The sequence below is a fragment of the Humulus lupulus genome, chromosome 9 (genome assembly GCF_963169125.1).
Source record: "Humulus lupulus chromosome 9, drHumLupu1.1, whole genome shotgun sequence".
Classification (NCBI taxonomy): domain Eukaryota; kingdom Viridiplantae; phylum Streptophyta; class Magnoliopsida; order Rosales; family Cannabaceae; genus Humulus; species Humulus lupulus.
This window is the reverse complement of record NC_084801.1, coordinates 141689897-141761985: the sequence shown is the minus strand read 5'-3', so window position 1 is coordinate 141761985 and position 72089 is coordinate 141689897. Positions and strand designations below refer to the sequence as shown.

Here is a 72089-nt window from a genome sequence, read left to right as displayed (position 1 = left end):
GCATAATTTTGTGACCAAGTTCACCTCATTACCATCAACAACAAGAAAATCATGTTGACCAAGGACTTGGACATCAAGGAAATTTTCTTTCTCACCAATTCCCTTCAAATTCGCCTCCATCAGGGGTGATAGCACACTTGTTTCTTTCGCTACTTTTTCACGTCTATCAGCAAACCATGTCTAAAGAGTGAAGTGAATTAATTCAATGAAAGTAGTGACTGGAAAGGTCCTTGCCTCCCTGGTTTTATTATTAAAGCTTTATGTGTAGCTGCTAGTCATGATATTGTATCGATTTTTAAGAAAGTAAGCACGACTCCACCTATCAAAACCAACACCCTGAAGATATTCAGCTATGGGATGATCCATTTCCTTAATATTTTCAAAGTACTTGTGAAAATTTGTCTTTCAAAACGCATACATTGCACACCAAATCATCTCGTGACAGTGGTCGGTTTTGAATTTGGCACATAACAAGCATTGTGGTAGGCATCTGGGAACACAACCTCCAAAGCATGAGTAATGCTAGCATGCATGTCTGATATAAAAGCCAGGTTGCCCATGCTCTCAATGGTTGCCTTCAATTTTCTCATGAAATAAGTCTAAAATTTATGGTTCTCACTATCCACCAGTCTGAATGCAATTGGAAACAAATGGTTGTTTGCATCCAACGCAACAACACATAACATGTGGTCACCATACTTGGTCTTCAAGAATGTGTCATCCACACAAATCACATGACAACAACACTAGAATCCCCTTCTAGAAACACCAAGGGAAAAGAAGAAATACAAGAAGTGACTTCTAGAAACACCAAGGGAAAAGAAGCAATACAAGAAGCGACCATCTTCTATAACAAAATCAGTAATTGTACCTGGATTCTTTAGCTCCAACATACACAAGTATCCAGGTAACTTGGAGTATGAATCCTCAGGTGTGCCCCTAACATACATAAGAGCATTTTCTCTGCACTTCCATGCCTTCTCATAGCTCATTTCGACCCCAAAATAGTGCTTCATGTCTTCCCTTATGTTTTTTTCCATGTACCTAGTACCATCAGTAACAAATTTTCGCTTGATCAAGTGGCCAACGACCCATGGTGTTGCTTGACGGTGGTCATTCTCTCGAATTTCTTGTGAGCATGTGTGTATATTGTTGTAGACAGTAATCTTAAACATTTTAGACCGCAATTTTTTGTACCCCTCAATCTCCAACCACAACCAGGATCCTTGTAGGTAATGTACCACACATCAGTAACAATTTTCTTCACCATAAAGTCAAAATTATTCTTCATTACAAAGATGGTCACCTTGGTTTTCAATTCAAGTTTGTTTTGAAAGAACTTCCCAAGGTGTAATTCTCCTGAAGATGTGCATGTTGAGGAAGGATGAGTTTGAGAAGAGGCCAATATATCTTCTTTTGTAAACATTAGAGCACTTCATGTTTTATGATCTTTGCCTAAGATAATGTAGAATTCCCTCTAGTGTTATCTTCAGTTCTACCATGACGACTACTATTGGTGCTAGGTGTTTGGCGACCTTGTCTTCGACCAAACTCCTCCTTTACTACTTATACATGTATAGCATGTGAACTCTAGGTTGGAAACTTTACCCTATTATCTGGCTCATCAATATCTGTTGTATCAACAACAAAATCACCATTGACATAAGGATCATAGTCATAAGGATCATACTCCGTTGTGTCAAGAACATATGGTGGATCTCTAACAGGGATAACATCATGAATAATAACCTCAGGATTTATCTTTGGAACAAATGTCTCAACCTCACTTCGAGTTCCCTAGATACCAGGACATGGGGGAGAAATGTTTTCCTCAAATCAAACTTCTTTATTAATGCTGGGAGAGGTCACTGCATTTACTAAACAGTTCTTCTGAAGCAAGGTTACACACAAAGGAATCATTTTCTCGACACAAAGGAAAGGTCAGTGAATGCACAAACATGCTTATCATTTTTTATAACGGTAGGTTTGAAGGTTTGTGAGAGGCATGTGTACGGGACCTCATGTTTCAAGTCGTACACAAATTTATCCACTTGAAGCTCTTCGTACAAAATGTCAAGCAGTTGCACGTACATCACACCCTTCTAAAAGGTAGCACTTGATTTTCAGCATCCCTGAAAATCCAATCCCTATCTTCCAACTCCAAAATACCATTGTATGCAACAAATATGGAAACAATCAATTCTATTATGAAAAAAAAACATCAGTTAAAAAATAATATTATCAAAATAACAGCAAAAAATTGACTTCCATCAAGCTTAATCAAGGTACATCGGGGGCCAATATAAAATATCGATGGTATAGGACCATCAAGGCATATTGAATTCCATCGAGGTGGCCTATCGAGTCATATCCGATCACATCAAGGTGAAAGCAGATGAATCTATCGAGGTCCATCGAGGTATATCGAACCATATCGATGTGAAAGCAGACGGACCTATCGAGGTCCATCGAGGCATATCGAAGAAAAAAAAGTGAAGTTTCTATTCCCTAAACCTATCAAGGCATGTCAAGTTGTATCAAAAATCATCGAGGCAAACTACAAACCCAGAAACAATGCAAATAAACGTATATCCAATCCAACCATGAAACAACAGAATAAAACAAGCATGCATACATAAATCTGTTTGAAATAGTTCAAGCAATGTAAACAAACAACCTCATCACTATATGTAACAAAAATATACTTACCCATAAAATTTTCGCTCCAATATCTGATCCTCAAAATGGAAGTTGCTTGCCTTGTTAGGGTTCAACACTTGCCCAAAGAACAACTTCAAAACAAAGATTAGATTTGCTCCAAAGTTATCATAGATTGAGAGAATAAATGGTGGCTACCTTGTTTTTTTTAATGAGGGAGCTTCAGAGAAAATCGTAAGAAAGAGAGATAGAGCAAAAGGAGACAATATCATAAAAAGAGAGAAAGAGAATGACAACTTATGTTAGGGGCATTTTTGGAATCAAGGGGAATACTAGCATAAAATGGTGATGTGTACATAGCATGGCATATGTTTTATTTAGGACCCCTTACAATGCATAAATACTCAAATTTCCCTATCGAAATTACTAGGAGTATTGTTGTGGGACAAGTATGGTGCTGCCAACACCACACTATTGGCCACTCATTTCAAACAAAAGTTATAATTTTTTCTAGGGACTTAATTGTTTTGAAAAGTTGATAAACGAGTTTTAGACTCATTTATCTATGTCTTTTTAGGTAGAGTATTATGTGTTTATTTTTGTTTTGTTCTATTTTACGCTTGTTTTTGTATGCTTTCAGTTGTAGAAGGGCTTAGGTGAGTTAGGTGTGGAAACATGGTGAAAAAACTGACAAAATGATAAAAATTGGTGGAAAACAATGTTTTGGAGCACTTTCTGCGACCGCAGGAATGGGATTATGCGACCGCAATTCCAGAAAAGTTGGGCATTTCTAAGGAATTCCTGCGACTGCAGGAATGCTATCCTACGACCATAGGATATGTCTAGAAATGTGAAAAACACATATTTTTAGTGAAGGGTGTTTTGGTCATTTCATGTTTAGGAGAAACGCTAATCAGGTTTAAATCATGATTTTGGAGAGGAAAAGAGGCACTTTTTGCAGACCTAGATTGAAGAAGAGGATTGGGATCACTTTGGAAAAAAATAAGAAAGAAAGAAATTGTGGTTTGTGGAGCAAACCTACAACCGCAAGAACCACTTCCTACGGCAGCAACTCCAGTGGTCTAGGCATATTGTTCAGCTTTGTATGACCGCATCAAGTACTCTACGACCACACGCAACACCGTTGAAAAATTGCCTAGGGGTTCAATCTTGCGACCGCAGGAAGGGTGTCCTGCGGCCACAGGATCACGTTTTAAAAAAAAATCGAAAAAAAAGCACAGAACCAATATGCCTACAACCAAGCCTTCGCCACTCATTTTGGCATTGAAACTAGTGGATTTCCACCATATCCACAACAACCTAACATTGGGTATCCTCCACCTGAGATGATGAGGTAGGACCTTCATCATGAGTCGAGTCAAGTAAGTTTCATTTCCTTAGCTTTTATTTAAACATTGGGGACAATGTTTTTGTTGAGTTTGGGGAAGGTAGTTTTATTTTAGTTATTTGTGTCAGTTTAGTTGAGTCAAGTTTCTGTTTAGTTTGGTGTTTTGTTCAATTGTGTTTGGTTTTGTTTGTTAATTATGTTGCGTGTTAGGTTATCTAGAGAGTCTGTCGAATCAAGATAACAATGATTAGCCAATGAGAATACGTGAATGACTTGTAATATAATTCGAGAAAAATATATTTGATTGTAAAAAAAAATTGTTTGCTTGGTTTGACCACTTCTTTGGGTTACTTTAATTCATTGTAAAACTGAATACTTGATCATGATTTGTAAATTCTTGCATTTAAATGTATTTACATTTGCTGAATTTTGAATGTGGAAAGAATGTATGAAAAATTCTAGAACTTGCATGCTTGTTATTTGAGGCGAAATCATAGACAATGCATGTGTTAGGAAAATGATTTAGGCAATTTTTTTGGAATGTTTGAGCCTTTCAAGCCAACCTTGATTAATTTATCCCTAGTTACCCTTTTTAGCCTAAAAGTATAACTTTTTTATTGTTAACCACTTATTTTGAGCCTAATTGAACACTTTATATTATTTTTCATTCCCTTGATTTATACCATGGGCATATAAATATATAAATGGGGATTGATTTGTAATGGGTGTTATTTTGTGATTTGGTTGTGACAATAGAAAAATAAAAGAAAAGATTGAGAGAAAAATGCGAAAAAAAATTGAGATTGAAAATAAACTACACTTCTTATGTTTGTTCACATTGAAAAACATAAGTTTGGGGAAATGTAGTTAAATAAATAAAAAAGAAAGAAATATCTAGTGTGAATTTTTCTCAATCGTGGAAAATAAAGGGAAATTTAGGGTTGTTTGGATTGTAACGTGGATATCAGGTTTGGTTTGTTTGGATTATATGTTTATGGTATATTTGAGCCAAAACGACTATCTTATCTACCATTACCCAAGCCTCTCAATACAAGCTTTAAAAGACCTTTTGATTCTTGAACATGCATTGATTTATATTAGTGGAGAATAATAAGTTAGCAAGCATATGGAAATATGGGATTTGATGGATTGATGGTGAGAATTCGGCGTGTGAAAATTATTTTAAATGTGTGTTATGTATTGTTCATGGTTGAGTAGACAAAAATGATCAATGGGTTAGGGTAAGTTGAAGAAGTGGTTGGATTGAAAATCTAGATTACTTGTCGGTTATTTTTCTAGAATTATATATGTCATTAATTAATTTTGAGGCTTAAAAATTGTGGTTATCTTGATTCGTTTGTTTAGTGTCTACATTTATTTGTTTAGTTTGTCTTGAGTCTTGTTTTCTTTGCTTGAGGGCGAGCAAATGTGAAGTTTGGGGAAGTTTGATAAACGAGTTTTAGACTCGTTTATCTATGTCTTTTTAGGTAAAGTATTAGGTGTTTAGTTTTGTTTTGATCTATTTTACGCTTGTATTTGTATGTTTCCAGGTGTAGAAGGGCTTAGGTGAGTTAGTTATGGAAACATGGTGAAAAAACTGACAAAAGGATAAAAATTGGTGGAAAACAGTGTTTCAGAGCACTTTCTGCGACTGCAGGAATGGGATTCTGCGGCCACAATTCCAGAAAAGTTGGGCATTTCTAGGGCATTCCTGCGACCGCAGGAATGCTATCCTGCAACCGTAGGATATGTCTAGAAATGTGAAAAACGCATATTTTAATGAAGGGTGTTTTGGTCATTTCATGTTCAGGAGAAACACTAATCAAGTTTAAATCACGATTTTGGAGAGGAAAAGAGGCACTTTTTGCAGACCTAGACTAGAGAAGAGGATTGAGATCACTTTGGAGAAGAGTTTGGATCAGCATAGAGTTCTTTTCTTTTCTTTTTATCTTCACTTTATGTTAATTTCTTGTTTATGGATTTCTTAATGATGAACATGAACTAATATTATTTTCTAGGGTTTTTAATGTAATCACTTGGATCTTGGTTATTTTCTATGAGGATTTCATTATTCTTTCTTCATTTCTATTCTAAATTATTTGATCTGCTCTTAATGCTTGTGAATGCTTGATCACCATTTGCATGATTTATGATTTTGATTCAAAAATTGAAAAGTGAGAATTGATTATGCTATGATTGAATAATCACAATTTTCATATTGGATGAAAATACCTATATGAATTGTGTAGTTTTAGGATTATTGTGTTCAATGCCTTTTATGTGTTGGAATTTATCATAGGAATGTAGAAAATTCACATGTAAATTGAGTTCTTTGTTTCTTGAAAAAGAGTAAGAATTGTTTTTGTTAATCCGCTATTAGTTTAGGAAGAAGAATTGTGAATTCTGATTAGCAAAATAATAAAGTGAAAATTTGATGAAATTAAAATCCTTAGTTCTTTATTTTTGTAGTGTTATTTTATGTTTATTGCTTTTGTTATTTTAATATTTTTGGAACCAATTTATTGTTGACCAAATAGAAATAGAAAATTAATTTGTTGGTAATTAGTAAATCAATTTCTGTGGGAACGATCTTTATTTATCATTGTATTACTTATGTCGATTACGTATACTTGCGTATCAATTTTACACAACAAAAGTATACATTAATTGTTATCCCCAAAAATTGAAAACGATGACGTGGCAATAGAAGTGACAAATGGCAAGGAATGGCTGGGTGATCTAGCTTAGGAGTGATCTGGTAGACCGGTGGAGATTTTTGATTGACCAATCAAGTGTCATGACCGACCAGTCATGCTCTTGACCGACCAGTCATGCTCTTGACCGACCAGTCATGTGCTTGTCCGGCCAGTCAGGTGCTTGTCCGACCAGTCAGGTGCTTGTCTGATAGGTTAGGTGCTTGTCCGACCAGTCAAGTGTTTGGCCGACCGGACATGTGTTTGGCCGACCAGTCACTTGTCTTGGCCGATCAGTGAGGATATGGCCGACCAATGAAGTGTTTTGGCCCTTCAATTTTCCTTCTAGGTGTGACGTGGACCGACTAAACAGAACATGCTATGCAAAAGATCCCAGTAACAGCTTCACCAAGAATTGGTCATGCCTACGCGGGAATCTCTCAGATTATCCCACAAAAGTAGTGTATTGTTGTATTTTGAATATTATTATTAATTAAGTATAGTGAGAGTAACAAAAGATCCCGATTATGGGGGACTTCATTTGTACGATCCTAAGCCTATAAATACAAGGCTCGTGGCATCATAAAAAAGATTCGATTCTAATTTTCTGGGAGAATATTTGTATCTGAAGAGAAATATTGTATTCATTTCATCTGCACTAAAGAAACTCAGTTGACTCAGGTTCATCTGATCTTGAGTGTAGGTCTATAATCTTAACTCTAAGTGGACTAGGCTATTACCAACACATTGGGGCTGAACCACTATAAAAATTGTCTGTGTCGTATTTTTCTCTTGAAGGTTTTTTGTCATTTTGACGTCTACACTTCGTTGGCCAAAAATCTGGTCAACATTTTGGTGCTTTCATTGAGAGCCTGAAGAGAAAGACAGACAATCCCTATAGCATTATGGCGCCTAAGAACACCAATGCGGCCTCCAAGAAGTCAGGTTCCTCTAGAGAGCCTGCTAGATCAGAAGGTCCTGGTCCTTAAGACCATGAGACTGAGCCTAGAGTCCTGCTCGAGGATGTGACTCCAAAGGATGAACAACTCCAGGAATCCATGGGGACTTTCCAGGAGGAAATGGCACAATTCAACACCAGACGGGAGTCGTTCGCTGAAGAAATGGCTAGGCAGAAGGCTGCATTTGAGCAGCAAAGACGGGAGATGGACGCTAGGAGCGAAGAGGACAGCAGGAGGAGGCCGATAGGTGACATCGCAAGGCTGCACTCGCTCTGGAGGCAGCTACACAGCTGACCCAGGCCAATGCCCAAGCTGCAGCACAAGGAGCAGCTGCCCAAGGAGCAAGGACCACGGAAGCTGGTTGAAAAAACACTGACAGACCCAATTCTCGAGGACCAAATAGAAGCAGTAGTAACCCACCTAGTCGGGAAGAAGATAGGATCCGATTAGGCACTACCTCAACCCAAAGGGGGAACTCTAGAACCCCCTCAAGGAGCCACCGATCAGAGACTTCCAGGTCCAGAAGTCACAAGTCAGGCAGTAAGAAAACTCCACCTGAGCAGGAGCAAAATAGAGCTCCTCGAGGGAAAGAAACTTCACACTTCAAAGACGAGCATGGTCGTGATGAAGCTGATAGTCATCACACTAATCAGTCGAAGGAGAAGAATGACAACAACCAGCGAGGAGGAAAAGACCACCCAACGCAGACAGGAAGGCCACCACTGTATCCCAACCAGCAGCGTAGTGGCAAGGAGCATGTCCCGCACGGCAGGCCTTCCGAAAAAACTCGGAGTACGGTGTTCGATCGGTTAGGGAGGCATACCTCTCAGAAGGATCTAAGAGATGCCATTGCTGACAGGAGAAGGACCGTCCCGATCGAAGGGCGAAATCTGAACTGACCTACCAGTCAAGTAGAAATACTTGATGATGGTGTCCCGAATAGGAGCGCCCGACCAGGCGGTCTCGAGAATGAGTCCCAAGCAGTGGCCCCAGGCATCCAAGCCCAGCTTGATGCTCTAACAGCAGCAGTTCAAGGTCTGTCGAAACGACCTTCTGCAATCAATCCAGTAGACCACAGGAGTGGCAGCCCGTTCTATGCTCGAATTAGAGCAGCCCAGCCACCAGCGAAGTACAAAGCACCGGTACTGCCAGTTTATACAGAAAAGGTAGATCCGATAAGGCATGTGGGGAAATTCAAAGACCAAATGGAGCTGCTCGGAGTGGTTGATGACTATCAGTGCAGAGTTTTCCCCACTACATTGTCCGACACTACCCAGGAGTGGTATTGGAAATTTAAGCCAAACTCCATCACTTCTTGGGAAAGTTTCAAGAAAGAGTTTTGCAGGGAGTTCAGTGCTGCTCGGACCCCTCCAGTTTATGCCAATCACTTGGCAGATATTAAACAAGGGAAAGACGAATCTCTCAAGAACTACATACAAAGGTTCATGAGAGAAGCCAACCGAGCAACTGTAGTTGGAGATGAGGGGAAGATGGTAGCCATTTCTTCTGGCATAATCTATCGGAGTCCTTTATGGGACAGTATTCATCGCAACCCAATTTCAACGTTACAACAATTTCTTGACCGGGCGGATAAATATATGAAATTGGATGACGCGATTGAGAAGGGAGAGAAAGGCCTGAACAATCCGAGCGGATCGACTGATCCTCCCAAGAATGGTGGAAATGATCAAAGTGGTGGTAAGAAACGTGGGAATAACGGGTCTGACCGCCACAATGAAAAGAAGGCTAAGTCGGGACCAAAAGACAAGCCAACTAAGTATGAACCTCGGTTCACCAATTACACCACTTTTTCGGCCAGCCGAGCGGAGATATGTCTCACAAGTCATTAGGAGGTCCCCTACCAGAAACCCCCACCCATCAAGAAGGAGATGAGTAAGAGAGATTTGAATAAGTTCTGTCGTTTCCATGGAGACTATGGTCACGATATGAATGAATGCAATCATCTCAAGGACGAGATAGAGCTTCTCCTCCGGTCGGGCAAATTAAAAAAATATCGAGCAGAAAAGACCCAAGGAGAGGGAAGTAACAATAATCCTGGGTTTAAGCGGCAGCGATCCCCACCTTTGCAACCCGAGCCTGTGGACTTCACTCTAGACACCATATGTGGAGGTCCACATCTGGCTGGGGATAGCAACAAGGCAAGGGAGAGATATGCTCGAACACTCCGACATGAGTTGGACGCAGCATCAGCATCCAAGGTCATGACTGTAGAGGAGTGGCCTTCGAAGAACCCACGATACGAAAGTGAGTCCCTCACTTTCACTAAAGATGATGCACGACACATGAGATATCCTCATAATGACCCTCTCATCGTGACAGTCCAAATAGCAAACATGAAGGTGAAGAGATGCCTCGTCGACACAGGGAGTTCTATGAACATTATCTACAAATCATCCTTTGAAAGGATGAAGCTATCTATCAATGACTTGAAGCCATGCTCTCAAGTCATTTATGGATTTACTGGAGAAGGGTTGTCATCGGCTGGAACGATCAAGTTACCAGTCACAACAGGGGATGCTCCCAAGCATGAGACAGTTATGACAGAGTTTTTGATAGTCGACTACCCGTCCGCCTATAATGTGGACCACTACTCACAACCTTGCATGCGGCAATCTCTATATGGCACCTTTCTATGAAGTTCCCGACCAGTGCAGGCATAGGTTGCGTCAGAGGGGACCAGAGAGAGGCTAGGAAATGCTATAATGCTTCGGTGGCTAAAGCACGAAAGGGGGCTAAAGAAAACAACATGATTGTATGTGCAGATAGAGAGGAGGTAGAGGATATGGATGTCGACCAAAGCATTACAGTCGTGACTGATCCATAAAAAATGTTTGAAGAGTTGGGCCAAGAAAGCACTCTTGGTTTAAGTGGACAACAAGCCCCATCTGGTGATGAAGTAACCAAATAGGGCGTTGCTCAAAGCGAGGGAATGGACTTTGATCCTCGCTTTGGGGATTATGAAAGTGAGGTGGGACCATCCGAGGAGCTAGAGGAGGTTCCAATAGATGAGAATGACCCGACCAGAGGGGTCAAGGTTGGAAAAAAGTTGAAGTCAGAAGTAAAAGCGCAATTGGTAGAATTTTTGTGGAGGAATCAAGATGTCTTCACCTGGTGTCACAAGGATATGGTGGGAATCTCACCAACAGTGATCAGCCACGTGCTCAACGTGGATGAAAGCTATCCAGCAGTGCAGCAGAAGAGAAGGTTGCTTGACAAAGATCGAGCAAAGGCTCTCAAGGAGGAGGTAGAGCGGCTAAAGGAAAACGGGTTTATAAGGGAAGCATATTAACCTGCCTGGGTTTCAAACCCAGTTTTGGTGCCTAAGTCCAATGGAAAGGGGAGGACTTGTGTGGACTTTACCAACCTGAACAAAGCATGTCCAAAGGACTGTTTTCCTTTGCCAAGAATAGACCAGTTGGTAGACGCAACCTCTGGTCATGAAACCTTGTCATTTATGGACGCTTACTTGGGGTATAACCAGATTAGTATGCATCCTCCTGATGAGGAGCATACCATTTTCCGAACAGACATAGGGCTGTACTGTTATAAGGTCATGCCATTCGGCTTAAAGAACGCGAGAGCCACATACCAATGTTTAGTGAATGGCATGTTCCATGACTTAATTGGAAAGAATATGGAGGTGTACGTAGACGACATGCTGGTGAAGTCAAAGGAAGCTGAAGGACATGTACGAGATTTGGAGGAGTGCTTTGTAGTACTGAGAAAGTACAGCATGAAGTTGAATCCCCTCAAATGCTCGTTTGGAGTAAGTTCTGGATAATTTCTTTGGTTTATTGTGAACTTGCGAGGAATAGAGGCAAATCCATAAAAGATAAAGGTGCTTGCAGAAATGAAGTCTCCGGCCAGAATTAAGGATGTGCAAAGCTTGACTGGGCGGATTGCTGCTCTAAGCAGGTTCATCTCTAAATCGACGAACAAGTGTGTCCCGTTTTTTAACTTGCTTAGAGGAAGCAAGAAGTTTGAATGGGCGGAAGAATGTGAGCAGGATTTTCAAGCCATAAAGGAGAACTTGGCTCAACCTCCTGTTCTTTCAAAGCCAGTTGATGGGGAAGACCTCTTTATTTACCTAGCAGTCACAGAGCATGATGTTAGTGTTGCTTTAGTATGAGAAGAAGATAAAGTGCAGGATCCGATGTACTACGTTAGCAAGTGACTGATAGGAGCAGAGTCCAAGTATCCCGTGATCGAGAAGTTGGCCTATTGCTTGGTACTTGCATCCCGCAAATTGCGACCGTACATCCAGGCACATCCCATTAAAGTCCTTACCGACCAGCCCCTACGTCAAGTCTTGCAGAAGCCGGAGTCATCTAGTCGTCTACTTAAATGGGCGGTTGAATTGGGCCAATTCTAAATCAAATACCAACCACGGTCTGCTATTAAGGGACAGGCTTTGGCGGATTTTATTGCTGAATGTACTGGGATTGCTGATATTCCCGACCAGTAAGAGCGTGTAACTGAGCAAAGAGAAGATCTTCCTGCTTCACAACTTTTTTTTGATGGGTCGTCAAACGAACATCATTTGGGAGCTGGAATTATATTAGTCATGCCGAAGAAGCACCGAATTCATTGCGCATTAAGATTCGAATTTAACGCTTCTAATAATGAGGCAGAGTATGAAGCCCTCCTAGCAAGCTTACGCTTGGCTAGAGATGTTCGTTCCCGGTCGGTTGAAGTGAACAGTGATTCCCAATTGGTGGTCTACCAAGTCTTAGGGGAATATCAAGCAAGGGGCCTACGCATGATGGCGTACTTGAATAAGACCAAGGATCTGCTAGCACAATTCGAGGAGTATACTATTAAGCTGGTACCGCGGGAGCAGAACTCTAACGCAGACGCTCTAGCAAAATTAGCTAGTGCAAAAGATGTTGAAACTCTGAATATAGTACCAATGGAATACTTGGCAGAGACGAGCATTAATGAACAAGAAGCCATGCCCATCACAATAGTTGACACTTGGATGACACCCATCATTGCTTACCTTGAGCAAGGAATCCTCCTAGATGATCGTAATGAAGCAAAGAAGATTATGAGGCAAGTTGCTAGGTACATTATGATGGATGGGGTGTTGTATAGAAGAGGGTACTCTTTGCCTCTACTAAGGTGCATAGCACCCGACCAGTCAAAAAACTTATTGGCTGAAGTGCACGAGGGGTTCTGTGGAGATCATGCTGGGGGGCAAAGTCTATGCAAAAAGATTTTGCGGCAAGGATTTTTCTTGCCTACAATGAATGAAGATTCCATGGAGTATGTGAAGAAGTGTGATAAATGCCAGAGATTTTCTAAAGTACCCAGGGCGCCTCCGAATGTCTTGAAGCAAATGCAGAGCTCGTGGCCTTTTGTAGTATGGGGCATTGATCTGATTGGAAAACTACCCAAAGCGAAAGGAGGAGTACAGTTTGCAGTAGTTGCTGTGGATTATTTCACCAAGTGGACCGAAGCCGAACCACTAGCAACGATCACCTTGAAGAAAGTGTTAGATTTTGTGGTTAAGAATATAATATGTCGCTATGGTTTGCCCAAGAAGATAGTCTCTGACAATGGCACTCAGTTCGATAGTGACTTATTTACCGATTTCTGCACTAGGCATAGCATCACGAAAAGTTTCTCCTCGGTAGCTCATCCGTAAGCCAATGGGCAAGTTGAAGCCATAAATAAAACTTTGAAGGATACTCTAAAAAAGCGTCTAGAGCAAGTTAAGGGTGCTTGGGCGGAAGAATTACCAGAAGTCCTTTGGTCATACAAGACTACTGCCCGGACAGCAACTGGTCATACCCCCTTTTCCTTGGCATATGGGTATGAAGCCATGTTACCTGTGGAAGTAGACCCACCATCTCATCAGAGAACCATGTACAACCAGGAGGAGAATCACCAGTTGCTAGCTGAATCTTTAGATTTCCTTGAGGAGAGACGAGAAAAAGCAAGCTTGAGAGTTGCTGTTCATCAGCAAAAGGTGGCCTGTTATTTTAATTCCAAAGTTAGAGATCGAAAGTTTCAGGTCGGAGATTTGGTCCTCAGAAAGGTGTTAATCAGAGACCCGGCGACTTGAGTGCTAGGACCAAACTGGGAGGGATCGTATCAAATTGAGCAAGTCTTACCACCCGGCACTTACAAACTTGCTCGATTAAATGGAGAGTTAATCAGGAACTATTGGAATGGCGAGCACTTGAGGAAATATTATCAATAAATACTGCTTACAGAGTAGTAGCTTTGTCTCAAGTGTTTAACTTGTTATTTAAGTTTGTTTGTGAACTGGCTATTTGCTAACCAGTCATGTTATTTTGAACAATTTTATTCTGTTTGAGACTCGTAATTAGACACGCTTTGTCCTTTTTTTTACGAGTAATAAAAGAGATCACGCGCAGCACGGTCGAATCTTGCTACAAATTTTGCATATGTGTTGATTATTCTTGCTTTGGCAGTGTTCAACTGTCATTACAACTTAAAACAAAAAAGGTTTTTTGAAGGAAATACCGGGCAGTGTTCAACTGGTCGGTATCCATCAGAGGAATGACCAACGTTTAAATAAATGCATGTTTTTGCAGTGTATAACTGCTGAAACTGAAATATCCTTTGTATATTCAATGTGTTTCACGAGTAGTAACTGCTCGGACAAATTTGGTCAAGTAGCAAGTGATCAAGGATTTTTCAACCCTCAATCACTTGGGGGGCACATAGGGTATACTGGTATACAATTCAACACAAGCAATAAGAACACGAGCAAAGATATTTGTTTTCAGGCTGACTTGTAAATCTTTGAAGTCAAAAGGGCCATTAAGCTAACTTGTTTTACAAAGCTTAATTAACTTGGAATTTTTTTCAAAATTTTAAGTTAAGAACAACTATTTGTGTGTAAATAAAACGCTATGCTCATAAAATGTTAGAGCAATAAGAATGTGAGAAAGCATGCTTAGTAGTAACTTATGAAATGTTTAGAATTTCTAAGTTAGAAAACTAAGTACTCATATTTGAAAATATAAGGCATCTATGTAATAAAACTTTTAAATGATTAAGTCTAAAAAAGTGAAGTGTTCATGCCAATAGCTCGGCCATACGAGTAAAAGTACAGTAACAAAATAGAAAATAAATGTCTACTAGTATGCTAAGGAGTCAGCTGGTCGGATGGAGGCTCACTGGTCGGCTATGGGGCTCCCTGGTCAGGTTGTCACTCAGGTTGATCAACACCTTCCTCAGCATCAGTGGCTTCTTCCGGTCGGAACGATAACGTGGGGGAAAAGGTGTGGTACCAGCAGGATTAGCTGCCTCCTCAACAGCCTTTGCCTCGCATTTGGCAAGCTTTTCTGCCTTGGCCTCCTCTGTGAGAAAGTCGAGGTTGAGAGGTTTGTTCAGCTTCCACACCTGGTAAAAGCAATTGAAACAAATTTCCTCGTAGTGAGCGAGATCGGCTTCTTTCTCTCGCTTTAGCTCCTCGTTCTCACGAGTCAATTTCTCTAGCTGATCAGTCAACGACTTGTTGATTTGAGTTTGTTTTTGGTTTTCGTCAGCCAGCCCCCTAAGAGACTCATTCCGCTCAGCCACGGTCTTCTCTGCCTGCTCCACCTTGGATTTGAGATCTTTTTCCGAGGAAGTTAAAGTCTCCACTTTAGTTTGGGCGTCCACTAGTTGATCATTTAAGACCTTGATCAATTCCTTGTAGTCTACTGCTCGATGCTGAGCGTGGCTGATAGTGATAAGCGACTGCATGGAAAACAGGAAGTTACTACAAGTAAAAATGATTAATAACAAACTGTCTTGTGATAAAATACTGACATTCATCAGCTAAGCGAGCCCTCTTTGTAAGACAACTTCAACACAAAGCCGAGGCAAGGATTCAAAGCTTTGAATCATTGAAGCATCATGAAGGGTTTGGTCAAGCAGTTCCTTCCCAATGTTACCAGCAGTGCGAAGGGCCTCACTCAAGCCAATCAGGTGAGTGGGGGTTAGGCTCGCAGAGGGAGAAATCGACGAAGGGGTCAGCTGCGGGATTGTAATCGGCTCCTCAGGTTGTCTTCCTTGGCTGGTCAAGGTTGTCCTTGGAACTTTGCTTGGGAGGTTTGAGCCACTTCCTTCCCCAGATTTCCTCTTTTGGGCAAGAGTGGTGTTGAATTGCCTGAACATCTCTGAATCTGCAAAAGAGTAAACACAAGATTTGTTAGTAAAAAGTAAAGCAATATGTGGGTAAATACTTTACAACTACCAGAAACCTCTATAAATCCCATATAACCAAGTTATTTAAAATCAAACATCTCACTATGACTACTAGACCTGAGTTTAGGATTTGGTCAAGGAAGTCATCCTCTTCATCAGATGATGAGCTTAAGTCTCTATGAAGCTGGATGGTCTTTCCTTTCCCAAGCTGTGTGGGAATAACACGTCTGCGTTGATCCTCTGGCTGGGGTTCCCTAATGATAAGGTCACCTGGTCTACGAGAGTAGGGAGACGGTCCAAGAGAGAAATGATCGGTCACTACCTCGGTATCAGCGTTGGACTGGTCAGTTGCATTCGCTTCCTTAGTAGTACTCTCTACTATGATGTTCTGGTTACTTGGTAACAGACCCACCATCTGAAGATTATCCACAGTAACCAACTCTTTCACATTCTTCTCCTCAGTGCACATATTAGCCAATTCTTCTGCTTGGGAACACATTTCCTTGGTAGGCAAGGGCTGGTGAAATGGACTCGCGTGTGTAAAGGCTAAGTTGTTGGCTTTGATATCTGAAGTGAGAAAATACTCTGTATAGTATTTTCCAGGATTTGACTTATGAGAGATACCATGGAGGTATTTAATCCCTTTATGCCTGTAGAAGAGGTGGAAAAAACATGTATTCTTGTGGCTTGGGTTAGTCCTAAAGTCGAAGAGATAATGCACTTCATGAGGAGTGGGTAGATCCCAACCTTGCAGGAAGTAAAGGATGTATAGAGCAGACAACGCCTGAATCCCATTGGGAGCAATTTGGAAGGGAGAGACGTTGAAGTAGTCCGCTACTGACCGAAAGAAAGAATGTAGCGGGATGGTAGCTCCTGCATATACGTGGTGCCTAGACCAGGCACAGTAAGGTCCACCAGGCTTGTTGGCTCTCTGATGAGGGCGCGAACATATCACGTTAACCCCTCTCAGGCCCAAGGCTTGAATGTGTTTGTCGAACATGCCGGGGTTAAGTTTGGAGGGTTTGGCTGTAAACCAAGAAGGTGTTTGTAACACCCTGGTTACCCCAAAACCGTTACGGTGAACCAGAAATTTGACCCGCTACCCGAGTCCTTTGGTTAAAAACGTGTTCTAAGTGTCATTAACAGGTTAAGGTGAAAACCAACAAAAAGGAAAGGATATGTTTTTTTATATGCATAAAATTGTTCATGGGCCCAAAAAGGTCATTACTGTTTCAAAATTACAAACCCGCCGACCTAAGCGTAAAAAATAGGGTAAACCCCCTAGTTCCTCTGAGAACTCCTTGGCCATGGTGGTCAAGCGGCCGCATATGTACACATCACCACCTAAGCTCTCCACTCAAGGCTGGGTGAGCTTTTCTTTCCCTTTACCTGCACCACATAGCACCCATGAGCCAAAGCCCAGCAAGAAAACACAGTATTGTATATAAACATTATCAAATGATTATCATTATAATCACACGGAGCTTATAGCTCTTAAATAGATGAGTGAATATCACTTGAGGTTCTAGTAAACCATACTGAGTGACTGACAAGCAAGTCACTAATTTAAACAGAAGAGTGGCTGCTGGGTAAGCCACTAGCCTTAAACAGATGAGAGACTGATGGGTAAGTCTCTAACTTAACAGATGAGTGACTGATGGGTAAGTCACACAAGCGCTTATAGTATTCATCGAACTTGAGGTCGGTCCGGCATTAATGCTCTTTGAGTCATCCAATGTAGATATCGATTAGATCTAATCTTTATTGGCTTGCGTTGAACACGCTAAGGCCGTCCTGACTTATGAGTCAGCACCATGTGACCAGTGCCCAGTACCACTGCCGAACCTGACTAATGAGTCACAGCTTCACAGCTGATACCGACACCTTTGCCAATTCTGACTAATGAGTCAGTGCCATACACAAGTGAGCAAGATTTTCTAAGCATTCAATAACCAATCCATGTCCACATTTACGCAATCAACATGCCTCAAGAATAATCATGCATGTCACATATGGCTGCAGTTTTCTTACCTCTAGTTCGAGCGAGAAATAATAATAAGAACGACTCCTGAGAAGGATCGACCTTTGATTCCTTAGCGGTCACCTAATCACAACCAATTATAACCTCCATTAATGTGAATCAACATGGATATGGTCTTAACCTAAGCACCACTCTTGGGACCTCGAAACATGCCCACACGATGAGTAGATTCGATCCCAGGCCTTAAGGATTGAAACCCCAAGTCAAAAACCCTTAAAAACACTCAAAATGGGACTTTGAAGGAACAGGGTAGCGCTACAGCGCTGACCCCTAGCGCCCCAGCGCTATTCTCATAACCTCCAACACACCCAATTGCCCCCTGAGTAGCGTTGTAGCGCCCTAGGGTGGGCGCTATAGCGCTACCTCCAGACCAGAAATCCCCTGAAACGACCTTCTTCATTTCCTTCGATTCCAACCTGATTCCAAAGCTTCCAAAACCTATTTGTGATGCCAAATGAACCCAAAAACCATCCCAACATACCCCAAACATCCCAACCATAGGAACCCTAGCCAAAACTCCCAACAAAACCAAGATCTCAACCTAGAAATCACAGCTGCAAAACAGAACTAAAAGAGAGCAAACCAAGAAATTCTATGGTTAGAAACTTACCCAAATCTCAGCTTATGATGCTCTTCAATGGAGGAACACACTCCCAAACTCCCAAGGCTTGCTTCCCAAGCTTGAATCCTCAAGAATGGTTCAAAAATCTCAAAGAAAGTGAAGGAGAAAGAGGATACGGGAAGGCTTAGAAACTTACTCTGTTTTTTCTACCTCCTTCTCAGCCAAAATGGTTTATATCTATCCTAGGGGTGAAATGATCATTATACCCCTAGGTCAATTAATAGTTTCTAAAGGCTCCTAAGGGCAAAATTGGTATTTTCCATCTATCTCGTTAATCATAATTAACGCTCTCCAATTCCCGCTATTCTCGATAATCTCAAACACCAATAATTCACATCCCGTTACCCTTTAATATCCGGTAACGCTCTAATCATTAAAATCACCCCGAGACTCATCCCGAGCCCCGAACTTAAACCTGTTGTGACTAGACTGCTAATCAATATTCCAAGATCGTCTCATACCGAATGGCTCGAACCAACCCAAATTATAATGTGGTCTCAACATATATCACCAACATGCATACAAATATACAATTTTACCCTCAACGGGCCAAATTACTATCACACCCCTGTAATTAAAAATGTGGACTCACATGCATGCATTTAACATCATATTATAATATAATTCACATACACATGCATGATATCATTTAATGGCATAATTAAACAAATATGGCCCTCCCGGCCTACTAATCCCGCCATTAAACCACATCGGAGAATTCGGGGCATTATAGTGTTTCTTCTCCTTCTTTTCTTGGTTTTTGAACGGCTAATCGCTGGATCTCGGTAGTAAATTTCTGAGTGATTTTTCTCCGAGGCTTCCTGAGTTTTTGTGTCTGGCGAGGCGGTCGTGAAGAAGCCACAGTTCGGACCTCGCTGAGTTCCACTACTTTCTGTGCCGCTCTGCGAGCTACCTAAGGGTCCTGGCCCTGAGGAAGTCTGTTAGATTTCTTTACCCTCATTTCTAACTGCTCAGCCTGTTGATTGAGAAACTGTTCTTCGTGGAGAAAATATAAGGCTGGTCAGGGAAGGATTTTTTTAAGACGGCGAAGACGATCCTCGGGGGTGCGACTGCTAGGAGACTTCGATGAAGAGTCGCTGCATTAAGGAGTATCGCTCGATTGCGGAATGGAAGTGTCATAATTTGTATGGTTGTCACCTCCCCTATAGTCGAAGCGATTCATCTACAAAAAATAATTAAGGGGAGGTGAGTGACCGAACAAATATAATTCAATCAATGTAAAGGAAAAATATTTGTTTACTACTCAGAAAATATTTTATTGGGTAGTAAAAATATATTTTTACTCCCTAGAATGAACATTTATGAGGGAAAAATGATAAGCATAAATTTGGTGCCTAAAGTGCGTGATGTCTGAGCGGATGTCTTGGGGTGTCCGAGCGGATGGCCTTGGTGTCCGAGCGGATGGCCTGGGTGTCCGAGAAGTGCAGCAGGCGTGTGCGTGACATCTGATCGGTGCACCTGTGTCGCGCCGAGGCATCCGAGCAGATCGTGCCTGTCTGAAGAGTGCAACAAGCGTGTGCGTGACATCCAACCGGTGCACCTGTGTCCCGCCGAGGCATCCGAGCAGACTGTGCGCGCGTGTCCGAGGGGCCTTTCATCCGAGCAGTTAATGGTGCATCTGAGGGGCTGGGGTCAGTCCGAGGTGTTCCGATCGGTGGTCACAAGGTTGAACCAAGTGTGCTTGAGACCGAGTAGTGAGAGGCGTGTCCCATTGATTTTGGGGCATGCCCGAATATTCAAACAAAAAAAGGCCATGGCTGATCGGCCATGAACACCTTCCTTAAACCCATCTCGAAAAAAAAAACCCTAAATCCCATAGGACACAAACACATTTCCTCACCCAAAATACACAACAACAAGATCAAAATGGGGGATTTGAAAGGTTTCAAAAGCTCTAGGGACCATATCTATCATCAAATACCCATAAACACATATATGCAATTTAGGTTGAAAATTTCATTTTTTCTTCAAATTTCCATGAAATTGAAGATAAAATTAAGTTACCCATAGCCTAAACAACATCAAAACAGCCACAATACACATTATATTTCAAAGATTCATACACAAATTCAAGGGAAATTTTCTTATGGGGGTTTCGGCCTACACATGTTTTTTCTTAAGATTTGAGAAAAAAAAAACATAAGTGGAGATGAAGAAGAAGGACTTACCCAAATATATCTTGAAAAGGTTTTGATTTCTTGAAGAACCCTTGGATTTTCTTGAAGAAATTGGATCTTTTCCTTGAAATCCTTGAACTTTCAACCAAGAAGAGATCTTTTGGGGTATTCGGCCAAGAGAAAAAAAAAAGATGAGGGAGATGGAAATTTTGTGCTCTTCCTTTTTTCCTTATGAGATTATGAGCACTTATGGGTCTATTTAAAGGGGAAAAGTGAAAGTTGCCACTTATTCTTAGACTCTTGGAATTCCCTTGGGTATGTTATCTCCCCACGATTATGAGCAGTTAATTCCAGTGATCGTGGTCTGTTGTGGCGTCGTGGTTTGTTACATAGGCGGGAAGATGTATAGTTGGATTTTTTATTATGGTGTCGTCAGCAGTGGAGAAAAAAGTTTATTATGTGAGTATGTCATATAATAAACTTTGGGGCAAATGTTATCCCCAAAATTTGAAAACGATGACGTGGCAATAGAAGTGACAAATGGCAAGGAATAATTGGGTGATCTGGCTTAAGAGTGATCCGGTAGACCGGCGGAGATTTTTGACTGACCAGTCAAGTGTCATGACCGACCAGTCATGCTCTTGACTGACCAGTCATGCTCTTGTCCGACCAGTTAGGTGCTTGTCCGACCAGTCAAGTGTTTGGCCGACCGGACATGTGTTTGGCCGACCAGTCACTTGTCTTGGCCGATCAGTGAGGATATGGCCAACCAATGAAGTGTTTTGGCCCTTCAGTTTTCCTTCTGGGTGTGACATGGACCGACTAAACAGAACATGCTACGCAAAAGATCCCAGTAACAGTTTCACCAAGAATTGGACATGCCTACGCGGGAATCTCTCAGATTATCCCACAAAAGTAGTGTATTGTTGTATTTTGAATATTATTATTAATTAAATATAATGAGAGTAACAAAAGATCCCGATTATGGGGACTTCATTTGTCCAATCCTAAGCCTATAAATACAAGACTCATGGCATCATAAAAAAGATTCGATTCTAATTTTCTGGGAGAATATTTGTATCTGAAGAGAAATATTGTATTCATTTCATCTGCACTAAAGAAACTCAGTTGACTCAGGTTCATCTGATCTTGAGTGTAGGTCTATAATCATAACTCTAAGTGGACTAGGCTATTACAAACACATTGGGGCTGAACCACTATAAAAATTGTCTGTGTCGTATTTTTCTCTTTAAGGTTTTTTATCGTTTTGACATCTACACGTCGTTGGCCAAAAACGCAGTCAACATTAATATATATAATTGTATTTTTAAGTAGAACTTTCTTTTCGGTCATAATTAGTTAAATTTAATATTGCATTTTATTATTCTATTTAATATATATATATATATTTATAATATTAAGAGGTGGTTTACATCTTATTGTGTCTCACAACAATATTTATTTACTAGTATTATGATTAGGAGATTGCTTAACAAAGTACTTGGAACATTAAGTTAATTTTAGAAATTAAAAAAAAAAAGTTGTCTCTAAGTCTTTTCCCTATTAAAATATTTTTGAAGATGTAAATAGGATTGAGTAAAACCTATTTTCTCTTCTATTTTGATTACAAGACACCAACATTTCATCCCACGCTTTCATTCTGTTTTTTTTTTCTATCTATTACTTTTGAGAATGAGAGACATATCACAATAAAAAAATACTTTTTTTCCCGAGCATATCAACATGTTCACCTTCTTTAGTGTAGGAATAGTCCGAGATCAAGGTGTATATTTTATCCTAAAAAGGATGGAGTCAATAATTTGTTCACGCATGCCAATGTCGCAGAACACCTTAAAGAGAGGAATCAAATATGTGAGTCAACCCCGTAAATTAAATTGATAATTTTATTCCTATTTAATTTATGCAACAACACAGAGTATTATTTTAAAAAATATACAAAAGCACTTTAGAAAATATCTATTCTCACTAGAGATGTATAAAATAACTGAGAACATGACAAAATCACTCGCATTTCATTGCACCACATAATGTGATGGTGTGTAATTTAAAATCATTAATTCAAACCACACAGTTAAAATAATGAATCAAACCGCCCACACTGTAGACACTCTTCATTTTTATAAATTATTATTTATCACAAAAATTTATTAATTATTTATAGAAAAATATATATATAAATATTTGAATATTGTTATTTTTCAAACATTCACACAAAAAAGTGTAGAAGAAAATTTCTTTAGTATAATAAAGATTTGTTTATAAAACAACCCAATGCAAATATTCATATTAAATTTGAAATAAAAATGACTAAATGTTATATTTGGTATGAGTAATTAGTGAAAATAAACTTTTTTTTAATGTTTTCTTTATAAAATAATTTTGTATGGATAATTTTTTACAAAATATCTAGCTCACAAACTTCCCCTCAATAATATTTTATGCTCGTCAACTTGAACACAAAGACCATTATCTTAAAGAACTTTTCAAGTGTGAAGATGATATTTAGATTCTCAATGACACGTCAATAATGTAGATCCAAAAATAAACTAATTACTAAGAGGGGCATGGTGCAAAATGACTCTTAATGTTAATGTTGTGTGAAAGTAAGTAAATGTCCATGTTTTTAATTTTGTAGTAAAATAGCCTAATCATCTATTTAATATCACATATTACCAAATACACCATTTTAACAAATTACTATTTTATTCTAAATATTTTAATATTATGGTATATGTATATTAGTTTTGTTTAATTAGTTTTTATTTTAAGGTTATTTTGATTTTTTTTCGTTTTTTATGGGTTGTTAAATGATATACCATACCACAAAATATATATACTGAGTTAAAAAATAATATACCATCAAAACTTACAAAATTATTACTAAAAAATGTATATACTATGCTAACAAAGTTATATACTATCATTAAAATATATATACCGTGATACAAAATTATATGCTATCACTATGTATAATAAAATAGAAATTAAATATCACAAAAAAAAATTATATACCATACCACAAAAAACATATACACTAATTGAAAAATTATATACTAACAACCTATAAAAAACTTAAAAAATCAATATAACTTTTAAATAAAAACTAATTAAACAAAACTAATATACATATACCACTATATTAAAGTCATACAGTCCTAAATAAATAAATAAATTATAAAAAAGGTAATTTAGGTAATCAACAATGTAAAAAGGTCATTTATCTACAATTTAAAAAATGAGGACATTAGCTTCTTGATGACTTTATTTTGGATCATTTCCTATAATTTCTCTTACTAAAATCCATATCATGATTTGGGACAAGAATTGTTCTTTGACGAGTGTGATGGATTCATAATGGGCTTATTTGGGCTGGGCTAAATATTAAGTTTTACCACTATAGTTTAATTACAAGGAATTTTATAATTACAACCAAATTATTTACACAAATACTAGTGCCACGTTACCATAGCATACCAGATTTTAAAAAATTTAAGAAATCTCATTTCCCAAAAATTTTTGTTTTTTCTGAATTGTAAAAAATTACATTTTTGTTGCTTACGATACCGATAAGATACCAATTGGTCACTTTTTTTGTTAAAAGCTTTATTTTTAGATCATATTATTTTAGTACATTTGGTTACCTCATTTGTAGACATCATAATATATCAATGAATTATTTTTATGTTATATTATGGTATCTTATTATTTAAGATATATTTTGGTGACTTTTAAGCTTATTTCAAAAACTAATGAGTTGTCATATAATATAATAAGTTATCATATAGTTTATTAATAAAAATTAAATTAGTATACTCCTAGGTAACTTTTAAATGAAAATTTTTAATAAACTTTTTTAGTCACTCGTGTAATTTACATTCCTTATTATTTAAAATACTTATACGTTACATTCAAGTCTATTTTAGAAACTAATTAGTTATCATATAGTATAACAAGATATTTCTATAATTCCAATTTATCATGAATAATTTATTCGAAATTATACTTAATATTGGATGTTAATTAAAATATATGCTAGGCATATTAAAGATTTAAAAAATAATGCTATTTTTTTACACTCTACCAAAAACACCCTCCTCTCTTCCCACTTCTCTCTTCCCCCCCCCCCCCCCCCCTCTCTCTCCCTCTCTCTATTCACTCTCTCTTGCCTCGCGGCACCACCACACTAAATATTATATTTCGAACAAATCTGAGCATGATTTTTGGGTTTTTCTTTTGCGATTTTTTTTTCAGATCTAAAACTTTAAAATCTACAGAAAATCGACATTGCTCGATAGTGTTCGATGCTAGCTCGATGGGGCTTTCAAAATCAAGATTTTCATAAAGAAAAAAAATGACATATCTTGATGGTGGTTCGATGTCAGCTCGTTGGACTCGATGAGATTCTTGCAAGAGACATAATTTTTCACTCGAGTGTCCGTTTAGGGTGATTTTTTTTTTATTTTGGGTATTTTTTTCAAGATCTACACGTTTGACATGCTCATATTCACATTTGTGAAGTTTAAAATTTGAAAACATACCAAAACATGTTTTGAACATGAGGTATGTTTGGATTTTTGTATTTGTTTTCAATTGTTACACTTCAAAAATGTGCATATGAGCATGTCAAACGTGTATATCTTGAAAAAATACCAAAAAAAACTCACCCCAAACAGACACCCAAGTGAGAAATTATGTCTCTTGCAAGAATCACATCGAGTCCATCGAGCTGGCATCGAGCACCATCGAACAATCATCGAACTACCATCGAGCAAAGTCATTTTTTCATAAAAATATTGATTTTGAAGGCCCCATCGAGCTGGCATCGAGCACCAATGAACCACTATCAAGCAATGTCGATTTTCTACAGATTTAAGAGTTTTAGATCTGACAAAAAATTGCAAAAAAAAACTCAAAAATCATTCCAGACCTGTTCGAAATGCATTATTTAGGGTAGTGGTGGTGTTGGTGGTGTCTTGAGGTGAGACAGAGTGAACCAAAAGAACGAGAGAGGGAACAGAGAAGTGAGAAGAGAAAAGAGGGAAGAGATGATGGTATTTTCGGTAGAGTGCCAAAAGGTGGCATTATTTTGAAATACTTAATATGCCTATCATATTTTTTAATTAGTACCCAATATGATGCATAGAAACTGAAATTTCTCTTTATCAATTGGTTACCTTTTGATATATGACTAAGCTTTGTAGTATGCCATAAATTTAAAGCAACCAACAAACTTAGTGAGTTACCGAAAATGGTCTTCTTATGTTCTATTTTAAAGTTACCAAACAATATCCTAAGGAATTTATTTTAAAAAAATTACTTAAAATGTTTATAAAATAGCTTTAAAGTTGTTTAAAATACCATATGATATATTTTAAATGTAAAATAAGAATACAAATTTTTGTATATTAAATTTTGTTTAAGTTCAAAATTTAGTTACTTTTTGGTTAACAAAATATAAAAAATAAACTAAAATGTTGTTTTTTATTCTGGTCATCTTCTCCGGCGACAAAAAAAAACACATATGCTTCTCACATATCAAAATGACCACATTGAAGAGTAAGTCATGATTGTATCACTCTTGAGCCCAATCTACTAGCAGTGTGGCTGAAAAATATTTTTGAAGTTAAGGAGAAGATGGAGAAATAAAGAAATTTACGTAGATACATAGAAAAATGAGAGAATATAAGACAAATTAAATTTATATACTGTATAAAAAAAATGGTATAATTGTAAATATTTTTGTACACGTTATTATTGTAAATAATTTGATAAAAATGATATAGGATGCAAAATTTTCCTTAATAATATGTACTTTTTCAATATAAAATTTTGATATTTGGTGTGTACTTATTGCTATATAATTTTGTGCACAAATATTATATATGAAAAATACAATTTATCTATAAAAATTAAATAATAGAATAGCTAAACTTTTCAGTGCAATTATGATCTTTAGTATAATTTCTCAATCTTTCGAAAGATCTTTAGTATACCTCTTTACACTAAAAAAAAAAGTGGGTGTTGTTCACGGATTAAATGGGTGGAATACACTGAAATGGGTTGTCTTCTTACTTTCGCAAATTTTCAGCCTCCTATATTTCTTTTTTACAAATATTTTAGTTATTTTCATAAATATATATACTAGGTGCAATCAATTTGCAATCTATGTTTGCTTAGTTTTATTTATAAAACTTATTAATTATTTTTATTAAGTTTTTATGATTGTCATATAAATTTTAAATAAATAAATTATTATTTTCCCTAAAAACTAGCGTGATGACGTGGCATGAATTTTGGACACATGGAAACCAAACGACAACATAATTTATGAAGAGACTCGTCGACCCTCGACTAGCAGACAGAGAATCGCAGGAAGATTCATCATACAACTAGTCCAGACTTAGTCAAAGCTTCACTCAACAGACTACAGACCACCGACCAGACTGGTCGATGCCAACTCGACCAGGGATAGTCGAGTGCTGCGGGAAGAACGCTTGGAGTTTGTTATTGCTCATATATTTGTTAGATATTTTTTATTTCAGCTATAAAATGTATTATTTACCATTAATTTATTATTACTTGTCCTGCAATTTATGTAAGGCCCACAACCAATCTATATAAATACCTAAGCCTATAAATAGAGAGCTTGGTGAATCATTTAGGGGACTTTTGGACTTCCTTTTGGCGAGATTTTGCTCTGAATACTCTAGACAAAAAGCTAGACATTTTCATACTTTTATACACTAATTCTTGTTTTCTTTCAAGCTTGTGAAACTCCGTTGACACAGGTGTTGGGAATTGTGCCTTGAAAGCATATGTAGTAAACATTGTTTTAAGAAATAAATAAATAAATTGAATTTGTTATGCATATATTTTATGGACCATATTATTCCGTGATAATATTAAGTAAATATCAGAAAAATTCATAAGTTCATATATGTAATCTCAACCATGTATTGGTACGGGAGGATTGTGATTGAGATGAATGAACTTGAATAGTTCGCAGTAAAATAAAGTCATGGAATCTTTAGATTAATTACTGCAAGTACGGTCCACTAGTATTATGAATACATGTGATCTAGATCCGGATTACTAGTGTAGTAGGACACTTTAGTAGATGTGCTTTATATATTAAAGAACATATAGAACTAGACAAGATATGTTTATTAATACTTAGTTAAATACCGTTTCGAAGTATTAATTAAATATATCAGATGATCATATATAAATAGACCTTAATCCTGAAGTTACTATGAACTCCTGTTTATGTTATATGAGTTATTTGATTCACTTGTTAGGGTTTGTCATAATGATCATGCTAGAAACTTTTGTTTTGGGAACTCAATAATGTAAATAGCTGGGGACATAGTATATAGATAAGGAATCCATACCTTATCGTAAGAGATTGAATAATGGTTCTCTTAATGGTTGACTTTTGGGACTGAAAGGTTATTGAGCTCAAATTCATAATTTGGTTATGAATTAACCTTCACTAGTAAAGTCGATGGTACTTAAAGAAACAAGATATAATTAAAAAGGTAAAACGGCAATTTTATTCCCGGTTAATTATGAACCATTATTAGAGGGTTAATTTGTATGTAATGCTTATATCAATGGACGCTTTATTGTTATAAAGTACTCAATAAATGAAATGTCTATAATTACAAGAGTGCGGTCTCATATTTATAGTGGAGTAATCATAAGATTAATAAATTAAGATTATTTAATTAAAGAGTTTAATTAATAATCACAAATTTATTGGAGCTTGGAATTATAGGTCCATAGGTTCCCATAGCGGCTCTATCAACACTATTCAAGGCAAGAGTTGATATAAAGGGTAAAATGGTAAAAATATATATTTAAGAATAATTTTGTTCTTCGGGCGAAATATGCAATTATGCTATAATAGTGATTAATTAATTAATCACAAATTAGTTGTAATTATCAAACTTAATTAATAATTAATTATTGTATAATTTTCAAAATTAGATAAATAATTAATTTATTATAATTTTTAAAATTATAATAAAATAAATATTAAAATTTTGAAATTAATATTTAATTAAAATTGCTTTTAATTAGTTAGTAGAATTAGTTAAATACCTTTATTTGAGTGAGAGATAATAATTTGACAAGTTCAAATTGGATTTTGTTGACCCAGAATTTGGTCAACTGACACGGAGTCAGAATATGCTTGATATGAATGAATGTGTTGAGAAGAACGTAATGACAAAAAAGTAATAAGAACACGATATTTTTATAGTGGTTCGGCCCCAGGATCTGGTAATAACCTACGTCCACTTAGACTGTTATTGATATAGGAATCAAATGAGTGATCAAAGAACAAGGGATCAATGAGTTTCACTAACCTGTGAAGAACAATACAATCTTCCAAGGAGAATTACTCTAATCTCAAATAATTCAAAAGCCAAAAGTCCCCTTCCTTGAGCTATCTTTTGCTATTTATAGGCTCAAGGGGGATTACAAAAGATTGTTACAGATACTCTCCCCTGAATAATCGAATATTCCGGAGATTGTGTGAGTTAAATTCGGGATTTACAAAGATCTTCACAGTAATGTTACTTTGTATGCGGAACCATCGACCAGGCTGGTCGCAGGTAAGACCGGGCGGCTTACTGCTTCTAGTGCATCCTCTGGTCGATACCCTAGCAGAGCTCTTCCAGGTGTCAGCCACGTGTCCAGGGATCACTTGCCACGTCATCAATGCTAATTTTTTGGATAACATTTGCCCCCCAAGTTTATTTATCACGAGTAATAAATAAACTTTTGAGCGAACGACTCTTCGGTAACCCCACCATACGTGTCAGAACCCTTCGTATGTTCTTGGAAAAAGTAACCTACTTCTGTCTAATCATGACTTTTCGGTTCCCCAGTAATGATTCGACGGCCATTCCGCTTCCCCATACTTCGAAAAAGAGAAACTGATGATTACACATTTTTAATGCCACAGACAAACTTATATAATACCTTCGAAATCTTCCTTTTCTCTTTACGCACGTCATTGTCTTCACAAGAAACCCTAAAAACCAGAGTTTTAACCTTCTCCGGAGACCGTTCTTCTGCATTTTCAAGATTCAGTCCGAGAGTTCCCTGACCTCCGAAGACCCTTTTTCCATCTCCACGATCATTTTCTTGGTAAGTTTTCGAATTCTTATGCTTCAAATTTTCATGATGCATGCTTCTGTATGTTGACTGTTTGAGTTCATCTGTTTCTGGTTTGAGACGCTTGTGAGTAGACTATTTTGTAGGAAAAAAAGGGTTATGAGTTAGTTTAATAGTCGGGATCATACTTTTAGGACGTAAAGTCGAAGTAAAAATTCGATCTTTAGGCTAGTTGGAAAATAGGTTTTTTCCCGCCCTAAGGGGAGTTGAAAAAGCTTTCTTGAAAAACTTTTTACTTTCACCCTTTGATCCGTCTTTCAAACTGTTCGTGCGGAAAATTTAGCTTTTTGTTAGAATGCTGATGTATAAAAGCTTGGCTTTTATACTTGACCAACGTTATTCTAGAAAGCCTTTAAAAATTCTTCATCCTCACCTCCCCATTTTTCTGTTTGCAGACATTGATGCCAGATTTGTGGGGAGGTGAACGGCCCATCGACGACGATCTTCTCGCCCAGCTGCTCGAAGGTGAAGAACAACCGACCGACCGAGTCCACGAGATTCCCTTCTCACGATCCTCCTTCAGACCTCGTCCTTCTCCTCCTCAAATGGCCCGTTCCAAATCTATAGGCAAGAAAAGACCTAAATCTGATAATAGCCCAAACCTTCCTGCCCAGCCTGATTCGCAGGCTAGGGTTCCCTCGACCAATGGTCAAGACGATCCTGTTCCTGACCCTAACATCCAAATTAGAGCCCACCCTCGCCATCAGAATCTGCCTGATGTCGAGTGGTATACCTCCCCGACTAGCGTAGTGACCCTTCGGATGGTTGCTAACTATTTCAGGAAGTATCCCCTCACAAGGGTTACTATCAAAATTCCTGCCACAGACCAAAGGGCTAACCTCCCCAGAGGTATATACAGCGCCTGGTCTCGGTATCACATAGACGCGGGGGCTTTCCTCCCTCTACATCCTTTTTATCAGGGGGTGGCGAATTATTTCGACGTCGCCCCCTTCCAAATTACTCCAAACGGATATAGAATGCTGGCCGCACTCTATATCTTGTACAAACTTAAAAAATGGCCAGAACCTACTCCCCACGAGGTCAATTATCTTTTCGACCTTAAATCCAACCCGCAACAATATGGAACGGGTTTCTTCCACTTCTGTCACCAGGAGACAAACCGGACATTCTTGAGTGACACTACGCATATATCGAACGTGGGGCAGTACAGTAAGGAGTATTTCCTTACACCGGACATAACCAGCAATAACTTGGCCTTCACTCGAGGAGGTAAGTGCCGTCTTTGACTGGTCGATACTTTTAATCAAAGAGTCTCCTTTCATTTTTCTCAAACTGTACTTTGTCTTTCAGGCCCATGGTTACGCCCGACCCCAACACCAGACATGGTGTTGAGGTCCAACACATTGGCCAGGATGACAGACGCAGCAAAAAGCGTCAAGTCCCTAGTTACCGATGAAAACTTGAGGCTGTCTGGCCTCCTGGCTCCTCGCCATGAAACAAGAGGGTCCGTGGTAGACGATGCCACTGCCGAGCGGGTTCCCGAGCAGCAACCTTTCGTGTCTCCTCCTCGAAGGAGGCCAACGGGGGTTACAATCAGGGAGCCCATGGGCAATCCTTCCGCAGAAAGGCCTTCTGCTCCCCAAGGCAAGGGGAAACAAAAGGCCAAAGAGCCAGTTGTGGATCTGGGGGAATCCTCTGATGAGAACAGTAAAATTATTTTGCTTTTAAATAGTTTTCCAATTCCCTGTCATTTGTTTGACGGGGAGGGCAACTTTACATATACTCCAAATCTAGGGCCAGACTTCTTCATGCCAGATAGTGAGTGTGTGACTAATAGGGTCAATAGTATAGCGACCAGTAGTTGTAGCTCGGGTACTAACTTTGTGACCTTCTTTTTCGTTTTGATAAAGAGTCTTCATCTGCTTTTATCTTTACCCTTTGCATGTTTTTACTTATGTGCAGATATGGCCACTCCCAACGTCTTCGACTTATACCAGGCTGAGGAGGAAGAGGAAGTTCCTCAGCTTCGGAGAAAGTCGTCACGGAGACATACTGGCGAGACGAGCTAGGGACCTGCAAAAAAGAGTCGAACAGAAGACCCTCCTAGGGGCGTGCCTACTGGGCAAACTTTTGCTCATCCTCCGGCCCCTGCTGAGAAGGAGACTCCCCCTGCTCCAATGAACCCTCCTCCAGCTGCGCCCAGAAGGGAACAAGACAAGCGGGAAGAAACTCTTGGGGCCAAACTCTCGAGTCGTGCCGTACGAGCAGCCAAAGACCGTATTGTGCACATTGGGAAAAATGACCGTGTCAAGGATGCAATGGTTGAGTCAGAGAGTATGACGGTCGACCTGATTCTGAACAGGACCCTGAACGAAATAACCAGCGTAAGTACTTCTTTATCTTTTTGGCTTTAGTCTTTTAGTCTTTACCGTAGGTTCTAACTTTTATCCTCTGTCCTCAGGCTTTGCTGTCTACCACCACTGCTCGCACCCGCACCCAAGTCACCATCGAACAGGCTAGGGCAAAGGCTATCGAGAGGCACCAGGTGAAGGCAGTTGAGGAACTTTCGGCTGCAGAGGCCAGGCACGCAAAGGAGTTGGAGGCGATGGCTCAGCAGAGGGATGCTGCGGTGACAAAGCTATCAGAGGCCGAAGCTACAAAGGCAGCTATAATAAAGCAGAGGCAGGATTATCAAGATGCCAGCCGAACCCATCTTCGCGAATTCAAGAGGTTGGAAGAGGTGCTTAAGTCCAAGGAGGAGGCCATCGCCACTCTTGAGGGCCAGGTGGAGCAGCTGAAGTTCGACAACTCCAAAAATATGGACAAGTATAAGAAGACGACGCTCCAGTGTTTTTACAACTTCTGGAAACACAATCAGAGTGCCGACTTCAGCTATCTTTCAGAGAATGTCCGGACTGCTGAGCTGGCTCGCTGTACTGCTCAACTGGCTGAAGAGGAGGCAAGAGAGAGGATCCCTACTTCCCCAAGCTTGGCTGGTGCTGAAGAAGAAGGGGTTGTTGAGGACGCGACCAATCAGAATGCTAATAAAGACCCTCCTACTCCCAGTGCCTCTTGAGCTTTTTTTTTTATTATTTTCTCTATCTTTTGATTACAGGAACCACGGGTCGTGATGTAAAGACAATATTTTTATTTTAAACTTTGCTGCACGGGCAGTAAACCTTTTCTTTTACTTGGACAGTTATATCCAAGCAGTGATGCTTGCGGTGTAAAAGATTTCATGATGCTATAACATTTTTATTTATTATAACATTTGTCCGTATGACCGAACTTAGCATAGTACTTTGGCATGATTTAACAAAATATAAATTTTGAAAAATACTCTAAGTTCCTTAGCATGCTTTCACTCATTTTGTTCATGTGTTTACATACCTCATGGTACGCTTTGCTATCGATGTGCCTTATATGCCCCCCAAGTGATCGAGGAGCTTTAGGTCCTTGGTCACTTGCCTTGACTATGACCTGTTCGAACATTTCTGCTCGGGTGAAAAAGCAATACTTGTAATACAGCAAAACAACACACGTAATGAACAAATACTTGTAAATATAAATTCACAAAGGTTGGCAAGAATGACTGGCTGCGCACAGTCCCTTATAATCTCGTATTAAAAATGGACTAAACATGTCTTTACGAGCGATTCTGAAATAGAATCTTACATATCCAAGTGATTAGCCATACATCGTGGCTAACCCTCTTTGCTAAACTTGTAAAAAGAAAAATTAATACAAGCCAGTCCTTTAAAAATGACTGTTCACTGATAATACTTGCGCAGGTGTTCTCCATTCCAATAACGTGGAACGAGATCTCCGTTTAAGCGTGCAAGTTTGTAGGTGCCCGGATGAAGGACTTCTTCAATCTGGTAAGGTCCTTCCCAATTAGGTCCGAGCACTCCAGCAGTAGGGTCGCGGGTATTTAAGAAAACTCGTCGTAGCACCAAGTCTCCGACGTTGAATTTTCTTTCTTTAACTTTGGAGTTAAAGTACCGGGCGACTTTTTGTTGGTATGCAGCAAATCGGAGTTAGGCCTTCTCCTGTATCTCGTCAATCGAGTCTAGGGATTCCATCATCAGTTGGCTGTTCTGGTCCTGGTCCTATGTTAAGCGTCGATGTGAGGGGGGATCTAATTCGACAGGCAACATTGCCTCATATCCATAGGCTAAGGAAAATGGGGTATGTCCTGTCGCTGTTCGGTGAGACGTTCTATACGACCAGAGGACTTCAGGCAGTTGCTCTGGCCACACTCCCTTAGCTTCTTCAAGCCTCTTCTTCAGGGTGTCTTTAAGAGTTTTATTCACGGCTTCGACCTGCCCATTCGCCTGGGGGTGTGCAACTGAAGAAAAGCTTTTAATGACTCCATGTCTTTCGCAGAAATCGGTGAATAAATCGCTGTCAAATTGGGTTCCGTTGTCTGAAACTATCTTTCTAGGCAAGCCATATCGACAGACAATGTTCTTGATAACAAAGTCAAGAACTTTCTTGGTCGTGATGGTAGCGAGCGGTTCAGCTTCGGCCCATTTGGTGAAGTAATCGACTGCTACGACTGCGTACTTTACTCCGCCCTTCCCTGTAGGTAGGGATCCAATCAAATCTATCCCTCATACTGCAAAAGGCCACAGACTTTGCATCTATTTTAATTCGTTTGGAGCCGCTCGTGGAATCTTGGAGAATCTTTGACATTTATCGCATCTTCGTACAAACTCCATCGAATCCTCGTTCATAGTTGGCCAGAAGTAGCCTTGCCTTAGAATCTTCTTTGCCAAACTCTGCCCCCCAGCATGATCCCCACAGAAGCCTTCATGCACCTCTTTCATGAGTTCCTTAGCTTTTTCTGGTGTAACGCATCTGAGTAGCGGCAAGGAATATCCTCTTCGGTACATAACTCCACCGACCAGTATGTACCTAGCAGCTCACCTTTGTAGGGTTCTGGCTTTGTTTCTATCCGCTGGTAGCGTACCGTTTATCAGATACTCCAAATAAGGTGCCATCCATGTATCCTCCATTCGAATCTCCATACTGGATTCGACCGCTTGTATGCTTGGCTTACTCAGTCTTTCTACCGGCACAATGTTCAAAGTGTCAGCATCCTTCGCGCTCGCGAGTTTGGCTAAGGCATCTGCGTTTGAATTCTGATCCCGCGGAATTTGCTGAAGGGTGTACTCCATAAATTGGGCTAGCAAGTCTTTTGTTTTATTTAAGTAGGCCACCATTTTTAAGCCTCGTGCTTGATATTCTCCTAGAACTTGATTCACCACCAGCTATGAATCACTGTAGATATCAAGTGTCTTTATGCTCATATCTTTCGCCATTCTCAACCCAGCGAGGAGTGCTTCGTATTCCGCTTCATTATTTGACGCGGTGAAGTCGAACCTGATGGCGCAGTGAAATCGATGCCCTTCCGGCGTTATCAATATCACTCCCGCTCCAGCATGGGATTCGTTGGATGACCCATCCGTGAATAACTTCCACGAAGGAGCTTTGTCTTGAGGCTCAGGCGCTTTAGGCTGTTCGCACTGTTCGCTGTCTGGGAGTTCGGTGAACTCTGCAATAAGGTCGGCCAAGACTTGTCCCTTGACTGCTGCTCGCAGTGAATAAGTTATGTCGAACTGCCCATTTTAATAATCGCCCAGCAGCCTCTGGCTTTTGGAGGACTTGCCGAAGGGGCTGGTCAGTTAGAACTGTAATAGGATGGGCTTGAAAGTAGGGGCGTAGCTTCCTAGAGGCCAGGATTAAGCAATATGCTAACCTCTCGATTGGTGGATATCTCAATTCTGCCCCGATCAGTCTCTTGCTAACATAGTAGACTGCTTTTTGTACACCTTCTTCCTCTCGCACTAGTACCACGCTAGCAGCAACTTCAGTAATCGCCAGGTAAATAAACAAAGTTTCTCCTTCGATTAGCTTTGATAAGATGGGAGGTTGTGCCATATGGGCTTTTAAGGCTTGGAACGCTTGTTCGCAGTCTATTGTCCATTCAAACTTCTTATTTCCCCTAAGTAGATTGAAAAAAGGGACACACTTGTCTGTTGATTTCGAAATAAATCTACTTAGGGCTGCGATTCTCCCGGTTAAAATTTTTACATCTTTGATCCTTTCTAGCGACTTCATGTCGATCAGGGCTTTTATCTTGTCGGGGTTGGCCTCGATTCCTCTTGAATTTACAATAAACCCCAAAAACTTCCCTGATCCAACTCCGAAGGAACATTTGAGGGAATTTAACTTCATTTGGTATTTGTTCAATACATCAAAGCACTTTTGTAAATCCCTCACATGTCCTTCTGCCTTCTTAGACTTTACCAGCATGTCGTCTACGTATACCTCCATGTTTACTCCGATCAGCTCCTTAAACATGTGGTTGACTAGTCGTTGGTAAGTCGCACCTGCGTTTTTCAGTCCGAAGGGCATTACTTTGTAACAGTATAAGCCCGTATCGGTCCGAAAGCTGGTGTGATCCTCGTCGGGGGATGCATGCTAATCTGGTTGTAGCCTGAATATGCATCCATGAACGAGAGGATCTCGTGCCCTGCAGTTGCATCGACCAGCTGGTCGATTCTTGGGAGCGGGAAACAGTCTTTTGGGCAGGCTTTATTGAGGTCTGTAAAATCCACGCAGGTCCGCCACTTGCCGTTAGGCTTGGGAACCAGCACTGGATTTGAGACCCACGATGGATAAAATGCCACCCTGATGAACCCATTCTCCTTTAGTCTTTCGACTTCTTCTTTTAAGGCTCTCGATTTGTCTTTATCGAGCAGCCTTCTCTTTTGTTGCACGGGTGGAAAGGTCTTGTCTATATTCAGGACATGGCTGATAACTGCGGGATCTATCCCAGCCATGTCTTTATGCGACCGGGCGAAAACCTCCTGGTTCTTTTGCAAAAATTCCACCAGTGCGTGCTTCGTGGTAGGCTCTAAGTTTTTCCCAACCTTTACGACTCTGGTCGGGTCTTCTTTGTCGATTTGGACCTCCTTCAAGTCCTCGACGGGTCAAACGTTTTCTTCAAAATCCCCAAAGCGAGGATCTAAGTCTCTATCCTCACTTTGGGCAACACCCTATTTGGTGACTTCATCACTGGATTGGGCTTGTGTATCAACTGCCATTTGCAGCCTATCTGAGGTAGTGCTCTTTGACGTTCCATTCTTCGCCTTTGTGATTGAGGCGTTGTAGCACTCCCTGACTTCCCTCCGGTTTCCCAACACGCGTCCTACCCCCATGTCTGTTGGGAACTTCATGGCCAAGTGCCACATAGAGATGACGGCCCGTAGATCAACCAATATAGGCCTTCCAATAACGGCATTGTACGCCGAGGGACAATCAACCATTACAAAAGTGGCGAGTAATGTCCTTGTTGCAGGCGCTGTACCCATCGTTACTGGCAGTTTGATCAATCCGGCGGGGGCGAGTCCTTCTCCAGAGAAGCCGTATATCGTTTGGTTGCAGGGCTCCAAGTCCTTAACGGACAATTTCATGCGTTCCAGTGTTGATTTATACAGGATATTTACTGAACTTCCTGTATCGACCAGTACTCTCTTCACCATCATGTTGGCCATCTGGATGTCCACGACCAGCGGATCAGAATGTGGGAACCGGACGTGTTGGGCATTGCCATCAGAAAAGGTTATCTCACCTTCCTCTGACCGAGCCTTTTTCGGTGCACGGTCCTCCACAGTCATCATCTCGATGTCCTAGTCGTGGCGCAGAGTCCGAGCGTATCGTTCCCTAGCCTTTCTGCTATTTCCCGTGAGGTGCGGGCCTCCATAGATGGTCAAGAGTGTGCCAGTCACGGGGGCAGGCTGTAAGGGTGGTGCGCGGGCGCCTGCTCGTTGCTACCTGGAGCTTCTCGTTGGGAATTTCCCGAGGCCCGTATGTATCTTCTCAAGTGTCCTTGTCTAATAAGGAACTCGATTTCGTCTTTTAACTGGTTGCATTCATTGGTGTCATGTCCGTAGTTGTTATGATAACGACAGAACTTGGTAGTGTCTCTTTTCGAAATATCCTTTCGAATGGGGCCAGGTTTTTTATAAGGCACACTGGAACTTGTGGCCTGATAAACCTCTCCCCCAGACTCAACGAGGGCAGTGTAGTTAGTGAACCGAGGTTCATAACGATTACCCTTGGCTCGTTTATTGTCGGAGGTGGAAGGCTCGTTATACGGCCGTTTTCCACCATTCTTGCCATTGCCGTTGCTATTGTCTTTGCCGTTGCCATTAGGTTTGGAACCATTGGTGGCTTTGGCTGGTTCGGAAGCCTTCTTATCTTTGTTTGAGGGCTTTCCATCGTCAGCAATGGCTTCTTCGAGCTTGATGTAGCGATCAGCCCGGTCCAAAAATTCTTGGGTAGTTCTCACTCCCTCCTTTCAGAGACTTTTCCAGAGGGGAGAACGACATTTAACCCCTGCGGTTATGGCCATCATTTTGCCCTCGTCCCCCACCGTTTTCGCTCCAGCTGCTGCTCGCATAAAGCGCTGGATGTAGTCCTTCACTGATTCTCCATCCTGCTGGCAAATTTCAACCAGCTGGTTTGCTTCGGTCAGATGCACACGACCTGCATAGAACTGTCCGTAAAACTCCTTTACGAACATTTCCCAAGAAACTATGCTTGCGGGAGGGAACTTAAAAAACCATTCCTGCGCGGCTTCAGAAAGTGTTGCAGGGAAGATCCTGCACCGAGCGTCTTCAGAAACTTTCTGAATGTCCATTTGTATTTCAAACTTATTGACATGAGACACTGGGTCTCCATACCCGTCAAAGTTTGGAAGCGTAGGCATTTTGAACTTGCTTGGAGTTTCGACATTAGCTATCCTCTGTACGAAAGGAGTTCCTTTCCTCCTATCGTGGTCGATATAAGACGTCCTTCCCCCGACCAGCTGTTGCACTGCTTGGTTGAGGGCGTCTATCTGAGCCTGTACAGCGGTAGGAATCGTTGTGGCCTCTGTTGCTGGGGGGACGTTCTCGCCATGCCGCTCGCGGCGATCGTTGAGTACGTCACGGAAATCTTCGTCTCTTCTCCGCTGCTCGCTACCCTCGAGCCGGTTGAAGACATTATTTTGCCTGGGCTGCCCCCCAGCATCCCGTCTATCGGGTTGGTCATCTTGAGGTACCTGGCTCCTGCCTTTACCTCTTTCTTCATTCCTTCGGCCAGCGTTTCCCTTGCCTGAGTCGGCCTCATTATACCCATGGCCATCTCTAAACCTTGATTGGCTATGGTGGGACTGACTGTTCCCCCGATTTCCGTCCCTAGCTGAAACGTTTCGAACGTTAGAGGGTGGCCTGTGCTGGTCGTGGTGTCCTCGTGCATTATCATGCCGCAGGGGACCCCGGACCGCAGAGCCTAACTCCGAGTCCCTCCTGTTACCAGGGGGGTATTGACCTCTATTCGGTAGGTTTGGCTCATTGCCCCTACGGCGTCTAGGACTACGAGGCTGATGCTCAACCCTATTCTGCCTCTGTTGCGGGGGATTGCCGCGACCAGCTTGGGATGGTGGATGCGCCTCAGGGTCCAGCGGGACATCGTCATGGGGCGCTTGAGGCTGCTCGGGCCTTTGTGGACTCGAAGGCTAGATTAGTGGGCTTGGATTAGGACCCCTCTGGGGTGGCCCATTGACAGGTTGGTCAGGCTGCGAAACAGGTGCGACCTGATTCCTTGCCAGCTGGAAGGCCGCCTCGAGGGCTGCCATGGCTTCGCTCTGGCGGCGGTCCATCTCCGCCTGCCTTTCGCTTAATTCTGCGTGCTGCCGTTCAATCTCCTGCTGCTGCCGCGCCACAACTTCGGCAGCAGTCTCTTGACTGGATTTCAGACTAGCCAGCTCCTCCTGCAACGCCCCCAGGGTACTCTTCACCGTTGCATCATCCATTTCTTCCTCCTCAAAGTCCAGATGTGGCTCATCCTCCGCCACGCTTGCAGGGGGAGGAGGAGGTGGATTTGATGGCGCAACATCGGCCGCCTGTCCAGCTTTCCTTCCAGTTTTCGCCATTAGTTTTCTCAGCAATGATAAATCAAGCTCTCAATGAAAGCACCAGAATGTTGACCCAGAATTTGGTCAACTGACACGGAGTCAGAATATGCTTGATATGAATGAATGTGTTGAGAAGAACGTAATGACAAAAAAGTAATAAGAACACGATATTTTTATAGTGGTTCGGCCCCAGGATCTGGTAATAACCTATGTCCACTTAGACTGTTATTGATATAGGAATCAAATGAGTGATCAAAGAACAAGGGCTCAATGAGTTTCACTAACCTCTGAAGAACAATACAATCTTCCAAGGAGAATTACTCTAATCTCAAATAATTCAAAAGCCAAAAGTCCCCTTCCTTGAGCTATCTTTTACTATTTATAGGCTCAAGGGGGATTACAAAAGATTGTTACAGATACTCTCCCCTGAATAATCGGATATTCCGGAGATTGTGTGAGTTAAATTCGGGATTTACAAAGATCTTCACAGTAATGTTACTTTGTATGCGGAACCATCGACCAGGCTGGTCGCAGGTAAGACCGGGCGGCTTACTGCTTCTAGTGCATCCTCTGGTCGATACCCTAGCAGAGCTCTTCCAGGTGTCAGCCACGTGTCCAGGGATCACTTGCCACATCATCAATGCTAATTTTTTGGATAACAGATTTGAATTTAAAAAGATTAATATTTATTCAAATAATTAATTATATGTGATAATTAGTTAAAAAGATAATAGATTCAAATTTGAATTAATTATCAAGTTGTTGGATTTTATCTGATAATGTAGTTTGAATAAATAATTAAATACTTATGGAAAAATCACATTCCCCTATTTGATAGAGTGCTGCACGACACACACAATCCCTGGACTGTGTGTGGCGTGCAGCTATAGAAATCAGGGAATGGATTTTTCACTTTTGTTTATTTAATCAATTAATTAATGAAAAATTCAAAAAGATAGTTTTGATGTTTTTATTAATAAGATAATTAATTAATTAAAAGATAAATTGTAATTGGTTACATATTTATTTTTTAAATTTAAATATTTTTTATATAAGTTAGACTTATCAGAAAATAAAAAATATACTCAATACTCAATTATTCGCTTTAAGAAAAGAATGATACTTTCTATCTCTCCCTGAAAAGATACAAAACCAATCTCAGGCCTATTCTCACTACTACAAATATAGGGTTTCTCTGCGTTTTTTTTTCAATCTAAAATAAAAAGCGCAGAGAAAAGGATTGAAGGACATTTAGGAACTTTGTTACTGCGGTTTTTTTTAAAAACGCAATGTAAAGTAGGAAAAGTGGGAAGTGAAAACTTTTTCTCTGCGGTTTTCTTAAGAAAACCGCGGAGAAAAGGTTCCAGACCTATATATAAACTCATTCTTCCCCACAAGGTTCGTAAACCTACTTCATTTCGCGAAAAACTTCTTCAACAGCGGCGGTATGTCTTGCAACCTTAATCTTACTATTTTTTTTTCATCATTTTTAGCTAAATCTTAGTTAAAAACTGAAGTAGATGCTTGATATTTGTCTATTTTCAGGTTTTTGGTAGTAAAAATGGTTAGGATTTGGTCGAAAAATTGTCTATTTTCATTGTATTTTTGGGCATACATTGTGTTCTTCAGCTTCAAAATAGGTAATGATCTATATATATTTATTTGTATAGTTTTTTTTTCATCATTATTTTTAGAGTTTATTTTGTGTGAAATAGACAAATAGAAATCAAAATTTTGAAAGGTTTTTCATAAATCATTAATTTGGTTGCTGAATTTTTTTTCTTCAGATTTTTCGGTGACAAAACCTGAAAATTTTGTTTTTTTTTCCTTCAGGTTTTCTTTGTATGCAGATAGATAGATCTCGAAAAAATACTAAAGTTAAAAAAAAAAACACCAAAAACGGACAACTGAGCACAAAGTTATGTTTCGTCAAAGTTTTGAAAAATTACAATACTTTTCTCTGCGGTTTTTTCAATAAAACCGCGGAGAAAAGTCTTTCTTTCTCAGCGGTTGTTTTAAAAAAACCGCGGAGAAAAGTACATCTTTCTCTGCGGTTGACTTATTACAACCGCAGAGAAAGATGTTCTTTCTCCGCGGTTGGCATACCACTTTTCTCTGCAGTCGAATACACTACGTTTTTTAGTACTTTCGAAAACTGCAGTATTAAGTAAAAAAACCGCAGAGAAAAGCCTTTTTTGTAGTAGTGTCTCTTGATCTCATGTGTTGAGTACATCAAGTTGAATCATAAATATACCATCCTTTATTCTCTAAATGCCCACACACTCCCTGAGGTGTAGAGAACGCTGTGGAAGATATTGGTGCGAGTACCTGGGAGCAGCTTGGATAGGAAGATCGTTTATTTTACGAAAAGATAGCGATGACACTTGATAGGCATCAAGATGTATGCTCTTTATTATTTTCTTGTTTATGATTAATGTATGTATATTAATGGATCCACATATTTAAAAGTAGTTTAAATATGTTACAAATTTTTTGTTGTACACTGGGCCAACCCATCACACAATTCTGTTGCGTATTAGGAAACTCGTTCCTAACAACAGGTTCATCTGATTGTGGATTTGAGATACTCACTATAATAATAAAAGTATAAATGGACATAGGTTATTACCAATATCTAGGACTAAATCACTATAAACTCATGATGTTGTTTTTCTATTTTAGTTCAACTCTTTAATTTTATATCATTTATTTGAATCCGTATCGTTGACCAAATCATTGGTCAACAACTATATTATAAAAGAATGACGTAGATATGTTAAAAGAAAAATTAAATCAAAACATTGTTTATGTTTTTTTTTTTAAAAATAATACGATAACATTTTAGATCACAAACTACCATATTTAAGGTACAAAACATTCATGATATTATTCAAATTTTGTCTATTCTTGATAGAAGATAAATATTATTATAATTTCTTATGTAGTTACACAATCATACTATTTGTACACACATGACACCTATTTTTAATGTATTTATAATATTTGTTGTTATCTAATATGAATATATATATTCATATAAGTTAGATTGAGTAATAAAAAAATAACATGTTTTCTTTTTAAATATAAATGATAAATTTTTAATAAAAATTAAGGTTATGTATTATATATTATTATAATAATAATGATATTTTATAATATTTAAATTTATATTAATATAATTATTAAATATATTGTCTTGCATTAAATATTATTATAAAAATGATATGTTATAATATTTAAATTTATATTAATATAATTACTAAATATTTATTTTTAATTAGTTTTATAAGTATAAAACATTAGAGTTAGACAAAAAAATCGTTAAATAAATTATGTAAGAAATTATAACACAGTTTATAGTGCCGAAATTAGAGTTCAAATAGTATATTTTTCAATCATATAAAAAAAAAATTAAGCACGTGTACAACTGACTATTTGAACTCTGATTTCAGCACCGTAAATTATTCAGAATTTTTCAAAAATTGACGAAAAATCTGTTATATCTATAATTTATATCATCATGCAAAAAATATTAAATTATAATTTCTCTAAGTGCCGAAAATAAAAAACAACACTATCTCAATAGAGGCAAAAGTGATCACCGTAACTAACAAAATTCCTAAAAATATATAACTATTAAAATTCCAAAACTTAACTCTCCAGATTCCTAAAACTTAAAAGGTACAAAATTCTAAAACTTCGTACAATTTCCCGTTTTAAAACGAATAATTAGCGGACACAACCAAGTTGGGCTGATGTAGAGCCAATTAGGATAGCGCTATTGGGCCTCAAAATTGTACTAAGCCCATTTCAAGAAAGCTGTTCATGTGATAAATTAATTAATAATTATTCTAAAATGAATTCAAAATTCAAATTCGCGCTCCAACGGTCATATTTGCTAGGGTTTCTGAAACGTTTCTCCTCTTCATCCCCAACCCCAGCTCAGTGAACAAACCCCATCACACACATATATCATATGTTTTATATGTATATATACCCAATCCCAATCCTCCATTTCTACTCAATCGCTCTCTAGCTCACACATCTCTATCTCTGCAAATCTTTCTCAGATCATAATATCAAAACAGCTTGTTTTGAATAATCGCCATGGATTTCCACAGCCTCAACAGGAAGGAGCTCCAAGCTCTCTGCAAGAAAAACAAAATCCCCGCAAATCAAACCAACCTCGCCATGGCCGATGCTCTCCAAGCTCTTCCATTGGTAAGTTATTGAAATTTCTTTCATATCGATCAATCGTTTTTATGGTTCGGATTTAGGTTTTAGTATCATCGATAGCTGATTTTTTTTCTTCTTGGTTTAAATTTTCAAATAAATGAATCTTATCTGAGTTGTTGAAATTGAATTTCATAGGTTGAAGGACTTGAGGAGTTCTTGAATCAGCCCAAATCCGATGATGCCCAATTAGATGACGAGTCTGTGCTTGGGTCGCCCGATCCGCGGACTTCTTGCAGAACCTCTACAAGAAGGAAACCAGTGATGGTTGAACCCAAAAGTCTGCAACCAATGACTCGCACTCAGCGAGGAACGGCGGCTAGGGGAGGAGTGGCGGAAGAACCGGAAAGGAATGATGTTCCTATTACTACTCCTGCAGCTAGGAGCACTCGTAGAAGGGCTCCATCTTCCTCCGTTAAGGATGAGATTTCAGTGCAGACAGCAGCCTATAGCACTAGGCGCTCAGTGAGAGTTTTGGAGAAAACGATGCAAAATTTGAGTATTGCATCTAATCGAAAGGCCAAAGAGGACAAAGTTTTTTCTGAAGAAATGACTGAGGCTGCAGAAGAAATGGATGCTGAAATCGAGATGGGTATGTTTATGTCTTGTTATTGCTTGTTTTTAATCTTTAATATCTTTTTTCTGTAATGAATTATATCTCTTACATTTTTTATAATCTTATCAGAAGTTTCAGAAAAAACCCAAGATTTGAATGTGTCAACTGAGCTCATGGAAGAAACCAACGAGGATAGCTTGGTTGAGACAAAAGCTGTGGCTTTGGTCAAACAATCTGATGAGACTATGGATGTTGAAGATGAAACTAAAGACAAAAAGGGTAAGATTATGCAATGAAGATAGTCTTTTTGTTTTAGCTTCTTGTAATAATGTTTATCTGTCTGTTCCTAGGTTTGAGCTCTATGAATTTGACACTAATTGTTTTTTTTTACAGAAGTCATTGATGTCCTCCTTGCCAATGATTCATTTGAAGCTGAAGATTCTCATGAGGATTCATTTGAAGCTAATGATGCCCCCCTTGCTGAGGACTCATTTGAAGCTCAAGATTCTCCTGAGGACAATGCCAATCAAGATTCTGTTGAAGCTAATGATGTCCCCCTTGCCGAGGACTCATCTGAAGCTCAAGATTCTTTACACAAGGAATCAAATGCCAATAATGATTTGGCATCTGATTCTTTAGATGCTGAAATTTCTGAAGTGGAGCCCCACACTGCACTGACTCTGAGCCTTGCTGCTGGTCATTCTGCTATCCCTGCCAGCAATGGATCTGAGATGCATAAAGGGGATGATTTTGATGGAAAGTTCGATTTCGAATTAGACTCAGAATCAGATTCTAAAGAAGCATCTAGGGATGTTGAATCAGAGGATGAAGAAAACTTTAGGGATGTTGAATCAGAGGATGAAGAAAACTTTAGTGATGACAGCACAGAAGAAGAAGAATCTGATGATGAAATCACTGATGCTCAATTATCAGAAGAAGAAACAGATTCAAAAGTTTCATTGACAATTCCATCATCTATGGTCTCTGCTACCAAAATGTCAGGACAGTTTCCTCGTCCAACAATTTCAACCACACCAAGAAAATCATCTAGCAAGAAACAAACAGTGATCCAGTTGATACTCGATGAGAATATTGAAGAAGACAGTAGCAGGGTATGTGAGAATGAGGTCAAGACAAATGAGAATGCCACTAATGATCAGAAAAAGATGGTGTATGAAGGAAAGAGTCTAAGGCAGCTACAGAAAATTCTGAGAGATAAACTGAAGAACCAAAACAATAAGGTATGAAGGCTTTGTACTCTTTGTTGTTGTAATTGTTATGTTCGACTATTGGTGTTATTTACTCTAGTTTTTGTGTGCAGCAGCAAGTAGAGAATACAACAAGAGTAGCTTTGCAGGCATTGCCAGAGAATCATATGCCTGTGGATGAAGCTCAGAAGGGATTTTGAGGAGAGAATCATATGGATTTGGGGGGAATTCGGATGGTTTAACCATGGTTTGCCTCCTTGCTGGGTTTTTGCTTGTGATTTTATTTTTAGTTTGGTGAAGTAACCAAGACCAACTTTCGAGGGATATATCTCAATGTCAACCTCTCTTACTATATTGTAACAAGTAAGTGATAAGCTTCAAATGTAATAAGTAACTGATAAGCTTCAAATGTGTTTGCTTGTCATGGATATTACAAATTCTTTTTGACATTTCAATTTGGATTATTACATACACATTTCAACTGAGCTTGTCTTCTGGTTTTAGTTTAATATACACTTAAATTTTCTCTTCTCTTGGTTATTAAAAAGGTAAATCACATCACTATTATGTTATGTAAATTTTCTCTTCTCTTGGTTATTATGTTATGTAACATAATAGTGATGTGATTTACTCGTACCAACAGAAAAATTTAAAAACCAAGGTACCTGAATTATTTTCTAGCTCCCTTTTTTTTTCTGTAATTAATTGAATACAACATTAATAAACTTCATAAAATTGTTAGAAAGCAGATAGAGGAAAAAAATTTAAATGACTTGTAAGAATTTGTTTGAAGATAAAATTGGTCTTCTTATATTCATTTATAAATTTCATACTGTCCAAAATTCAGACAAAAGATGTTCCCAAAAAAATGATAATATTGATTAAGAGAAAAAAAAATCTCAAAACAAGTGGATTTTGTTGGTATATAAGAAGAATTTTCGGTGATGTGTACAAATTTTTTTTAACATGTAAAATATAAGAAGAATTTTCGGTGGAGTGTATTTTTTTTATTTATGTACACAATAGTTTCGAAACCTTATACTTATCCTTAAAAAGAAGAAGAATCTAACCAAACCTTATACTAGTCCTAAACCCCTGTTCAAGAAGATGGCTGTAGTGAGGCAGTATCAGGAAATTCACAGCCGCCATGAGCCACCACATGTGATGAATTGAATCGAAGTAGTTAAGGGTCTAACGGTTTTTCATTCTACATTAGTTGGCTTCAAAAAAGTGTCATCTCACCTACCTAATTTTTCTATAAAATAAAATGCTGGGGCTGATTGTAAAATTTGTACATATTAAAGTTACAAACCCCACACAAATGTTTGATTGAACATTTATTAGTTACAAGTAATTCATTTTACATTATATTCATAGATACTGTACTTTCTTAGAATGTAGTGGAAAGTACTTTGTTAGAATGTAGTGGAAAGTAGTTTAGAAAGTAGGAAATTGTGCATGGTAAGAAGTATGAGGTTCCATCTCAAAACCAATTTTGGTGATGAGTGGAGTAACTCATATTCTTATAAATTATTGAATATACCCACACACTTTCCATGTGTGATATTTTCTCTAACATCCCCTCTCAAGATGGTGGCTATTTTTGCTCATCAATCTTGGAAGACTCGATCGCAAGTGGCTCGTTGGCTCTTTTGGCTCACTATCCCCGAATCACAAATGGCTATTTTGGCTCTCTTTTTTTGGACCGGTTTTGGATTTAGATCGAATATATACTTGTTAGAGTTTTCTTTGGCTCTGATACCATGTTAAAATGTAGTGGAAAATAGTTTAGAAAGTAGGAAATGGTACATGGTAAGAAGTATGATGTTCCATCTCAAAACCAATTGGTGATGAGTGGAGTAACTCATATTCTTATAAATTGTTGAATATACTCACACACTTTCCATGTGTGATATTTTCTCTAACACTTAATAATCAGATTTTTTTTTTTACAATTTAGGGACTTGGGTTATTTTTTTTGGATTATACACTTTAATCAAATAAATAATTCAATAGATTATATTTTATATTATTTGTAGATATGTTATGTATAAAAAAAGTAAGGCTAATTCTTTAGTATTTTATTCATTTATTTATTACTATTGATAGGTTGCTTACATTTTTGACGTAACTTTACACTATTCATGAGTTATGGTATTGATTTTTTTTTCCAATAATGTAAAATGACTAAAAGAAAAATGTTGTTCTAGGGTTTCAGAAGATCTTCTCTTTCCCGCTAGGCCAAGGTGGTTGTCGGCCTCATCCTTGGCCGAAGGGAGATGTGCAAATGACGTGGCCTTTGACACCAGCGGCTGGAGGAGCTTCTTGTGTGGGTTCTCTGAGTTGTTGTTGCTTCCTTGGCCTTTGTCGCGCGATTGGAGTAGTCGGGGAGCGCCAGAGTTGGGGGGAGACGGAGGGTAGAGGTGGGTCTGGGATGAGGCTCTTGGTGGAAGTTAGAGGTCCAATTCGACTTCTTGGGTGTGGTTCTACGGAGTGGCTGGTTCTGTGAGTGGTGGATGGGGTTTAGGCATGCCTCCGTCATGCTGGTTTGTGGGGGTGTCGATGCCAGTGGTGGGGTGAGTCTCTGACCTCTACCTTCGTGAGTAGTGGGCGTGGAATGGGTTCTCTTTGGCTCATGGTAGTTGTGGTCCTTTCGAATTCTTCTACAGGATTGGGTGGGGGTGGTGGTGATTCAAGACTTATGCTTTTGTGCTTCTCCATCAGCTTTGTGTTGTCTATGTTTTGTTCTGGTTTTTTATTTCTGTTTGATATGTTTTTTTCCTGTAATAATGGTGTCTAGCACCATGTCTTTTGGATTGTTGGCCTGTGCCTTTTGTTTGGTATGTTCCTAACTTTGCATCCACTTGTGAAGTGTCGTCAAGATGGATTAGAGCATCGTTGCTTATTTGTAAGATTTTCAAAAGGTGAGCTTCTGTTCTTTGTGGTTTGTGGCTAGGTTCATGATACTAATCTATTTTCTATGTCGTTCTTTGTCAGGGAGACTTTGTTCTTAGGTTGTGTTGATGCAACAATTTTTTCTTTCTAAATCGGGTGGTACTTGTTGTCAAACTCTAGTTCTCTGATCTCTTTCCGGCAATGAAGATGGCTCCGATGATTGTCGAACCGTCTGGGAGTACTTGCAAGAAAGACACTCCAATGCTTGAGTCAGATTCTCATGCTTTCTCTAAATGAGGTCATGATATTTATAGGGTCAAAAATGAATACTAAGAAGTTAGTCGGTTAAGTCTACTTCCTGATTGGTTGAAGGAATAACTGAATTTCCCGCCAAAACACTTTAAGATCTTTTAGGTATGCAGAGGACAAAGGCAAGGCCCGCCTCTAATCCGCGGCCTCTGATTCTAGCTCCTCTTCCTGGGCTAAAACACTTCGTTTCAACTTACCCGAAACAACAAAACATTTGGGCCGAATATTTTGAGCCCAACAGATGCCCCTCGGCCCGAGTTTTGAATGTGGTATGTTCGTCAGACCGTTCGAATCTTGGGCAGACTCTTCGTCTTCAAAATTTTCTCCCAACACCGTCGCTTCCCTTCAATCAAGGATCACTGCGTGCACACAATCATAGTGAATCCTGACAAATGTCATATCGAATTTATTGAGAACACAATTACCGAGCATTACACTTAATTGCGGTATTTCCTTTTTCATTTTGCTGTTCCAAATCATTGCATTCCATTCTCAAGTCAGCTACCTCTCATTTCGATTTCTTCAGAGAAAGACAGAGAAAAAACCCTAAGTTCATTCGCCCTTTCTATCCTGTAGATAATCAATCACTCGAATTTCTGCAACTATGGTTCCACGTTCGTCTCCCGAACCTGTAGACTGCGAAGGATACAAAGCTGCACTCGACCACATATGCAAGTTGTTTGATATCCCAGATAATGTCACACTCTGAATGCTCACGGATTTTGAATTAAAAGAATGGTGGTTTAAGGATGTGGTCAAGCTTGGTGAGATCGTCATGAGTCTGAGTCACATTGAGTGGCTTCGGTTTCCTCTTCCTGCTCTGCTGGTCCAAACAATTTCAAACTCCGGGGCTCACATTTCTCAGTTCCTTCCAAACGCCATTCAATCCATAGTTGGGGCCCAGATGATTGGAGCTCTTAGGAACATCGACATCCAATCGAATGACATTTACGCATGCTTTACCAAGTCGACCAGCAAGGCAATAGAGGGCAAGCCCTGGAAGGCCTTCTATCTTTCCCCTAAGAAAGACCGAACAATTTTCACTGATTTCGACAGTTCCCACAGGAATTTGGATAAGTACTTCTTCGCTGTCGGAGGTGCATGGTACCTCGAGTTTTCGCCCCAATAAACTTTCCCACTCGCTAGAGTTTTCATAAGAGGTGCGTCTCGTCTTTATTGCATTCTTCTTCTTTTTATGTGTATATTTTTTTTGTTTTACATGATTGACTATTCACGCGGTCCTCCGTGTTTCACTTTTGGCCTCAAGTCAGCATGAACCCTCAGAGGTAGAGCCTGTTGATAGAGAAGGGACTCCTCCACGAGTCTAAAGAGAATGCCATTAGCATCAGAGGGGTCATGAATCCCTACTGTATGCAAATTGTGACTCACCTCTGCTTCCAGGACCGAATTGATTTAGGGGCCATGCGAGTCAGAATGCAAAAGGGCAACATGTCCCTTGCCAAAGTTACGACTGTATGTACGAGGCAGTTGGGAGCGTTCTTAAAAAGATCTCTCCCTGCCTCCTCAACTCTGAAATTATCAAGGATTGAGTACGAAAGGGCATGCTCTAAAACATTTGCAGCATGCGCCAAGCGTCTGGGGGCTGCTGAGAGTAAAAAGAAAGATGGCTCTGAGCCACCCCACGTTGTAGAGACTTCCCCAGACAAATCTTCTTCGGCTCGCAGATCCTCTCGAATACACAGGCGATCCTCTATGCCCTCTGTTGCTCTGCAAATCCAACCTCTTCAACAGGTGCCTCTGTCAAAGGATGCCCTGGGGAAAAGGAAGTCTCGGGAAGAGTCCTCTGATGAGGATTCAGACGATGGGAAATTGATTTCGTCCAAGCTTCGTATTCCGAGGGAGTCTGATTTTGCTACTAGAGGCTCTTCTTTGACAATTCCTAAGCTTACGCCTGGGAAATTTCCACTTGGGCAGGCTCTGACTCTACTTAAAACGCCCCTGGGGTCCGCCCTCGCTACTCCTCAAGATAAGCCATCCCCTTCTTCCTCCGTACTAGGATCCTCTTTGGGAGAGGCTTTAAAAAATGACTTGCCCCCAGTGGCTCTGTCCTCTGCAACATTCAAGTCGCCAGAGATGATAGCTCTCACACGGGCGCTTGATGATACGCTAGTGGGGGCAAGATCTCCTAATGCCTTTCCTGGCTCTGTAGGGGTGGTGACTTCTGTTTCTGCCTCGACTGGAGGATCTGACACCTGCCCTACTATCAGGCATGGATCAGAGGGGAAACGTCCCGCCTCTGCCTCCCGTAAGAACCATTTTTTAGAGGATGCTTTCGGGGGTGACTCGAAAATCACAGGCAGCCATTCACATCCAATAGATGCGAGCCAAGAAATCACCTCGGAAACTGCTCTTGTTCCTCAGAGATCAGAAGCTACTAAGGCCACAGGAGGCCATAGCTCGGGTGCCGATGCTTGCCTCGCTTCTGCAGCGGTAGGGACATCCTCGGGGGAGGTCATTATCGTGTCCCCAGAGACGATGAACAATTTTGACTCACCCAACACCTTCCTAGAGCAGTTGACATCCTCTGCAATGCGGACGCTAGTGTTTTTTCCGAGTGAACTAGGTGAGGATGTTGGCGAAGGGTTGTTTGCTCGTCCTTCCATGCCACAGCTCCCCGAGATGGGAATAACTGCGTTGGCGTCTGATAGCCTCGTGGTGTCATCACTAGCAGGCGGGGAACCGGTTGCCCCCGTTGTTTCTGTTATTGCGTCAGCAGGGACAGAAGCAATTGGCAAAGCAGAGGGACTGCCAGAGTTTGTGTCGACTGCGTCAGTGGAGTTGATGGAAGAGATGTTGCGCATCAGTTGGTCGCATCTTCCTGCTGAAGCGGTTGGGTCGTTAAGTGGTCAGGATGATCTTCTGCAACAAGCATCTGATCATATATGGATGGTGAGTACCACTTGCTGGAATATTCGTGTGAATACCCTATATGTGTTATGATTTTGTTTATATATTGCGTGTGCATTGATGCTTGACAAATGTATTGAATTTTTGCAGAGCTATGTATGCGCATTTGCTGCTAGGAGAGAGTATGCAGCGGCTGTTCATAACAGCTCTAAGATGGTTGAACAGGCGGCCACGCTTGAGGAGGCACGTACAGGGAGAAGGGTGGCCGAAGCTAACCGCGACGTGCTTGCAGAGGCTGTAAAAAAGCTAGAAGCAGAGCTGGCAGAGGTGAAGGAGAAAGGGGCATCCACTGAAGCAAAGTTGGTAGGGTCTGTCGAAATAGAGATGGAGCGTGACAAGCTGAAGCCAGATTTAGTGACGATGACCAACAATTGGATGGAGAAGATCCAGTTCTGCGTGGAGCATGAGAAGCGGATGAAGGCGCTGAATAACATTATCAATGATTTGTAGGAAGATGTGGTGTCGTTGCAAACGGATAAGGAGTTGTGGGAGAAGGAGAGGAAGGAGTTGCAACGGAAGGTGGAGGGGTCAGAGATGAACGTTGCAAATGTACGGAAGTAGAAGCTGGAGGCAGAGCTTCTGTTAAATGCTAAGTTGAAGGAGAAAGAGGAGGTCATAGCCAAAAGCAAGCGACAGTTGAAAGAAATGACCGAGGTATGTGATGTAGAGACTGTCATGATGATGGTATAGTTGAAATTTGTGTTTTATGTATTAATTGCTCGACCAAGGTATGTGAAGTTGTATGTAACAAGTAACGTTATGTGTGTCTCAAACAAAAATGAGGATGAATGATGTAAATAACTGTAAAGTGATATTTAACAGAACGTGTTTTATAAATAAAACTGATCTTTCGATAAGTTATTGATTTACAAAACTTGTGTTCATTATTCTTCCGATCACTGAGAGAGTTGAGTGTGTTGTTCTTGTGTTCATTGAGAGAGTTGAGTGCGTTGTTCTCTCCTTAGAATTAACTCATCCCCTTGGGTGCGTGAAAGAGCAAGTTAGATGCTCTACCATTTCCGAGAGGAGGCGACGTGGCTGAGCTCGGACGCAGAACACAGCATGCAAGGCGGGGAGCTGAGGCAGAGCCGAGAGTGGTAGAGCCTGGGATCGGTCATCTTTCCATTGCACTCATACCTTGGCTTATTGGGTGCCTTTTTCTGAGATAGGCTCCCCGAAGGTGGGGGTGGGCCATCAAACCCAACAGAGGCAGCCAACGAGTAAGACGTGGGTATGAGTACGGGGAAAGTTCCTCCCATTCTTGGATTGCCAAACCAGTTACTTCGTAACTGAGGCAGAGCCGAAGTGGGGTGTCCGATGGTTCTGCTGTAGTAGTCAGGGGGGATTAGACCGCATGGGCGGGGCTCCCCTATTTGCTCGGCCTGATGGGGCTCCTCTGTTTGCTCAGCAAAGTAAGAGGACAAGGTAGATGGTAAATATTACCCTGACTGGATAGCCAAACTCGCATAGTCAGGTTAGATTAGACTACGAAATGGCTGGCCCTAGCTCCCTGTTGTTTTAGTCAGGTCAGATTAGAACACATTTGGTTGTGTAATGCGATCCCTGATGTGGAACACATTGTGCAGATGCCACGAGTGAAGTAGAATGACTCGTTTGTTTAAAGGTTGGCTAGGCGAAATCGTAAGCCTTTGCTCGTGAAAGAATTAGTAGAGTGATGGAGACATCATGCCTTTATGTGTGTTTCGTGTGCTTAATTGATCATCACAGGGCCATATTTATATTGGACGTGGTAGGTGGGGTGTAGTGCACGTGAATAACGTTTTAACCCATATGGGTAGGTAAGAATATATCAAAGTATGTATGTAATAGTAGCTTCTAGTGCAGAGCAAGTAGTGTGGCAGTGTTCACATGTGTGTACTGTTTATGGTGCGTCTGGAGAGATTCCTTATGCATATTTGCATCAGCAAATGTTGACTAAGTAAAGTGTTGTAGAGTGATGTAAAAAAAAGGAAAGTTGTTTTATTACTTTTGAACTTTGGAGTACATACAACTTTTAACAGTAGTAATGTTTTAAAGACATTGAGTTCCAAGTACGTGGTACATTTTTGCCACTACGTATGTTCTTGAGAGTGTAAGATCCTCACCCCAACGCTTCTGTGACTTCAAAAGGATCCTCCCAATTAGGCTCTAGCTTCTTTTGATTGCCAGTAACTTTACGTAGAACCCAATCTCTCTTCTTAAATGAGCGTGAGTGGACCCTCTTGTTGTAGTAGCGTTCTGCTGCCTTTTGGGATTTTTCGTGTCTAATATGTGCTATCATACGTAATTCGTCCAAGAGGTTGAGGTTGTGGGTCAGCTGCTCGTTTTTCGTGCTCAGATCAAAAGCGATTTCTATACAAAATGTTGGCAGGCTCACCTCTGTGGGGATAATGGCTTCTGTTCTGTATACCATAGCGTAAGGCGACTCGCCTGTGGAGGTCCTTTTTGTTGTCCTGTATGCCCATAGCACCTTTGGTAATTCGTCTACCCATGCGCCTTTTTTATCTTCCAGGTTCTTTTTAATGTTGGCGAAAATGACCTTGTTAGAAGCCTCTGCTTGGCCATTGCCTTGGGGATAGATAACAGAAGCGAAGCTTAACTTTATTTTGTATGTGTCACACAGTTCTTGTACTTTGGAATTTTGGAACGGGGTCCCGTTATCAACGACTATTTCCCATGGGATCCCAAACTGGCAGATGATATGCTTCCATATAAAACTCATGGTGTCTGTTTTGCTTACTGTAAAATAAGCCTTTGCTACAACCCATTTTGTGAAGTAATCAGTGGCTAACAGGGTGTATCGATTTCCTCCAGTAGCCCTAGGTAGTTCTCTGACTACATCCATACTCCACTTCGCAAATGGCCATGGGGCAATAGCAGAATGCAGGATTTGCGCTGGTTGGTGGATGGTAGGTGCAAATCGCTAGCATCTGTCTCATTTTTTCGCATAATCACGTGCCTCTGTCATCATGTATGCCCAGTAGTAGCCTGCTATTAGTGCTTTGTGTGCTAAGCTTCGTCCTCCCGCGTGGTTCTCACAGGCTCCTTCATGGATTTCTTCTAATAATTTTTTTGCTTTTGTGGGGCGCAAGCATTGTTGATTAGTGCTCAAAAATGCAAATTTATTGGTTTTAAAGTGTAAAATAAATTAAGTTTTAATTAATATTTTCATGAATTCATTGTAATATATTTTATAATTGAAAATATTAATTTTAAATTTAATTTGTGTTTAATTTTCAGGAAATGAATTGCGTTTGGACATCAATAAAAAAATAGAACAAAGAAATAGTTAAAACTGAAAAAGAAAATGAAGGAAATGACATTTTTGAAAGACTTTGGTCCAAACCGAAGCCCTAAGCCTAGGCCCAGCTCTTCCTTCCTCTCTCCCCAGCTGCCAGGTGGCGTGCTCTCCTCACGCCACGCGTCCCAGCAGCAACCCAGCCAGCCAACCTCCTCGCGCCACGTGTCCAGCACTGCCTCCTTCATCCATGCACCCAATGTACACACCGAAGCTTCTTTCCCAGCTCTTCCAGTGGCCCAAATGCATATGAAGGCCCAACCAATTTCAACCTTCCAGCAGCTCAAATGTCCCAACGTGACCAACCCAGCTCCTACTTTCAGCAACTCACGCCCAAGCCCAGTTCGGCCCAAAGAGCCCAGCTGCCCAACAGCTCAGCAACCTGCCTACGTGTCACATTTTCATTGGCTGGAAATGGCTCAAAACCCTCTTGTGTCACCAGCCACTTTCAACCCATGTTTTGTGGGTATTGGGCTTTGAAAAATTGCTATTGAGCTTTAAAGCTCATGTTTTTGTGGTATTTTAAAAAGGGGAAAAATGACCATACACCAAAATAGCTAGGTTAATATTAATAATAAGATTTGATTTTTCAAAATCATATTTTATTATTAATATTTCATATTTATTTTGTAAACCCCATTTTGTTGTTTTCCTTTTCTCCCTCTATAAATAGGGACTCATTCTTCACACTGTATGTAATTTGATAGTAAAGAAACTATAGCAAAATTTGTACTCACTTTCTTCTTAGATTTTTGTGAAAATCATGAGCATAATGGCCTAATCTTCCTAGAAAGGTTAGAGATGATTCCATATGCTAGTGATGTTATTTTGCTACTTTGATTTACTATGTTCTTAATGTAAAATTTTTGAGTTATTTATGTTCTTTCATCTCCATCTTTATTTTATTATCTTTTTTTACCTATGCTAATAGTATATAGGATTAGTCATGCTCTTTTTATGTACTTCTAATTAGTAAAAGTAATATTGATACCTAATTTTATGTCTAATCTTCTATTGCATTATTGCCTTTGGGTATTTTGTCATTTTTAGATTTTTCATAAGATTAACATTGTGCTTTTAAAGTAAAGAACTTTATAACTCAAATGAACTTTTGTTAGAAAAGAATATTGACTTTAATGTTAGATTTTCCAAGTAAATGTTGGGATGTGAACTATTTACTTGTGTATTTTTTTAAATCAAGTAACCAAGTAACTAAACAAGCATATGGATGATTCTTGAAACCTTTCATTTTCTCAAACTCTTGATTACATCTTACTTTATTTCACTTATCTCATTTTATCACTTTATCAAAAAGACAATACCAAAATCTCAAACCTATTTTCATTCCCATCTTTTTATTTATTTATTGTTACTAATTTTTGTGTTCTTTTCTACTAATCTTTTGAGTTTAGGTTACTTCCTTGTGGATCGACCGTCCAATTATACTACAACCACCGCTTAGTGGTTGTCACGATTTGGGCGTTAAACAAATTTTGGCGCCGTTGTCGGAGAGGTAATTTTCAAAGGTTTAGTGAAATTTTTACAAAAATATTAGTAACTTTATTTGTGTTTTTGTTGGAATAAATATTGTGTTAGTATAGTTTTTTTTATTTACTAATTTTTAATTAATTAGATTATTATTATAACAAAAATAAAAAGAAAGAAAAACTAAAAAAAATATCATACACAAAAAAAATTCTTTATTTATATATATATACATATCTATAAAATAAAAGTAAATAAAAAAAACCAAAAAAAATATATATATATATTCATTCTTATTTCTATCTTTATTTCTTCTTTTTTTTCCATTTCCCTCTCTTTTGGTTTAAAAAAAAACCATATATATATTTATATAATTATCTTTTTTTTTCTTTTTAGCTAATTCTTATTTCATTTTTCTTTCTTAATTTCTATTCTATTTTTTTAGTTTAATACATATTTGAAAAAAAAAAAAGATTAAGCTTGCTATTCTATCTTCACTTTAATTTTCTTTTCTTGATTTTATTCTTGTGTTGTTTATTTTGTTGCTTAGTTTAGGATTTTCCTTTTTCTTTGCCTTAGTTTTCCTTAGAAGTTAGGTTTTTTTTTAAAAAAAAAAAAAAAAAAAAACATAAAATTGCATAAAATTGTTCATAAAATTTCAATCATAAAATGCTTAGTATTGGGAACAATTGTGTAACATTACAAATGGTAGAAACCAATATTTTTCTGTCTAGAAAGATTGGTTGTTAAATAAGGTTTGTGATAGCGTTACCCTCCACACTTACCTGGGAACCTCGGGGAATTCTGTCTAGGCAAGTGTGGGTCTAAAGCGGTACCTTGGCAACCTTCCTAATCGACCTGTCAAAATAAGCAATTTCACTCTGTTTAAAGGTTGTTTGGTCGAAAAGGTTGACTTGTGATCCACCATACTTACTCAGTAACCTCGGGGAGTTCTAGTAAGGTGTTGGAGTTCACCCCAAAACCTCCAAATCTACCGGGGAACAAGTTTAACAAAAAAGTAAATAAATTAAAAAAAATAAAAAAAGCAAAGAAAATAAAAAAATAGTAAATCTAATTCCGAATTCCGAGAGTGGATGAATCATCACGAAACTTCTAGTGACACTTCTTCCAATTCATCCACCATTCCTTCCGGAACTCCTTCCACCAATCTTGCTTCTCCATAAACTTTCGCTGATAATAATCTATTCGCAATGGCTCGCAATGATGAATTCCAACCAAGAACTCTCAATGACTACCTCCATCCTACTCGCACTTCCACGCCTTCATGCATTATCTTCCCTCCTAATATGTCCGCATTAGATTTTAAACCTGGCATGATTCAATTCTTGCCCACGTTTCATGGAATGGAAAACAAAAGCCCATACGTGCATATCAGAGAATTTGGGGAAGTAGTAGCCACGTTCTATAACCGAGCCGAAAATGCCGATGTTGTGCGACTAAAGTTCTTCCCTTTCTCCTTGAAGGACAAAGCCAAAAGCTAGTTATACTCTTTGAGACCTAGGTCGATTGGAACATGGGAGGAGATGACCGAATCCTTCTTTCTGAAAAACTTCCCTAGCCATAAGACCAACAGCCTAAAACGACAGATTTCCACATTCTCCCAAAAGGACAATGAAATGTTCTATCAAGTCTGGAAAAGATTCAAAGATCTGTTAAATCAATGCCCGCACCATGGCTATGAGAACTGGCGTTTGGTCAGTTACTTCTATGAAGGCCTCACGAGTCGTGAGTGCCAGTTTGTAGAAATGCTATGCAATGGTGAATTCCTCGAAAAAGAGCCAGACGATGCTCTTGAATATCTCGAAGAAACCGCAAAAAAGTCTCACACCTGGACTGGTCCAAGTGCCACTGACAGCACCAACCGACACAAACCATCTGGGATCTATCAACTTCGAGAAGAGGATAGTGTTAAGGCCCAAATCGAAGCTTTGAAAAAGCAGTTTGAGGTCTTAATGACGAAAAATGGCCAAAATTCGCACATGATCGCTCAAGCGGAACCGCAAGAACCTTGCTTTGTTTGTCTAGGGACGGAGCACTTAGCTAAGGACTGCTTAGCTGTAACACCTTGGTTACCCCAGAACAGTTACGGTGAACAGTGAACCAGAAATTTGACTCGCTACCCGAGTCCTTTGGTTAAAAACGTGATCTAAGTGTTATTATCAGGTTAAGGTGAAAAACCAGTAAAAAGGAAAGGATGCATTTCCTTAAGTAGACAAACTGCTCATGAGCCTTTCAAAATATTTACAAGTAGTTTGTAATACAAAAGAGTCACTATTGTTTCAAATTTACAGTCCCCATCGGCCTAAGCGGCAAAAATAGGGTAAACCCCTAGTCCCTTTGAGAACTCCTTGACCGTGGTGGTCAAGCGGTTCAATATGTACACAACATCGCCCAAGCTCTCCACTCAGGGTTGGGTGAGCTTCTTTTTCCCTTTACCTGCACCACAAAGCACCCATGAGCCAAGGCCCAGCAAGAAAACGCAATAAGACATGATATAATATCAACAACGATCATAATAACCATTCAGGACTATCAGTCCAAACAAATAGGTGACAATAGCCAAAAGCCACGATAATGAGCATCGCTCCCTCTATCCATGTGACGATAGGGTCACCAGGGCTTAACGGATAAGTGATTCTTTCATATGTTTGATCAGGACAGGTGCATGGTGATTAGTCACCAACATAACCTTCCTCACGAATTTAGAGTCGAAGCTATGGACAACGTCCCTTAGCCACGTGACAAACGGTCACCAGGGTCATATACCTTGGCTATAGACATCTGGTCGTAGACCAGGCAAGCGCTTATAAGTTCTTCGACCTTAGGGTCGGTCCCGCATTAATGCCATAGAGCTATTCAACGCGTGATCATCGACTTTAGAGTCGGTCCCTGACTAGTCAGTGTCTCAAACAGGTAATCAGCGTTCACTAGCATTTAATATGCAATCCATGTCCACATATATCAACCAACATGCCTCAATATCAAACCATGCATGTCATATACCTGTACAGGGTGCAACTGTATTCATACACTGTTTTCTTACCTTAGGTTCGAGCGAGAAGTATGATAAGGACGACCCTTGAGAACGATCGATCTTTTAGTTCCTTAGCGGTTACCTAATCACAACCAATTATAAACTCCATTATTGAGAATCCATAATAATAGGGTCTTAACCTAAGCACCACCCTCGGGACCTCGAAACATGCCCACACGGTGAGTAGATTCGATCCTGGGCCTTAAGGATTGAAACCCCAAGTCAAAAACCCTTTAAAACACTCAAAACGGGACTTAGAAGGAACAGGGTAGCGCTACAGCGCTCAACCCCTAGCGCCCCAGCGCTACACTCAGAACCACCCAAGTGCCAGAAAGCCTCCTGAGGAGCGCTATAGCGCCCTAAGGTGGGCGCTGTAGCGCTACCTCCAGACCTAATCTCCCCTGAACCGACCTTCTTCAACTCCTTCGATTCTAACTCGATTCCCAAGCTTCCAAATCCTATTCTTGATGCCAAATGAACCCAAAAACCATCCCAACACACCCCAAACATATCAAGCATGGGAACCCTAGCCAAAACTCCCAACAAAACCATGAATTCACTCTAGAAATCTCAGTTGCAAAATAAAACCAGAACAAAGCAAACCAGAGAAAACCACGGTTAGAAACTTACCCAAAGCTCGGCTTATGATGGTCCTCAATGGTGGAACACACTCCCAAACTCCCAAGGCTTGCCTCCCAAGCTTGAATCCTCAAAATTGGTTCAAAAACCACAAAGAATGGTGAGGAGAAGAAGGTACGGGAGAACTCTTTTGCATACTCTATTTTTCCACCACTTTCTTCAGCTGTCATAGGTTATATCTATCCTAGGGATGAAATGTCCATTTTACCCCTAGGTCAATTAATAGTTTCTAAAGACTCCCAAGGGAATATTTGGTACTTCCCTCCTATCTCATTAATCATAATTAACGCTCTCCAATTCTCGTTATCCTCAATAATCTCAAACATCAATAATTCACAACCCGTTATCCTTTATCCCCCGGTAACGCTCTAATCATCAAAATCACCCCGAGACTCAACCCAAGTCCCGACACTTAAACCTGTTGTGACTAAACCGCTAATCAATATTCTAAGATCGTCTCATGTCGAATAGCTCGAACAAACCCACATCATAATGTGGTCTCAACACATATCATCGACATGCATACAATTAACATTATATAATAATATAATTCTCATAAACATGCGTAAACACATTTAATGGCATAATTAAACAATTATGGCCCTCCTGGCCTACTAATCCAGCCGCTAAACCACATTAGGGAATCCAGGGCATTACATTAGCTTTGAAAGAAATGAGGGGGGTTTATGAGGAGCAATGCAATGCCTTAGGGGCATATAACAAGCCATTCTCCCATACGTACAACCCTGGTTGGAGAAACCACCCAAATTTCAGTTGGAGAGATTCCAACCAAGCTCAATCGTCTGGAGGCCAATGGAGAAATGAGCAATAAGTTCAACCATCAAAGGCATATTCTGCACCTCAGTAAAATGCTCATCCACAACGAAATTCTCTCGAGAATACTCTTCATGTATTCATGGAGGAACAATCCAAATTGAATCACCAAATGATGGAAGAAATCAAGGAAATGAAATGTCAATTCTCAAAATTGACTGAATCCTTGGCCATTCCGGAAAAAGGAAAACTTCCTTCCCAACCGAAATTTAATGTGTAAGGCCAACACATGGCCCAATCTTCAAATTCTAATGATCAAAATGTCAAGGAAGTGAATGCCATCACGACGAGAAGCGGTAAAACTCTGCAAGACTCACCCATAAAATCCAACACTCCCAGTACTCCAAAAGTCATTTTAAAAAATCCACCACTCAATGCCACTCCAAAAGTACCATTTCCCCAGGCTTTGAAACCTGTTGGGAAACTTCCTGATAACCGAGATGAACTCCTTGAGCACTTGACACAAGTGAAGATTAATCTTCCTTTGCTTCACATCATTAAACAAGTGCCCGCTTATGCCAAAATCATCAAGGATCTTTGCACTGCAAAAAGGAAGCACCATGTCAAGAAGACTGTCTTCTTGACCGAGCAAGTGAGTGTGATGATTGAACAAAAGGCACCACCGAAATACAAAGATCCCCGTTGTCCCACCATTTCTTGCCAAATTGGGACCCATGAAGTCATCCAAGCCTTACTTGATCTTGGTGCGAGTGTCAATATCATGCCCTACTCTGTATACTCGCAACTCAGTCTTGGAGAAATGAAGCCAACATCTGTTGTACTACAGCTTGCTGATCGTTCCACCAAAAAGCCTAGGGGTATTGTTGAGGATGTATTGGTTCAAATTGAAAAATTCTATTACCCCGTGGATTTTCTTATTCTTGATACCCAATATGTGGTGAACATGGAGTCTAAAATTCCTATTATCCTCGGAAGACCATTCCTTGCTACTGCAAATGCTTTGATCAATTTTCGGAATGGTCTAATGAAGATATCGTTTGGAAACATGACTCTTGAAGTCAATATCTTCCACATCGGGAAACAACCCCGAGAAGATGATGAATGCTATCAAACATTCATGATTGACACTATAATTCTCGAGGAGGTTCAATTGCGAAGCAACTTTGATAATCTTGATGAACTCCTCCTTCTATCTGACAATGAAAGTCCCAGTTCTATTGAGTCTTCTCTTGCAATATCAGATCGCATAGACTCACGCCATAGAAGGACTCAGTTTTGGCAACCTCGCTTTGAAGAGCTACCTCGTGAGAGGTCACAGCCAAAGACTTCAGCTGAAGAGGTTCCAATTGTTCAATTGACCCAACTTCCTGAGGGTTTGAAACATGTCTTCTTTGGAGACGGTGAAACCTTTTCAGTTATCATCTTATCCAATCTTCAAAATTCTCAAGAATTGCAGTTACTCGAGCTACTGCGGACGCATAAATCTGCGATAGGTTGGACGCTCCCTGATATCAAAGGTATTAGCCCTTTAAATTTCTCCCATCGAATCAATCTGGAGGACGAAGCCATCCCTCGAAGAGACCCTCAAAGGCGACTGAACCCCACAATGAAGGAAGTTGTAAAAAATGAAGTTTTGAAATTGCTAGACGCTGGTATTATTTACCCCGTAGCTGATAGCAAGTGGGTCAGTCCAACTCAAGTCGTGCCCAAGAAATCTGGTGTCACCATTATCCAAAACGAAAAAGGGGTCATTGTCCCCACAAAAACGGTGACGGAGAGGCGCATGTGCATTGATTATAGAAAATTAAATGCCGCCTCCCGCAAAGATCATTTTCCACTCCCATTCATTGATCAAATCCTTGAACGTGTAGCTGGTCATCCTTTCTATTGCTTTCTTGATGGCTATTCTGGCTATTATCAAATTGAGATTGCATTAGAGGATCAAGATAAGACCACTTTCATTTGTCCCTTTGGCACTTTTGCTTTCCGGCGTATGCCATTTGGCTTGTGTAATGCACTAGCTATTTTCCAAAGATGCACGATTAGCATCTTTAGTGACATAATCGAAAAATCAATGGAAGTATTTATGGATGACCTAACCGTTTTCAGAAACTCCTTTGAGACATGTCTTCTTCATCTTGAAGCTATTTTAAAACGATGCATTGAGAAAGGACTTGTCCTCAATCGGGAGAAATGCCACTTCATGGTATCTTCTGGCATAGTCTTAGGCCACATTGTTTCTGAAAAAGGAATTGAGGTTGATCAATCCAAAGTCGACCTTATCTCCAACCTGCCGACTCCTAAGACTGTCAAAGACGTTAGGTCATTTCTTGGTCATGCTGGTTTCTATAGGAGGTTCATACAAAAAATTTCAATGATTGCCCGTCTGCTAAGCAACCTCCTAGCCAAAGATGACACTTTTGAATGGACACCTAAGTTTGAGGAATCATTCTGAACGCTTGTCAATTCACTCACTTATGCTCCCATCATTCAGTCACCCGATTGGAGCCTTCCTTTTGAGATCATGTGTGACGCCAGCAACTTTGTTGTGGGAGCTGTTCTAGGACAACGAAGGGAGGGGAAACCCTTTGTTGTTTATTATGCAAGCCGAACTCTCAATAGTTCTCAAATGAACTATTCCACTACTGAAAAAGAGTTGCTTGCCGTTGTCTTTGCTCTTGACAAATTCCGCTCTTATTTGATTGGATCATCTATTACGATCTTCACAGATCACTTCGCCCTTAAGTATCTCCTTTCCAAAAAGGATGCTAAGGCGCGATTAATACGGTGGATCCTCTCCTACAAGAATTTGACATAACGATCAAAGACAAGAAAGGTGCTGAAAATGTCATCGCGGACCACTTGTCTTGACTTGAATTCAGCGATCTCGCTGATGATCCACCTATTCATGATGATTTCCCCGATGAACAATTGCTTTCTATTGCTAAGTTGTCATGGTACGCTCACATTGTAAACTACTGAGTAATAGGTGAACTCCCATCTGAATGGAGTTCACAAGACAAACGCAAATTTCTGGTCGAGGTGCGCAATTTCTTTTGGGATGACCCATACTTATTCAAGTATTGCCCCGACCAAATCATGCGAAGATGCATCCATGACGATGAGGTGTCTAGTGTGCTGAATTTTTGCCACAATGATGCTTGTGGTGGTCACTTCTCTGTGAAGAAAACCGCTGCAAAAATCTTACAATGCGGTCTTTACTGGCCCACTTTGTTCAAAGACACCAATGATTTCTGTCGTTCTTGTGTAAGGTGCAAAAAGTTAGGATCCTTATCCCGCGGCACATGATGCCCTTGAACCCAATTCTTGTTATCGAAATATTTGATTGTTGGGGGATAGACTTTATGGGACCATTTCCACCTTCTTTTGGCTACCTTTACATTCTCCTCGTTGTGGATTATGTTTCCAAATGGGTCGAGGCTGTACCATGTCAAACCAATGATAATGCTACAATTGTCAAATTCTTGAAAGAAAATGTGTTATCAAGGTTCGGTACCCCTCGCGCTACCATCAGTGATCAAGGCACTCATTTTTGCAACCGATCCTTTGAGGCTCTTATGCGCAAGTACGGTGTACTTCATAAAGTTGCAAATGCCTATCATCCACAGACTAATGGTCAAGCTGAGTTAGGCAATAGGGAGATAAAACACATTCTGGAAAAGACGATAAATCCTGACTGCAAAGATTGGTCTACACGTCTTCTAGACACTCTTTGGGTTTACTGCACTGCTTTCAAATCCCCTCTTGTGATGTCTTCCTATCGGTTTGTCTTTGTAAAAGCCTGTCATTTACCTATCAAGCTCGAGCATAAAGCGTATTGGGCTATCAAAGCCCTAAACTTTGATCTGAATGCCGCAGGTATCAATCGCAAACTCCAGTTGTCCGAAATTAAGGAGTTGAGAAATGATGCATATGAAAATTCCAGGATTTATAAAGAAAAATTGAAAATCGCTCACGATAAACAAATCATGCGAAAACACTTTGAGCCAAATCAGAAAGTGCATTTGTACGATTCTCGCTTGCACTTGCATCCCGGTAAACTGCGATCGCAATGGACTGGTCCATTTGTAGTGAAGCAAGTATTTCCCAACGATTCGGTGGAGGTCGAGGACCCAACCGATGGGAGAATTTTTTGCGTCAATGGCCAAAGACTGAAGCATTACATTGAGAGTGTGAGTCGTGTTGAAGAGGTCCTTCTTAAGGACCCAATCTATACACTCTGAAGTTCTGAATGGTTAGTTGTTGTTCTTTTTATTTTTATTTTTCTGTCTTTCTTTTATTTTTGTATGCTTTTCATTTTCGTATTTTGTTTTGGGGTATTGTTACCAGGCTATTTTCGCTCTCGCCTCATGGACATGGTCATCATCCAAGTGTTCTCTTTCCTTACCTTTTTCATTGCTTTTTCATTTTGACATTGATGACACTGTCTGATTTTTGGTTGGGGGTGGTGAGCATGCATTGGCTTTCATTTGGAAAATCTTATTGTTACATCATTAGCATTCATTTGGAAAACATTATTGTCTTGTTGAATTTTTAAGTCAAATTTTCTCAAAATTATCCAAGCATGAGTATAACTTGTTGGTTTGAGTCAGTTTTTACTATGTTTAGCTATTAAGAAGTGATTTTCAGAGTTCTTTTGTGCACTTTCCAAACATGTGATAAATTGGTTGTTGTAATGCCCCGAATTCCCTAATGTGGTTTAACGGCTGGATTTGTAGGCCGGGAGGGCCATAATTGTTTAATTATGCCATTTAATGTGTTTATGCACGTTTATGAGAATTATATTATAATATAATGTTGATTGTATGCATGTCGGTGATATATGTTGAGACCACATTATGATGTGGGTTTGTTCGAGCTATTCGACATGAGACGATCGTAGAATATTGATTAGCAGTTTAGTCACAACAGGTTTAAGTGTCGGGACTTGGGTTGAGTCTCGGGGTGATTTTGATGATTAGAGCGTTACCGGGAGATAAAGGGTAATGGGATGTGAATTATTGGTATTTGAGATTATTGAGAATAGCGGGAATTGGAGAGCGTTAATTATGATTAACGAGTTAGGAGGAAAGTACCAATTATGCCCTTGGGAGCCTTTAGAAAGTATTAATTGACCTAGGGGTAAAATGGACATTTCACCCCTAGGATAGATATAACACTTGATGGCTGAAGAAAGTGGTGGAAAACAGAGTGTGCAAAAGAGTTCTCCCGTACCTTCTTCTCCTCACTGTTCTTTGTGGTTTTTGAACCAATTTTGAGGATTCAAGCTTAGGAAGCAAGCCTTGGGAGTTTAGGAGTGTGTTCCACCATTGAAGACCATCATAAGCCAAGCTTTGGGTAAGTTTCTAACCATGGTTTTCTCTGGTTTGCCCTGTTTTGGTTTTCTTTTGCAGCTGGGATTTCTAGGGTGAATTCATGGTTTTGTTGGGAGTTTTGGCTAGGGTTCCCATGCTTGTGATGTTTGGGGTGTGTTGGGATGGTTTTTGGGTTCATTTGGCGTCAAGAATAGGATTTGGAAGCTTGGAAATCGAGTTAGAATCGAAGGAGTTGAAGAAGGTCGGTTCAGGGGTGTTTGGGCCTGGAGGTAGCGCTACAGCGCCCACCCTAGGGCGCTATAGCGCTCCTCAGGAGGCTTTCTGGCGCTTAGGAGGTTCTGAGTAGAGCGCTGTGGCGCTAGGGGTTGAGCGCTACCCTGTTCCTTCCAAACCCCGTTTTGAGTGTTTTTAAGGGTTTTTGACTTGGGGTTTCAATCCTTAAGGCCCGGGATCGAATCTACTCACCGTGTAGGCATGTTTCGAGGTCCCAAGGGTGGTGCTTAGGTTAAGACCTTATTATTATGGATTCTCATTAATGGAGGTTATAATTGGTTGTGATTAGGTAACCGCTAAGGAACTAAAAGATCGATCGTTCTCAGGGGTCGTCTTTATCATACTTCTCGCTCGAGCTTGAGGTAAGAAAACAGTGTGTGGATACAATTGCACCCTGTACAGGTATATGACATGCATGGTTTGATATTGAGGCATGTTGGTTGATATATGTGAACGTGGATTGCATATTAAATGCTAATGAATGCTGATTACCTGTTTAAGACACTGACTAGTCAGGGACCGACTCTAAAGTCGGTGATCATGCATTGAATGGTCTTACGACATTAATGCGGGACCGACCCTAAGGTCGAAGAACTTATAAGCGCTTGCCTGGTCTACGACCAGAAGACTATAGCCAAGGTATATGACCCCGGTGACCGTTTGTCACGTGGCTAAGGGACGTTGTCCATAGTTTCGACTCTAGAGTCGTGAGGAAGGTTATGTTGGTGACCAATCACCATGCACCTGTCCTAAACAAGCTTATGAAAGAATCACTTATCAGCTGAGCCCTGGTGACCCTATCGTCACATGGCTAGAGGGAGCGATGCTCATTATTGTGACTTTTGGCTATTGTCACCTATTTGCTGGACTGATAGTCCTGAATGGTTATTATGATCGCCGTTGATATCATATCATGTTTTATTGTGTTTTCTTGCTGGGCCTTGGCTCATGGGTGCTATGTGGTGCAGGTAAAGGAAAGGAAAAGCTTAACTAGCCCTGAGTGGAGAGCTTGGGCGATGTTGTGTACATACAGGGCCGCTTGACCGCCACGGTCAAGGAGTTATCAGAGGGACTAGGGGTTTACCCTATTTTTGCCGCTTAGGCCGGCGGGGATTGTAAATTTGGAACTGTAGCGACTCTTTTGTATTACGAACTACTTGTAAACATTTTGAAAGGCTCATGAGCAGTTTATTTACTTAATGAAATGTACCCTTTCCTTTTTACTGGTTTTCTACCTTAACCTGATAATAACACTTAGATCACGTTTTTAACCAAAGGACTCGGGTAGCGGGTCAAATTTCCGGTTCACCGTTCACCGTAACTGTTCTGGGGTAACCAGGGCGTTACAGTTGTTAACACAAATAGTTGAGAGAAATTTAAAGTTTAAAGTTTTTTCATTTCTTGGTGAGTTGTGAGAGTTGAGAAAAAAACTTTTTGAACTTTTATTGATCATTTGAGTTGGTAAAGTCACATCTTTGAAATTTAAAACATGACATTTACTAGATGGATGTTTTTCATTTAAGATAAGTCTTTGTAATAAATTTGTGTCCTATTTATTGTATTGTATTTGTAATTTTCTTTTTATTTTTGTGTTGTCTCTTGTAAAAAAAAAAAGAATAAAAAAAAGGGAAAAGAATAAAAAAAAAAAGAAAACAAAAGAAAAAGAAAAAAAAAACAAAAATAATAGATAAATGAATAAAAAGAGAACAAGAGCAACACTTCCTTCTATTATTTTGTAGTTGTTGAAAAAAAAAATATTTCTATTACTATTATTTTGTGTAATTGTATTAAAAAAAATTATTATTGTTATAGTTCATTTTCTTATTTATCATTTCTGGTTAGTTGTCATTTTGTTCTTGGAGTTTTCTCATGTAAATCCCAAAGGTTGTTTGTCATTTGAATTCCAATAAGTTGATTTGCCTATCTTGTGATCAATATTTGTTCAAATTGCTTGTCCTAAAAAGTTTATTTTTTCTCATTTGAGCGTAAACTGTTACATTTCCAACTCCAAGAGTGTAATACTTCCCATACACATACTTTCAATGCCCGTGAGGAATTTGGAGTTGAGATCTTTATACTTTTGAGATTTTTTTCGATACTATTTGTGTTATGACTTGTGATAAAAATAGTATGGTTTGGTGCACACACTCACAACTTTGAAATCGCAACTATAGTAGCTTAGATAGTAATTTCTCACTTCTTGCTGATACTTTGAAAATGCTTAGATGATTTTGCTTGGTTTGACTTGATTATTCAACTTGACAATTTTCTTTTTTGCTTGAATTGCTAGGGACTAGCAATAAGTTAGTTGGGGGATGTGATTAGTGCTCAAAAATGCAAATTTATTGGTTTTAAAGTGTAAAATAAATTAATTTTTAATTAATATTTTCATGAATTCATTGTAATATATTTTATAATTGAAAATATTAATTTTAAATTTAATTTGTGTTTAATTTTCAGGAAATAAATTATATTTGGACATCAATAAAAAAATAGAACAAAGAAATAGTTAAAACTGAAAAAGAAAATGAAGGAAATGACATTTTTGAAAGAATTTGGCCCAAACCAAAGCCCCAAGCCCAGGCCCAGCTCTTCCTTCCTCTCTCCCCAGCTGCTAGGTGGCGTGCTCTCCTCGCGCCACGCATCCCAGCAGCAGCCCAGCCAGCCAACCTCCTCGTGCCACGTGTCCAGCACTGCCTCCTTCAGCCATGCACCCAATGTACACACCGAAGCTCCTTTCCCAGCTCTTCCACAGCCCAGCTCTTCCAGTGGCCCAAACACATATGAAGGCCCAACCAATTTCAACCTTCTAGCAGCTCAAATGTCCCAACGTGACCAGCCCAACTCCTACTTTCAGCAACTCACGCCCAAGCCCAGTTCGGCCCAAAGAGCCCAGCTGCCCAACAGCTCAGCAGCCAGCCTACGTGTCACATTTTCAGTGGCTGGAAATGGGTCAAAACTCTCTTGTGTTACCAGCCACTTTCAACCCATGTTTTGTGGGTATTGGGCTTTGCAAAATTGCTATTTTGAGCTTTAAAACTCACGTTTTTGTGGTATTTTAAAAAAGGGAAAAATGACTATACACCAAAATAGCTAGGTTAATATTAATAATAAGATTTAATTTTTCAAAATCATATTTTATTATTAATATTTCAGATTTATTTTGTAAACCCCATTTTGTTGTTTAATTTCTTTTTAGTCATTTTCTCCCTCTATAAATAGGGACTCATTCTTCACACTATGTTTGTAATTTGAGAGTAAAGAAAATATAGCAAAATTTCTACTCACTTTCTTCTTAGATTTTTGTGAGAATCATGAGCATGATGGCCTAATCTTCCTAGGAAGGTTAGGGATGATTCCATATGCTAGTGATATTATTTTGCTACTTTGATTTACTATGTTCTTAATGCAAATTTTTTGAGTTATTTATGTTCTTTCATCTCCATCTTTATTTTGTTATCTTTTTTTTTACTTATGCTAATAGTTTATAGGATTAGTCATGCTCTTTCTATGTACTTCTAATTAGTAAAAGTCATATTGATACCTAATTTTATGTCTAATCTTCTATTACATTATTGCCTTTGGGTATTTTGTCATTTTTAGATTTTTCATAAGATTAACATTGTGCTTTTAAAGTAAAGAACTTTATAACTCAAATGAACTTTTGTTAGAAAAGAATATGGATTTTAATGTTAGATTTTCCAAGTAAATGTTGGGATGTGAACTATTTACTTGTGTATTTTTGTAAATCAAGTAACCAAGTAACTAAACAAGCATATGGATGATTCTTGAAAATTTTCCTTATCTCAAACTCTTGATTACATCTTACCTTTATTTCACTTATCTCATTCACTTTATCAAAAAGACAATACCAAAATCTCAAACCTCTTTTCATTCCCATCTTTTTATTTATTTATTGTTACTAATTTTTGTGTTATTTTCTACTAATCTTTTGAGTTTAGGTTACCTCCTTGTGGATCGACTGCCCGATTATACTACAACCACCGCTTTGTGGTTGTCACAATTTGGGCGTTAAACAATCGTAAGTATGGGCCATCAAAGGACTTGCGAGCCATTGATAATGGAGTAGCGTTGAGCTCTAAGGCGCAGAAGCTTGGCATATTTTGTATTGGTAGGCAGTTCAGATTTGGTTAGATACCTGGTAATAGGGTCCATCCAACTTTAGGGCTCTGTTGAGATGGAACAAACTCTCGTAGCCTCTTGTGTAGGGGTTGTAGAAATTGATGAGTGACGTGAGCATTCCCCCACAGAGACTCTCTTTGCAAGGGTATTTGCCTTCTGATTCAGCTCCCTAGGTATTTGTACGAGCTCGAACTGTTAGAATTGTGACTTTAATGTGGATACTTTTTCCAATAGGTTGGTCAGATGTGGTGCCTTAGTGTCGAAATTTTCGGCCACTTATTCTATCATTAGCTTCGAATCTCCTCTGACTCGTAGTCGCTTGATGCCCATGCTTCGTGCCATTTCTAGTCCATAGATCAGGGCTTCATATTCGACTTCATTATTTGTGGCGTATTGCTCTAACCGCATGGCTTCCTCAATTTGTAACCCAGAGGGTGCTTCCAATCCCAACCCCTTGCGAATTGGAGGCCCCATCTGTATGCATTGTCCACATCCATTCCTCTTCAGAATTTAGCAGTTCAGGAGCGGTCTCGGGTGTAAATGATTGTATTTCGACTAAGAAATCAGCCAGTACTTGCCCCTTCTTTGCTTTTCGTGGTGAGAAGAATATGTCGTATGTACCGAGGTCAGTTGCCTACTTGGACATTCTTCCGGAGAGGTCGGGCTTGCTTAAGATTTGCTTCAATGGATAGTCTGTGTATAATACGATGGTATGTCCTTCAAAATACTGTCAGAGTTTTTTCTTTGCTGTAATTAATGCGAGGAACAATTTCTTCATCATGTTGTAGCATGTCTCAGCGTCTAACAACATCTTACTACAGTAGAATACTGACTTCTATTGGCCTTCATCTTCTCTGAAGAGTACAGAGCTCACAGCAAAGTTGGAAACAGATAGGTATAAAAAGAGGTCGTCATTGGGGATGAGAGAGCTTAGTATGGGCGGAGTACTTAGGTAGGCTTTTAATTCCTCAAAAGCTTTATTTTGATTTGCCCCCCACGCGGTGTTGGTGGATTTCTTGATGCATTGAAAGAAGGGCTGGCAACAATTTGACATGCAAGATATGAATCTGCTTAGAGCCACGACTTTGCCTATTAGAGTTTGAATATCTCGGATGGTTCTAGGCTCCTTGACCTCTGATAGTGAGGCAATTTGGGTCG

The 72089-nt window shown here is 39.7% G+C and overlaps 2 protein-coding genes and 1 non-coding gene across 5 annotated transcripts; 2 read left to right on the top strand and 1 right to left on the bottom strand.

The window, feature by feature from the left end:
• Positions 1-43678: 43678 nt before the first annotated feature.
• Positions 43679-46260, top strand: LOC133800460 (uncharacterized). 3 transcript variants are annotated; one of them, XM_062238425.1, is made up of 5 exons: positions 43679-43999; positions 44150-44603; positions 44700-44846; positions 44961-45808; positions 45889-46260. In XM_062238425.1, exons 1-5 carry the CDS (start codon positions 43886-43888, stop codon positions 45973-45975), a joined length of 1650 nt encoding a protein of 549 aa, XP_062094409.1. In that variant the 5' UTR covers positions 43679-43885; the 3' UTR covers positions 45976-46260. The 3 variants fall into 3 exon arrangements, with proteins under 3 accessions (XP_062094409.1, XP_062094407.1, XP_062094408.1); XM_062238423.1 differs by having other exon boundaries at positions 43681-43999; positions 44697-44846; XM_062238424.1 differs by having other exon boundaries at positions 43683-43999; positions 44697-44846; positions 45892-46260.
• On the top strand, positions 46000-52764 carry LOC133800459 (uncharacterized). The gene is made up of 3 exons (XM_062238422.1): positions 46000-46138; positions 47986-51889; positions 51998-52764. Exons 2-3 carry the CDS (start codon positions 50336-50338, stop codon positions 52355-52357), a joined length of 1914 nt encoding a protein of 637 aa, XP_062094406.1. The 5' UTR covers positions 46000-46138; positions 47986-50335; the 3' UTR covers positions 52358-52764.
• Positions 52765-58282: 5518 nt separating this feature from the next.
• LOC133802890 (small nucleolar RNA R71) lies at positions 58283-58388 on the bottom strand. The gene has a single exon (XR_009877636.1). It is a non-coding gene; the product is annotated as a small nucleolar RNA R71 (small nucleolar RNA).
• Positions 58389-72089: the final 13701 nt, after the last annotated feature.

Excerpts from the sequence above, each read along its gene's own strand:
- LOC133800460 (XM_062238423.1), top strand. The coding sequence starts at position 43,886 with ATGGATTTCCACAGCCTCAACAGGAAGGAGCTCCAAGCTCTCTGCAAG. Across the intron at positions 44,847-44,960 it reads TGAAACTAAAGACAAAAAGG|AAGTCATTGATGTCCTCCTT; the intron begins GTAAGATTATGC and ends TTTTTTTTACAG. Across the intron at positions 45,809-45,888 it reads TGAAGAACCAAAACAATAAG|CAGCAAGTAGAGAATACAAC; the intron begins GTATGAAGGCTT and ends TTTTGTGTGCAG.
- LOC133800459 (XM_062238422.1), top strand. The coding sequence starts at position 50,336 with ATGAATCCCTACTGTATGCAAATTGTGACTCACCTCTGCTTCCAGGAC. Across the intron at positions 51,890-51,997 it reads CATCTGATCATATATGGATG|AGCTATGTATGCGCATTTGC; the intron begins GTGAGTACCACT and ends GAATTTTTGCAG.